At 49.5% G+C, this 70,836-nt stretch overlaps 2 protein-coding genes and 1 long non-coding RNA gene across 8 annotated transcripts; 2 read left to right on the top strand and 1 right to left on the bottom strand.

Moving 5' to 3' along the window:
* Nucleotides 1–35,645: 35,645 nt before the first annotated feature.
* LOC118727725 (cytochrome c oxidase assembly protein COX20, mitochondrial) lies at nt 35,646–42,343 on the top strand. 2 transcript variants are annotated; one of them, XM_036453633.2, is made up of 4 exons: nt 35,831–35,972; nt 41,007–41,121; nt 41,235–41,298; nt 42,074–42,343. In XM_036453633.2, exons 1-4 carry the CDS (start codon nt 35,931–35,933, stop codon nt 42,213–42,215), a joined length of 363 nt encoding a protein of 120 aa, XP_036309526.1. In that variant the 5' UTR covers nt 35,831–35,930; the 3' UTR covers nt 42,216–42,343. The 2 variants fall into 2 exon arrangements, with proteins under 2 accessions (XP_036309525.1, XP_036309526.1); XM_036453632.2 differs by lacking the exon at nt 41,007–41,121 and having other exon boundaries at nt 35,646–35,972.
* A 41-nt stretch (nt 42,344–42,384) lies between these two features.
* On the top strand, nt 42,385–44,002 carry LOC123653007. Its single transcript, XR_006742629.1, has 2 exons — nt 42,385–43,105; nt 43,467–44,002. It is a non-coding gene; the product is annotated as an uncharacterized LOC123653007 (long non-coding RNA).
* On the bottom strand, nt 43,447–60,468 carry HNRNPU (heterogeneous nuclear ribonucleoprotein U). 5 transcript variants are annotated; one of them, XR_006742628.1, is made up of 16 exons: nt 59,574–60,468; nt 58,648–58,759; nt 58,475–58,548; nt 56,453–56,592; nt 55,897–55,996; nt 55,395–55,507; nt 54,858–55,121; nt 54,472–54,591; nt 53,966–54,094; nt 53,705–53,873; nt 53,191–53,430; nt 52,683–52,870; nt 52,306–52,377; nt 46,474–46,544; nt 44,711–44,802; nt 43,447–44,074 (listed from the first exon to the last, which is right to left on the bottom strand). XR_006742628.1 is itself a non-coding variant. In XM_045587134.1 (14 exons), the coding sequence occupies exons 1-14, from the start codon at nt 60,229–60,231 to the stop codon at nt 46,497–46,499; spliced, it is 2,427 nt and encodes an 808-aa protein (XP_045443090.1). In that variant the 5' UTR covers nt 60,232–60,468; the 3' UTR covers nt 46,065–46,496. The 5 variants fall into 5 exon arrangements, 3 of the variants coding, with proteins under 3 accessions (XP_045443090.1, XP_036309520.1, XP_036309521.1); XR_006742627.1 differs by having other exon boundaries at nt 44,698–44,802; XM_045587134.1 differs by lacking the exons at nt 43,447–44,074; nt 44,711–44,802 and having other exon boundaries at nt 46,065–46,544.
* Nucleotides 60,469–70,836: the final 10,368 nt, after the last annotated feature.

A 70,836-nucleotide genomic window follows, 5' to 3' on the forward strand; every position in this document is an offset into this window, starting at 1 on the left:
AATTCATTACACAACAGAGCCAAATATCAACAGTACGATTGAAATTTCTTTGAGAGCCACTTTTTTTAAACTTAAACTATATAGGTACATTGTTATTAACTTAATTAGGGAACTCCTTCAACTGCACTGTACATGCACGCCCACACGTGGTGTTTTGTGGAAGAGCCACACTCAAGGGGCCAAAGAGTTGTATGTAGCTCGGGAGCCGCAGTTTGCTGACCACTGGCCTAGAGTCTAGGGCCTGGACCATTGCACAGATTGGGACTGAAAAGCGCGCAGTTCCCACGGTCTTCCTGGGGGTGTCAGGAGGACAGTGGGCCCCTCTATTCCCATGGAACCCGCTGGGCAGCACTCCCCTTGGTGGGTTGCACAGGTCTCCCCCCCCCCCCCCTAAGTGGATTGCATGGGTCCCTCGGCCGGTGAGGTGGGGAGGGGGGAACAGGGTGTTTCCTTAGCTAAAAACTGGCACAGAGTCGCTGGCTCCAATGCCCGCACGTGGGCCTTCATTCAGACAGGCTGGGTCCACTCTGGCCTTCGGTCTACGAAGCCAAGCCGGCCCAGCCTCGGGGACAGGGACGCTGGGCACCCGCTCCAGCAGCAGCAGGGGGATGTGCTCGGGCTCCCCGAGGCCCCGCAGGCAGCGCCCCCAGGCCCGGGCCCCACGCACCCCGCTCCGCGGCCACCTCCCCGGGCCGCGTCCTCCGCCGGCGGGCGCCCCGCAGCAGCCGCCTTCCCCAGGGCCTGCGGGCCGCCCCGCCGCCGGCTCCCCGTGCCCCGGGCCCCGCGGAGGGCGCGGGCGGCCAGGCAGGGGGCCGCGGGGCCGTGTGTCCAGCATCGCCATCCTGCAGCCTCTCCGGGCACGGGGACGGACGGGACCAAGTCTCAGCGTCAGGAACAGACAGTCCAGTCGCCAAGGCCTCCGGGACTCCCCGTGGCGCCCTTTCCGGCCTCAGGTCCCTTTCTGCCACCTCCGGGATGGCTGCGCCCAGGCCCAGCCACAGGCCAAGGTTGCCAAGGAAACGCAGCCACGACCTCACAATGCCCAGCGGAGCTGTGACCTCACAGAGCCCAGGGCACTGGGCCCCTCCAGGCGAACACAGAACCATCAGAACCCACAGCGCCGAGGACACAGGGTGCAGAGTCTCACACACGTCACGAACAGACCCCTCAGCCCGGGGGCTGGGTCACTTGCCACATCACCCCGCACAGGTGACAGCACCACCGCCCACCACTCACGTGGGGCCTGCGAAACACGGAGCGATCCCTCCCCGACAGCCCAACGGTGAGCATCCCCTGGACAGACCCTCCCCGAAAGCGTCTCCTGGACAGTCCGGCCCCGATCCGTCTGCCAGAGGGATCTGCCCTCCGAAAGCGTCTCCTGCCCCCCCCCAAAAAAAGCGCCTCCTGGACAGTCCGGCCCCGATCCGTCTGCCAGAGGGACCTGCCTTCGAAAAAAAAAAAAAGTGTCTCCTGGACAGTCCGGCCCCGATCCGTCTGCCAGAGGGACCTGCCTTCGAAAAAAAAAAAAAAGTGTCTCCTGGACAGTCCAGCCCCGATCCGTCTGCCAGAGGGACCTGCCCTCCGAAAGCGTCTCCTGAAAGTCCAGCCCTGACCCAGTGGGCCGCCAGCTGCCACCATGAAGACCGCCTGCCGCCTCCATCCGGCCCGGGCCCGCAAAGCCCGCATACCGCCTTGATCCTGCCCAGGCCCGAGACCCAAGGGCCGCTCCCTGCCACCACACAGCCCCCCAACCGCATCCATCCTGCCCTGGTCCGGGACCCAACGTGCCACCACCTGCGACCACGAAGCCGTCTGCCGCCTCCATCAGGCCCGGGAACGCAAAGCCGACCTGCCGCCTCCATCCGGCCCGGGCCCGGGACACAACCGGCCGCCACCTGCCACCACGAATCCGGCCTGCCGCCTCCATCCGGACCGGGCCCAGGACCCAACTGGCTGCCACCTGCCTCACAAAACCCACCTGCCACCTCCATCCGGCCCGGGAACGGGACCCAATGAGCTGCCACCTGCCACCACAAAGCCAGCCTGCCGCGTCTTTCCGTCCCCGATCCATCTGCCAGAGAAACCTGCCCCCCGAAAGCGTCTGCTGGACAGTCCGGCCCCGATCCGTCTCCCAGAGAGAGCTGCCCCCGAAAAAAAAAAAAAAAAAGCGTCTCCTGGACAGTCCGGCCCCGATCCGACTGCCAAAGGGACCTGCCACCTCCCAAAAAACGTCTCCTGGACAGTCCGGCCCCGATCCATCTGCCAGAGGAACCTGCCCACCGAAAACGACTCCTGGACAGTCCGGCCCCGATCCGTCTGCCAGAGGGACCTGCATCCCGAAAGCATCTCCTGGACAGTCCGGCCGATATCCGTCTGCCAAAGGGACCTGCCCCCCCCCCCAAAAAAAAACGCATCCTAGACAGTCCGGCCCCGATCTGTCTGCCAGAGGGACCTGCCCCCACCCAATAAAAAAGCATCTCCTGGACAGTCCGGACCCAATCCGTCTGCCAGAGGGACCTGTCCCCAGAAAGCGGATCCTAGACAGTCCAGCCCCGATCACTCTGCCAGATGGACCTGCCCCCCGAAAGCGTCTCCTGGACAGTCCGGCCCCGATCTGTCTGCCAAAGGGACCTGCCCCCCGAAAGCGTCTCCTGGACAGTCTGGCCCCGATCGGTCTGCCAGACTATCCTGCCCACCGAAAGCGTCTCCTGGACAGTCCGGTCCCAATCCGTCCGCCAGAGGGACCTGCCCACCGAAAGCGTCTCCTGGACAGTCCGGTCCCAATCCGTCCGCCAGAGGGACCTGCCCACCGAAAGCGTCTCCTGGACACTCCGGCCCCGATCTGTCTGCCAGAGGGACCTGCCCCTACCCAATAAAAAAGCGTCTCCTGGACAGTCCGGCTCCGATCCGTCTTCCAGAGGAACCTGGCTCCCGAAAGCATCTCCTGGACAGTCCAGCCCCGATCAGTCTGCCAGAGGGACCTGCCCCCCAAAAGCGTCTCCTAGACAGTCCGGCCCTGATCCGTCTGCCAGAGAGACCTGCCCCCCGAAAGTGTCTCCTGGACAGTCCGGCCCCGATCCGTCTGCCAGAGGGACCTGCCCCCGAAAAAAAAAAGGCGTCTCCTGGACAATCCGGGCCCGATCCGTCTGCCAAAGGGACCTGCCCCCTCCCAAAAAACGTCTCCTGGACAGTCCGGCCCTGATCCGTCTGCCAGAGGGACCTGGCCCCGGAAAAAAAAGCGTCTCCTGGACAGTCCGGCCCCGATCCGTCTGCCAGAGGGACCTGCCCCCGAAAAAAAAAAAGTGTCTCCTGGACAGTCCGGCCCCAATCCGTCTGCCAGAGGGACCTGCCCCCGAAAAAAAAAAGCATCTCCTGGACAGTCCAGCCCCGATCCGTCTGCTAGAGGGACCTGCCCCCGGAAAAAAATACGTCTCCTGGACAGTCCAGTCCTGATCCGTCCGTTAGTGGGACCCGCACCCCGAAAGCGTCTCCTGGACAGTCCGGCCCCGATCTGTCTGCCAGAGGGACCTGCCCCCAGAAAGCGTCTCCTGGACAGTCCGGCCCCGATCCGTCTGCCAGAGGGACCTGCCCCTCCCCCAATAAAAAAGCGTCTCCTGGACAGTCCGGCCCCGATCCGTCTGCCAGAGGATCCTGCCCACCGATAGCGTCTCCTGGACAGTCCGGCCCCGATCCGTCTGCCAGAGAGACCTGCCCCCCAAAAGCGTCTTCTGGACAGTCTGGCCCCGATCCATCTGCCAGAGGGACCTGCCCCCGAAAAAAAAAAGGCATCTCCTGGACAATCCGGGCCCGATCCGTCTGCCAAAGGGAACTGCCCCCGGAAAAAAATACGTCTCCTGGACAGTCCAGTCCTGATCCGTCCGTTAGTGGGACCCGCACCCTGAAAGCGTCTCCTGGACAGTCCGGCCCCGATCTGTCTGCCAAAGGGACCTGCCCCCCGAAAGCGTCTCCTGGACAGTCTGGCCCCGATCGGTCTGCCAGACTATCCTGCCCACCGAAAGCGTCTCCTGGACAGTCCGGCCCCGATCCGTCTGCCAGAGGGACCTGCCCCCAGAAAGCGGCTCCTGGACAGTCCGGCCCTGATCCGTCTGCCAGAGGGACCTGCCCCCGGAGAGCGTCTCCTGGACAGTCCGGTCCCAATCCGTCTGCCAGAGGGACCTGCCCGCCAAAAGCGTCTCCTGGACAGTCCGGCCCCGATCCGTCCGCCAGAGAGACCTGCCCCCCGAAAGTGTCTCCTGGACAGTCCGGCCCCGATCAGTCTGCCAGAGGGACCTGCCCCCAGAAAGCGTCTCCTGGACAGTCCGGCCCCGATCAGTCTGCCAGAGGGACCTGCCCCTCCCCCAATAAAAAAGCGTCTCCTGGACAGTCCGGCCCCGATCAGTCTGCCAGAGGGACCTGCCCCCAGAAAGCGTCTCCTGGACAGTCCGGCCCCGATCAGTCTGCCAGAGGGACCTGCCCCTCCCCCAATAAAAAAAGCATCTCCAGGACAGTCCGGCCCCGATCCGTCTGCCAGAGAGACCTGCCCCCCAAAAGCGTCTCCTGGACAGTCCGGCCCCGATCCGTCTGCCAGAGGGACCTGCCGCCGAAAAAAAAAAGGCGTCTCCTGGACAATCCGGGCCCGATCCGTCTGCCAGAGGGACCTGCCCCCGAAAAAAAAAGCGTCTCCTGGACAGTCCGGCCCCGATCTGCCTGCCAGAGGGACCTGCCCCCAAAAGCGGCTCCTGGACAGTCCGGCCCCGATCCGTCTGCCAAAGGGACCTGCCCCTGGAAAGCGTCTCCTGGACAGTCCGGCCCCGATCAATCTGCCAGAGGGACCTGCCCCCAGAAAGCGTCTCCTGGACAGTCCGGCCCCGATCCGTCTGCCAGAGGGACCTGCCCCACAAAAGCGTCTCCTAGACAGTCCGGCCCCCATCCATCTGCCAGAGGGACCTGCCCCTCCCCCAATAAAAAAGCGTCTCCTGGACAGTCTGGCCCCGATCCGTCTGCCAGAGGGACCTGCCCCCAAAAGCAGCTCCTGGACAGTCCGGCCCCGATCCGTCTGCCAGAGGGACCTGCCCGCCAAAAGCGTCTCCTGGACACTCCAGTCCCAATCCGTCCGCCAGAGGGACCTGCCCACCGAAAGTGTCTCCTGGACAGTCCGGCCCGGATCCGTCTGCCAGAGGGACCTGCCCCCACCCAATAAAAAAGCATCTCCTGGACAGTCCGGACCCGATCCATCTTCCAGAGGGACCTGTCCCCAGAAAGCGTCTCCTGGACAGTCCAGCCTCGATCAGTCTGCCAGATGGACCTGCCCCTCCCCCAATAAAAAAGCATCTCCTGGACAGTCCGGACCCGATCCATCTTCCAGAGGGACCTGTCCCCAGAAAGCGTCTCCTGGACAGTCCGGCCCCGATCAGTCTGCCAGAGGGACCTGCCCCTCCCTCAATAAAAAAGCGTCTCCTGGACAGTCCGGCCCCGATCCGTCTGCCAGAGAAACCTGCCCCCGAAAAAAAAATACGTCTCCTGGACAGTCCAGTCCTGATCCGTCCATTAGTGGGACCCGCACCCCAAAAGCGGCTCCTGGACAGTCCGGTCCCAATCCGTCTGCCAGAGGGACCTGCCCCCGAAAAAAAAAGTCTTCTCCTGGACAATCCGGCCCCGATCCGTCTGCCAGAGGGACCTGCCCCCGAAAAAAAAATACGTCTCCTGGACAGTCCAGTCCTGATCCGTCCATTAGTGGGACCCACACCCCGAAAGCGGCTCCTGGACAATCCGGTCCCAATCCGTCTGCCAGAGGGACCTGCCCCCCGGAAAAAAAAAGCATCTCCTGGACAGTCCGTCCCCGATCCGTCTGCCAGAGAAACCTGCCCCCGGAAAGCGTCTCCTGGACAGTCCGGCCCCGATCCGTCTGCCAGAGGGACCTGCCCTCCGAAAGCGTCTCCTGAAAGTCCAGCCCTGACCCAGTGGGCCGCCAGCTGCCACCACGAAGCCCGCCTGCCGCCTCCATCCTTCTCGGGCCCGAGACCAAACGGGCCACCACCTGCCACGATGAAGCCCGCCTGAAGCCACCATCAGGCACAGGCCCGGGACCCAACGTGCCCCAACCTGCCACCACGAATCCCGCCTACCGCCTGCATCCGGCCCGGGACCGGGACCAAACGGGCCGCTACCTGTCACCACAAAACCCGCCTGCCGCCTCCATCCCACCCAGGCCAGCAGAGCCCGCCTGCCGCCTCCATCCTTCCTGGGCCCGAGACCCAATGGGCCGCCACCTGCCACGACGAAGCCCGCCTGAAGCCACCATCAGGCACAGGCCCGGGACCCAACGTGCCACCACGAATCCTGCCTGCCGCCTCCATCCGGACCGGGCCCGCAAAGCCCGCCTGCCGCCTCCATTCGGCATGGGTCCGGGCCCAAAGGACCGCCACCTGCCACAACGACGCCCAACTGCTGCCTCCATCCGGCCCGGGCCCGTGAACGAACAGGCCGCCAGCTACCACCACGAAGCCCGCCTGCCGCCTCCATCCGGCCCGGGCCTGGGACCCAACGGGCCGCCACCTGCTTCACAAAACCCACCTGCCGCCTCCATCCGGCCCGGACCCGGACCCAACGTGCCACCACCTTCCACCATGAAGACCGCCTGCCGCCTCCATCCGGCCCGGGCCCGCAAAGCCCGCATACCGCCTTGATCCTGCCCAGGCCCGAGACCCAAGGGCCGCTCCCTGCCACCACACAGCCCCCCAACCGCATCCATCCTGCCCGGGTCTGGGACCCAACGTGCCACCACCTGCGACCACGAAGCCGTCTGCCGCCTCCATCAGGCCCGGGAACGCAAAGCCGACCTGTCACCTCCATCCGGCCCGGGCCCGGGACACAACGGGCTGCCACCTGCCACGACGAAGCCCGGCTGAAGCACCATCAGGCACGGGCCCGGGACCCCACATGCCGCCACGTGCCACCACGAATCCGGCCTGCCGCCTCCACCTGGACCTGGACCGGGCCCGCAAAGCCCGCCTGCCGCCTCCATCCGGCCCGGGCCCGGGACCCAACTGGCTGCCACCTGCCACCACAAAGCCAGCCTGCCGCCTCTTTCCTTCCCCGATCCATCTGCCAGAGAAACCTGCCCCCTGAAAGCATCTGCTGGACAGTCCGGCCCTGATCCGTCTGCCAGAGGGACCTGCCCACCGAAAGCGTCTCCTGGACAGTCCAGCCCCGATCCGTCTGCCAGAGGGACCTGCCCCCCCCAAAAAAAAACGTCTCCTGGACAGTCCGGCCCCGATCCGTCTGCCAGAGGGACTGGGCCCCCGAAAGCGTCTCCTGGACAGTCCGGCCCTGATTCGTCTGCCAGGGGGACCGCCCCCTGAAAGCGTCTCCTGGACAGTCCGGCCCCGATCCGTCTGCCAGAGAGACCTGCCCCCGAAAGCGTCTCCTGGACAGACCGTCTTAGATTCGTTTGCCAGAGGGACAGCCCCCCAAAAGCGTCTCCTGGACAGTCTTGCCCCGATTCGTCTGCCAGAAGGACCTGCCCCGAGGGTCTTCCTCTCGGACAGACTGGCCCAGAGCGTCTGCCATACAGACAAGCCTCGGACGTCTCCCTCAGGGACAGACTGGCCTGAGCATCTGCGGGACAGACCGTTTGGGTTGTGTGTGGTTGGGGCATTTAAATAAAAAAGCAAGCCTCTTTTGTCCTGCTCCTTTATGTACTGTCTTCGCACTAGTCAATTTTCTCAAAGTAAGAAAAGCTGAAGATCACAACAGCCACCAAGCTTACTGTCTACCGTTTCGCATAAGTTTTGCCGCCTGTAGGCGCGTGGGCAGGCTCTGCAGTGAGTGGCCTGAGACTGAATCCTGCCTCTGACCTTTCCAGCTGTCACCGGGCAAGTCACTCAGCCCCTCAGCACCTTGGTGCGCGCACCTGAGGAGCTGAGAGAGCACTCTCCTGCCGCTGAGGGTGAAATGAGATCCTGCACATAAGGCATGCGGCACAGACGGGCACACAGGAAGTGTGTACAGCGTACACTGTTATTACACACTCTCCAACAGCTCCCAGCGCCATCACCGAGCCACCTGAAGTCTAAACAGGCAAAGCCATTCCCCAGAGAGGGCGGAGCTCCTAAGTGAGGGAGACAGGGCTTGAACCCAGGAATTAAATGACGATGCTGACGCTGACCCTTCAACCCTTCGCCTGACCGAATGGTGACCCTCCAGTCGACCTCGCCTCCCAAACGCCCCGTCCACAGGTGGGGTCAGCGTTCAGTATCTGTGGAGACCCTCGATGTAGAACACAACCCGCCATCCGGCCCTTATTTCTAACAGCTATTTAAATGTCACATGACCTGGTGGGAGCCTTTCCGTCACCATCACCCCAAGCACAGCCCTTCCCGGTGGTGTGACTGTGCAGAGCCGACCCCGCCAGCCCCGCCCCTTTAAGAAGGCTTTCTGTTCTATTTGCCCCTTCCCCCTCTCCACGGGGCCCCTGGTATGCAGGCTGTGCTTCCTGCCTCCGGCCAGAGCCCAGGGCGAGGCAGGTCCTGGCAGACTGGCTGGGAAAGAGCCGGGGAGCCCTGTGGGCCGTTATGTGCACGTTCAGTGCGAGGACGAGCAGCCTGTGCTCCGGGCAGGGCTGAGGCGGGAGGGGCAGGGGGAGCCTGCAGCTGGGCCCTCCCTCCATCGGGGGAGGTCAAGGCTGCCAGGACGCTGGGGACCCTGGAAATACTCGCCCTCCTCCTGGGCCCGTGTTCCGGGCGGAGTGCGGGCTCCTCAGGACTCAACTCCAGGTCAGGCCTGGCCCCGCGGCCGGTGAGCGTGGACACGGAGCCCGGGGCACCCACACGCTGTGAGCGTGGACACGGAGCCCGGGGCACCCACACGCTGTGAGCGTGGACACGGTGCCCGGGGCACCCACACGCCGTGAGCGTGGACACGGAGCCCGGGGCACCCACACGCTGTGAGCGTGGACACGGTGCCCGGGGCACCCACACGCCGTGAGTGTGGACACGGAGCCCGGGACACCCACACGCCGTGAGTGTGGACACGGAGCCCGGGGCACCCACACGCCGTGAGCGTGGACACGGAGCCCGGGGCACCCACACGCCGTGAGCGTGGACACGGTGCCCAGGGCACCCACACGCCGTGAGCGTGGACACGGAGCCCGGGGCACCCACACGCTGTGAGCGTGGACACGGTGCCCGGGGCACCCACACGCTGTGAGCGTGGACACGGAGCCCGGGGCACCCACACGCTGTGAGCGTGGACACGGAGCCCGGGGCACCCACACGCTGTGAGCGTGGACACGGTGCCCGGGGCACCCACACGCCGTGAGCGTGGACACGGAGCCCGGGGCACCCACACGCTGTGAGCGTGGACACGGTGCCCGGGGCACCCACACGCCGTGAGTGTGGACACGGAGCCCGGGACACCCACACGCCGTGAGTGTGGACACGGAGCCCGGGGCACCCACACGCCGTGAGCGTGGACACGGAGCCCGGGGCACCCACACGCCGTGAGCGTGGACACGGTGCCCGGGGCACCCACACGCCGTGAGCGTGGACACGGAGCCCGGGGCACCCACACGCTGTGAGCGTGGACACGGTGCCCGGGGCACCCACACGCTGTGAGCGTGGACACGGTGCCCGGGGCACCCACACGCTGTGAGCGTGGACACGGAGCCCGGGGCACCCACACGCTGTGAGCGTGGACACAGTGACCAGGACACCCACACGCTGTGAGCGTGGACACGGAGCCCGGGGCACCCACACGCCGTGAGCGTGGACACGGTGCCCGGGGCACCCACACGCTGTGAGCGTGGACACGGAGCCCGGGGCACCCACACGCTGTGAGCGTGGACACAGTGACCAGGGCACCCACACGCTGTGAGCGTGGACACAGTGACCAGGGCACTGACACGCTGTGAGCGTGGACACGGAGCCCGGGGCACCCACACGCTGTGCCCGGGGCACCCACACGCTGTGAGCGTGGACACGGTGCCCAGGGCACCCACACGCTGTGCCCGGGGCACCCACACGCTGTGAGCGTGGACACGGAGCCCGGGGCACTCACACGTCGTGAGTGTGGACACGGAGCCCGGGGCACCCACACGCTGTGAGCGTGGACACGGTGCCCAGGGCACCCACACGCCGTGAGCGTGGACACGGAGCCCGGGGCACCCACACGCCGTGAGCGTGGACACGGAGCCCAGGGCACCCACACGCTGTGAGTGTGGACACGGTGCCCGGGGCACCCACACGCCGTGAGCGTGGACACGGTGACCAGGGCACTGACACGCTGTGAGCGTGGACACGGTGACCAGGGCACTGACACGCTGTGAGCGTGGACACGGTGACCAGGGCACTGACACGCCGTGAGTGTGGACACGGTGACCAGGGCACCCACACGCTGTGAGTGTGGACACGGAGCCCGGGGCACCCACACGCCGTGAGCATGGACACGGTGCCCGGGGCACCCACACGCCGTGAGCGTGGACACGGAGCCCGGGTCACTGACACGCCGTGAGCGTGGACACGGTGACCGGGGCACCCACACGCTGTGAGCGTGGACACGGAGCCCGGGTCACTGACACGCCGTGAGCGTGGACACGGTGACCAGGGCACTGACACGCTGTGAGCGTGGACACGGAGCCCAGGGCACTCACACGCCGTGAGCGTGGACACGGAGCCCGGGTCACTGACACGCCGTGAGCGTGGACACGGTGACCAGGGCACTCACACGCTGTGAGCGTGGACACGGAGCCGGGGGCACTCACACGCTGTGAGCGTGGACACGGAGCCCGGGGCACCCACACGCTGTGAGCGTGGACACGGTGACCAGGGCACCCACACGCTGTGAGCGTGGACACGGTGACCAGGACACCCACACGCTGTGAGCGTGGACACGGAGCCCGGGGCACCCACACGCTGTGAGCGTGGACACGGTGCCCGGGGCACCCACACGCCGTGAGTGTGGACACGGAGCCCAGGGCACTCACACGCTGTGAGCGTGGACACGGTGCCCAGGGCACTCACACACTGTGAGCGTGGATATGCTGCCCAGGGCACTCACATGCTTCCTGAATGGCTCTCTGCCCGTTAAGAGCTGAGCTGTGCCCGCCCCCCAAAAGGCGTCCTGTGGAGCCCTGAGCCCTCGCACTGGAGCGGGCTGTGGGAGACAGGTCCCAAAGGCAGTTCCGTCCCCGTGAGGCCATGAGGGCGGCCCTGGTCCAGGGTGACCGGAGTCCGGATGGGCCATCAGGACACGGCACAGAGGAAGGTCACGTGAGCCTCCGGGAGGGAGCCAGAGAGAGGCCTCCGAGAAGCCAGGCCCCGGCACCTTGACCTTGGCTTCCAGCCTGCAGAGCCGGGAGGGACAGTTGGTGGTGGTCTGGCCCCGTCTGGCATTTTGTCCGGCCGACCCGGAACACGCACATGGCGGCCGCGCTCTGCCTCCCACTGCCTTCGGCCCACGCCCAGGAGCTCAGAAGTCACCCCGGAGCTTCTGCAAACTGCAGATGGCGATCACCACCATCATTTCTTTTCTTTTTTTTAAATATATTTGTATTGATTTCAGGGCGGAAGGGAGAGGGGGAGAGAGAGGTAGAAACATCGATGATGAGAGAGAGTCATCGATCGGCTGCCTCCTGCGCGCCCCACACCAGGGATCAGGCCTGCACCTCGGGCCTGTGCCCTGATCCAAACATGACCTCCTGGTTCCCAGGTCCACGCTCACCCGCTGAGCCTCACCGCCCAGGGCCATCACCACCATTGGACTCCGGAGCCGTCCCCCTGGTCTAACCGGGAAGTCAGGGCCCTGAGCACCCACACTCGTCCCCCCGCCACGGGCCCCCAGCTGGTCAGAGGGCCGGCACACCCCACACCCGGACCTGCAGAGGGAGCCGTGGGGGGCGGGGGCAGTCCCCTCGCTTTGCTGAGCCCTCCGTTTCCTCGCCCGCAGTATCACCTTCAGAGATGTGAGAGCTGAGTGGGAAGGAGGAGAGAGGTGGAGTGTGGCAAACGGGGGGCTCAGGGGGGACTGGGGCTCCCTGGGACCGGCTAGCAGCCAGCACGTGGGGTTTTTTTTGGTTTTTTTTTTTAAATATATTTTATTGATTTTTTACAGAGAGGAAGGGAGAGGGATAGAGCGTTAGAAACATCGATGAGAGACAAACATCAATCAGCTGCCTCTGCACACCCCGCACTGGGGATGTGCCCGCAACCAAGGTACATGCCCTTGGCCGGAATCGAACCCGGGGCCTTTCGGTCCGCAGGCCGACGCTCTATCCACTGAGCCACACCGGTTAGGGCAGCACGTGGGCTTTTATGTAGAAAGGACTTAACAGCGAGTGGGCAGTGGCGGGGTCCATGGGGGGGGGGGGCATCAGCAATGCTTTCAACAATAAAGATAATTTTTTTTTAAATGGCACATAGCAAAATAAATGAAATGAAATGAAATGAAATAAAATAAAATAAAAAATAAACACACCTCTAAGTAAATTATCAGAGGGAAAGGAGGGTTATTTCTCCATCTGCTGCCCCTCCACCCCCCATCCCTCCCGCAGACAAACGTGGAAGAAAAGGAGTCATGACGTGTGGGTGGGAAGGCGCCCTCTGACCTCTGTTTGGGAGACGCCCAGGGTGGTCCTCTGAGGTCCGTGGGAGGAAGGCGACCAGGTGTCAGCTCCACAGTCATCGATGCTTTCTTTCCTTAAAAGCAAGAAAGAACCAGGAGAATCTATCAGGCCCTCGTCGCCAGGCAACCGTCCGCGGGGTGGCAGCCCTCTGACGTGCGAGTCACACGTGCAGTGAGTGAAATTCGGAACTCCACGCACGCGAACACAGCTCAGACCCAAACTGGTGAGGATGGAGGGGCATTTAATATAAATATATTAGCATTGATTCAGAGAGGAAGGGAGAGGGAGAGAGAATCATGGATCGGCTGCCTCCTGCACAGCCCCTACGGGGGATGGAGCCCTCACTTGGGCATGTGCCCTGACCAGGAATCGAACCCAGGACCCTTCAGTCCGCAGGCCGATGCTCTATGCACTGAGCCACACCAGGGAGGGCAGTGTGTGAAGCGTACGGACCTCTTCTGAGAATAAGGGTTCTGTGTGCATTAACAGTAAAATGCACGTCCAGCTGGTGTGGCTCAGGGGCTGAGCAGTGACCCATGAACCAGGAGGTCGGTTTGATTCCCGGTCAGGGCACATGCCCAGTAGGGGGCGTGCAGGAGGCAGCCGATCAATGATTCTCTCTCATCATTGACATTTCCATCCCTGTGCCTTCCTTTCTGAAATTAATAAAAATATCTTTTTTTAAAGTTAAAATAAGCCAAAACCGGTTTGGCTCAGTGGATAGGGCGTCGGTCTGCGGACTGAAAGGTCCCAGGTTCGATTCCGGGCAAGGGCATGTACATTGGTTGCGGGCACATCCCCGGTAGGGGGTGTGCAAGAGGCAGCTGGTCGATGTTTCCCTCTCATCGATGTTCCTAGCTCTCTCTCTCTCTCTCCCTTCCTCTCTTTAAAAAAGAAAATATACTTTTAAAAACTTAAAAGAAAATAAAAAGGGAAAATGCATAGCCTTATAAAGGAAACAAGATATTTTTTAAATGTGTCATAATTGATTGGTTTCATTATACACATACTTAGTAACAAGATGGAGCAGCAGGTGTAACAAATATCACAATATGGATCTGGTGAATGCAAACAGTGCTTCGTGACGCGGCAGCACCATGGCTTTAGGCCGAATACACTCACTCACACTCACACACACACACATACAGGCACACATTTGCACGCGCACACACGCATTCACACTCACACACCTGCTCACACTCACACACACACATGCCTGATGCTGTCTCCTTCTCCGGACCTCCCCCCCTCCCCTCACTCAGCCACACAGAGCCCTGCCCACGGGGAGGCTGATGGGCAGGACTGTTTCTCCAATCGCCTCTCTCTTCCCCTGCCCTTCTCCGGGACCCACACTCACGCTGGGCCTACAGAGAGCCCGTGTCTCCGCCCGCGGGCTCAGGGGCCGAGCGTGGACCTGTGAGCCAGGAGGCCGCGGTTCCACTCCCGGTCAGGGCACAGGCCCGGGTGGAGGGCTCTGTCCCCACGAGGGACTTCCTCTCTGAAGTCAATAAAAAATACATTTTAACAGAGAGGGCCATGTCGCTGGTCGGGGTGTGGGGGTGGGAACTGTATTTTGTTCCATCGCTTTGGGGGAGCTCTCCGTGTTTGGGAGAGACACGTGGACACATTCCCGGGTGGAGGGAGGCCTCCAGGCTCCTCCAGCTGCAAAGACGATACACACACGCACACGCACGCACACGTGCACACGCACACACACGCATGCACACACATGCACACGTGCGCACACACACACACACACACGCACACGCAGAGCCGGGGGTGGGGCTCACAGGCACCTTGGAAAGGTGATGACTGCAGACAGCACAGAGGTCTTTTCTTTGCAGAAGAGAAAGTTTGTCTTCCTGAGTCATCAGCTCGGACAAACCAAGGTGCAGACTGACAACAGCTGTGTCTCCCTCTGTAAGGACTGTCAGCCGTCGGTCATTTACCAGTGAGAGGGCATGTGAGTCTCAGCGTGAGTCTCAGTGTGAGTCACGCTAACACGCCATGGCTCAGCCCGGGGAACACGCTCCGTGAAAGCCGGCCTCCCGAGGGGCTAGGAGGAAGCACGCTCCCAGCCGTGACCTTGAGCTCGTCTCCCGTATTCCCTCCCGGTTTGGTTTTGTGGGATCCAGCTCCTCGAGGGCGTCCGCGGGGGGTGTCACTCGCATACGCGCTGTCATTCCCACAGAGAGAACAGGACATCTACAGCTCACAAAGCACTGTCATGAATGACCTCATTGGCGCATCTCAAGGACTTCATAGGAAGCTGTAATTAGGACCCATTTCCTCAGCTCAGGGCAGCGGGCCTGCGGGGGGAGTGGGCGCTGAGGCAGGAGGGCCGGGGGGCGCCAGCCTGCGGCCGGTGAGACGCCATGGACACAGGGAGCCCTGGGAGTGTCTTTCGTGGCCAACTTTTCAAGATGATACCTTTTTGCCGAAACCAGTTTGGCTCAGCGGATAGAGCGTCCGCCTGCAGACTGAAGGGTCCCGGGTTCGATTCCGGTCAAGGGCATGGACCTTGGTTGCGAGCACGTCCCCAGTGGGGAGGGTGCAGGAGGCAGCTGATCGATCTTTGTCTCTCATCAATGTTTCTAACTCTCTATCCTTCTCAATTCCTCTCTGTAAAAAATCAATAAAATATATTTTAAAAATATATTGTTTGTTGATTGTTTTAGAGAGAGGAAGGTGTGGGGGGAGGGGGACACTGATGTGAGAGAAACATCCATCAGTTGCCTCCCACATGCACCCCAACCAGGGGTCAAACCTGGGGATGTGCCTTGACAGGGAATCGAACCCACCACCTTTGGGTGGACGGGACAATGCTCCAACCAACTGAGCCACCCTGCCAGGGCAATACCTTTAAAAAAAAAAAAGTATATATATATATATATATATATATATATATATATATATATATATATATATATATATTGATTTCAGAGAGGAAGGGAGAAGCAGAGAGGGATAGAAACATCAATGATGAGAGAATCATGGATCAGCTGCCTCCTGCACGCCCCCTCCCTGGGCCAGAGTCAGCCAGGCCCTTCAGTCCGCAGGCCCACGCTCTGTCCACTGAGCCACACCGGCTAGGCCCCCCCACCCCCTTTTATTTATTTATTTATTTATTTATTTATTTATTTATTTATTTTATTTATTTATTTTTTTTTTTATCGCAACTCAGTCCCAGAAACAGAGGTGCCCCTGCCTGTGATTGTGGTGTGTGTGTGTGTGTCTGTGTGTGTGTGTGTGTGTGTGTTTCCCACACGGAGCTGCCCTGACACGGCCAATAGCCTCCCGTGGCTCCTGACACTGAAATTCACTCAAGTGAGAAACAGCTCCTCAGCCGCACGGGCCTGGGGCCGAGGCCCCTGCGAGCAACTGGGCGGATGGAGACGCTCCCTCGGCGCGGAGAGCCGGGAGACGGGCTCCAGAGCGGCTCACCTTGTCACCCCCAGAGGGCTGTACCCCCACCCCACCCCACCCCGCCTGGGGAGGCCCTATCCCCGCCTGGGACAGCCCCCTCCCCGCCTGGGACAGGCCCCCCCCCCCGCCTGGGACAGGCCCCCCTCCGCCTGGGGAGGCCCCCCTCCGCCTGGGACAACCCCCCCCCCGCCTGGGACAGCCCCCCCCTCCGCCTGGGACAGCCCCCCCCCCGCCTGGGACAGCCCCCCCTCCGCCTGGGGAGGCCCCCCCCCGCCTGGGACAGCCCCCCCCCCGCCTGGGACAGCCCCCCCCCCGCCTGGGGAGGCCCCCCCCCCGCCTGGGACAGCCCCCTCCCCGCCTGGGACAGCCCCCTCCCCGCCTGGGACAGCCCCCCCCTCCGCCTGGGGAGGCCCCCTCCCCGCCTGGGACAGCCCCCCCCTCCGCCTGGGACAGCCCCCCCTCCGCCTGGGGAGGCCCCCTCCCCGCCTGGGACAGCCCCCCCCTCCGCCTGGGACAGCCCCCCTCCGCCTGGGACAGCCCCCCCCCCCCCGCCTGGGACAGCCCCCCCCCCCCGCCTGGGGAGGCCCCCCCCCGCCTGGGACAGCCCCCCCCTCCGCCTGGGGAGGCCCCCTCCCTCCGCCTGGGACAGCCCCCCCCTCCGCCTGGGGAGGCCCCCTCCCTCCGCCTGGGACAGGCCCCCTCCCCGCCTGGGACAGCCCCCCCTCCCCGCCTGGGACAGCCCCCCCCTCCGCCTGGGACAGCCCCCCCTCCGCCTGGGACAGCCCCCCCCTCCGCCTGGGACAGCCCCCCCCTCCGCCTGGGACAGCCCCCTCCCCGCCTGGGACAGCCCCCCCTCCGCCTGGGACAGCCCCCTCCCCGCCTGGGACAGGCCCCCCACCCGCACCCGCACCCGCTCCCCAACCCGCACCCCAACCCCCACCTGCACCCGCACCCCCACCCCTACCCGCACCCGCACCCCCACCCCCACCCGCACCCGCACCCGCACCCTCACCCGCACCCCCACCCCCACCCGCACCCGCACCCGCACCCGCACCCCCACCCCCACCCGCACCCGCACCCCCACCCGCACCCGCACCCGCACCCACACCCTCACCCCCACCCCCACCCGCACCCGCACCCGCACCGCTCACCTGCCCGCTCCGCTCCGCTCCTGGGCCGGCGCGGGGCCTGGGACACCGGGCAGGGGCCTGCCCGCCCCGCGGCCACGGGAGACCCGGCGGAGCTCCTCGCCGGCGCCCACGGGCCACGGGCGGGCGGGGCAGAGCGGGCCTCGCGAGACTTCAGACCCACGGAGCCGGCAGGTGTGGCTCCGTGGTTGGGCGTGGACCTGCGAACCCGGCGGTCAGGGTTCAATTCAGGGTCAGGGCACAGGCCCGGGTGGCAGGTTCCGTCCCCGGCGAGGGGCGTGCAGGAGGCAGCCGATCCATGATTCTCTCTCATCGTTGATGTTTTCTCTCTCTCTCTCTCCCTCTCCCTTCCGCTCTGAAAGCAATGACAATATATTCGTTAAAAACACACACACAGCTGAAACCGGTTTGGCTCAGTGGATAGTGCATCGGTCCCAGGTTTGATTCCGGTCAAGGGCATGTACCTTGGTTGTGGGCACATCCCCAGTTGGGGGTGTGCAGGAGGCAGCTGATCGATGATTCTCATCGATGTTTCTAACTCTCTATCCCTCTCTCTTCCTCTCTGTGAAAAATCAATAAAGTATATATTTAAACACCCACACACACACAAAACGTACTGATTGTTTATTTCTGGAATTATCCATTTAATATCTTCAGGCCGCAGTTGAAACCGAAAGCACAGAAAGCAAAACTGCACCTCAACGGGGATAACAGCCCGGCTGTGGTGGCTCAGTGGGTTGAGCATCGTCCGTCCCCTGGACCAAAAGGTCCCCAGTTCCATTCCTGGTCAAGGGCACAGGCCTGTGCTGTGGGCTCCATCCCCAGTAGGGGGCGTGCAGGAGGCAGCCGATCAGTGATTTTCTCTCATCATTGATGTTTCTCTCTCCCTCTCCCTGTCCCTTCCTCTCTGAAATCGATAAAAATATTTTTTTGGGGGGAAAAAGTGGACCCACTGCTCCCCCTGTAGTGGCCAGGCAGCCAGGCCCTGCCCTCTTCACCCTCCTGCCCAGCGGAGGGCAGAGTCCCCCAGAGAGGGAAGGCTGCCATCTGCTCTGCTCCTCGCTTTCTGGCCTCGACTACACAGCTCCCAGCCCCGGCGGCTTCCAGGCTGTGAGCCTTCCCTGGGGCTGTCCGTCTGGCCTGGGCCCCCTGCTACACAAGCTGTTGCAGAAGCAAAATGGGGGACCCTCTTCCCACCGCCCCCCACCCCCCCCATGCAGGCAGGCTTCTGCCCTCTGCGGACAGAAGACCCAGTTCTGCAGGAAACAAATCTAAAGTGAGCTAGCGATGGGTACGAATAGAGGTGACATACTTAGGTTTTCTATTTCTTTAAATATTACTTTGTCTTTTTTTATTTCTGTGCTTTGAGATAGTTAAATGTGTACATTTTAAAAATACATATATGTCTTATTGATTTTTTAAAGAGGGGAAGGGAGAGGGATAGAGAGCTAGAAACATCGATGAGAGAGAAACATTGATCAGCTGCCTCCTGCACACCCCCTACTGGGGATGTGCCCCCAACCAAGGTACATGCCCTTGACCGGAATCGAACCCGGGACCACTCAGTCCACAGGCCGACGCTCTATCCACTGAGCCAAACTGGTTTCGGCCCTTCCTCTTTTTATAAGGACATCAATCCCATCATAAGGGCCACCCTCATGAAAACGCCTAATCTTTTTGTTTTATTGATGAAGGTATTACATGTGTATGTTATCTTCCCATTGCCCCCTCCCCCTCGCATGTATGCCCTCACCCCCCAAGGTCTTGCATCCATGGGTTATGCTTCTATGCATGCATACAAGTCCAACACCTGATCTTAATGACCTCCCAAGACCTACCTCCAGTTACCAACCTTGAGGATCAGGGATCCAACACATGAATGGGGGGGGGGGGAGGCACAGATATCCAGCCCCCAGCAATTCTTTTTCTAAGAAGAATTACACAAGTATCACAGGATCTCAGTCCTATGTGGAAGCTAAGTGACAAAATAAACTGGTGAACGGAGTGGACCCGGAGACATGGGAGCAGGGAACAGAGTGCGGGACCTCGGAGGAAAGGTGGGGGAGGGAGGGTGGGAGGGAAGTAACCAACCAAGAACCTGGTATGCACCTATGCACAGCCCATGGACACAGACAATGGGGCCGGGCCGGCCTGGGGTGGGGGATGGGGCAGGCTGGAAGGGAGTAGATGGGGGGGGGGGGATGGGACATATGCAATACTTTCAACAATAAAAAATTATAAAACTATAGCACGTACAGTTATATACAGTCTATAATCCTTGAGAATGATAGCAACTGTCACACAAAATATAAAATAAAAAGAATTGTTGCTGAAGGTCAAACATGTACCTTCCTGTTATATGCAAAATAAAACAGAACCCCTTCTGGCCATGGTTCCTAGTCACCGATTTAATCCTCACTGTGCTTTTGTTGGCTCTTCTGAGCTGCACGATACACTTACCGTTAGCTGAGGTACCAATCCTTGGAGAAGTCGGTGAATTAGGGATTCGCCCATGAAAGGAACCGGGGTGGGTGTGCTTGGGCGACACCTGGTGGTGGAATAATGCGCTCACAGCGTGAGCCTCCTCGAATGGCCCATTCCGGGATTTCTTCCCGGAGAAAATTCAGTAAAATGGAAACTTGAAGAAGCATCGCATGGAATGGAGCCAAGCAGAGAGGTGAACGTGCAGGCAAGCGCATTTCTTTCTGCGCGTCTAAGGCATCCGCACGGCCAGGGAGGAGCTCGGTCAGCTGCCTCCCGGTTCTCTCACCTGGTACCAGGCCCTGCTCTCTCACCTGTAACATAGAAAGATTCAATAATCCCTACTGAGCTGCTAACCCGTGTCCCTAAGTGAAAACTACTCTGTAAGTTATATAAATATTGGGGGCGGGCTATAAGGGATCAATGGGGGGGGGGGGGAAGGGTGAACATATGTAATATTTCCAACAATAAAGATTTTTTTTAAAGACTAAAAGATAAAAGTGTCATTGAAAGACAATATTCAGGCCCTGTTTAGTTTGGCTCAGTGGATAGAGCATCAGCCTGGGGATTGAAAGGTCCCGGGTTCGATTCCTGTCAAGGGCACGTACCTGGGTTGTGGGGGATGTCCAGGAGGCAGCCAATCAATGATTCTCTCTCATCATTGATGTTTCTCTCTCTTCCTCTCTGAAATCAATAAAAATGTATTTTTTAAAATATATTTTATTGATTTTTTACAGAGAGGAAGGGAGAGGGATAGAGAGTTAGAAACATCGATGAGAATCATCAATCAGCTGCCTCTTGCACACCCCCTACTGGGGATGTGCCCGCAACCAAGGTACATGCCCTTGACGGGAATCGAACCCGGGACCTTTCAGTCCGCAGGCCGACGCTCTATCCACTGAGCCAAACCGGTTTCGGCAATAAAAATGTATTTTTTTAAAAAAAAATTTTTTTAAAGAAAGACAATACCCAGAAGAAAAAAATAATAATAAACTGTATGAATGTTATGCGATACAAATGTTGGCTGTTATTATTCTGGAGGTAACTAGTACAAAGTGAGCTTTCAGCCACAGATTTCCCTTCCCAGGGGTCTTAATGCCACTTAAAGCTGAGCTGGCGTTAGTCCGCATCCCAAAGGGGCTCGCTGCTTAGCATTCTCAGGTGCCCATCCACGGGGTTCAGAACAGCAGGTCCAGGCCGGGGTCCTCAGCCAGGGGTGCCTGGAGACCTTCTGGCTCCCAGCGTGGGTGGGGTGGGGGGTGTTAGCAGGGCGCAGGCAGCACCCACAGCAGAGCATCGCCAGTCCCACTTGTGGGTGCGCTGCCGCTGGGCGAGCTGGGCCCGGAGTGGAGGGAGGGAGCCTGCCTTCTGGTCCCTCCGCGTCCTCACCGCCGCTGCCCTCGGCTGTGAGGACCGGCCGTGGGCTGCACCGCCGTGGGCAGGGCCTGCAGGGTCTGCAGCCTGTCTCAGGGAGAGGGCACCCTCCTCCTTTGGGAGGGCAGGGGAGCCTGCGGATAAACTCCTGCTGGGGAGACAGCGGGATGGACTGACAGCGGGATGGACTGACAGTGAGATGGACTGACAGTGAGATGGACCAACGGCGGGATGGACCGACGGTGGGATGGACTGACGGCGGAAGGACTGACAGTGGGATGGACTGATGGCGGGATGGGCTGACAGTGAGATAGACTGACAGCGGGAAGGACCGACAGCGGGATGGACTGACAGTGGGAAGGACTGACAGCGGGAAGGACTGACATCGGGAAGAACTGACAGTGGGAAGGACTGACAGCAGGAAGGACTGACAGCGGGAAGGACTGACAGTGGGAAGGACTGACAGTGGGATGGACTGACGGCGGGATGGACTGACGGCGGGATGGGCTGACAGTGAGATAGACTGACAGCGGGATGGACTGTCAGCAGGATGGACCGACGGCGGGATGGACTGACAGCGGGAAGGACTGACAGTGGGATGGACTGGCGGGAGGGTTGAATGCATGGCTGCTGGTGGAGTGAAGCTGGGAGGCGCCAGGAGAGCGGAGAGTCTCTGTATTGGCCATTTGCTCTGAGAATGTAGAGACAGTAGAGCTGGGTGTTGATTTTTATTTTTTAATATATATTTTATTGGTGTGGGGTTTTTTTTACAGAGAGGAAGGGGGTTAGACAAACATCAATGAGAGAGAAACATCGATCAGCTGCCTCCTGCCAAACCAGCCAGAGCTGGCTGTTGTTTTTTAATGGGACAAGTATAGGGCGAGGGGGCATATACTACTAAAGAAAGGGGTTTTGGAAAGTGTGTTTAGCCCTAACCAGTTTGGCTCTGTGGATAAAGCATCAGCCTGCAGACTGAAGGGTCCCAAGTTCGATTCCGGACAAGGGCACGTACCTTGGTTGTGGGCACATCCCCAATGGGGGGTGTGCAGGAGGCAGCTGATCAATTCTCATCAATGTTTCTAACTATCTTTCTCCCTTCCTCACTGTAAAAAACAATAAAATAAATTTAAAACAAAACTGTTTTTAACCCTAGCCAGCTAGCTCAGTTGGTTAGAGCATCATCCCAATATGCCGAGATTATGGGGTTTGATCTCTGGTCAGGGCACATAAGAAATAACCGATGAATGCATAAATAAGTGGAACAACAAATTGATATTTCTCTCTCCCTCCCTCTCTCTAAAGTTAATAAATAAAATTTAAAAATAAATTACTGTTTTTTAGCAATTACCGGTATATTGGCAATGATAGTATTAGTATTGTTGCTTTGAGACTGTTGTAATATAGGATAAAGCCAATGAGTAAGTATGGAATATTCTATTATCCATCTTTTTCTTAGAATGATATTTTCTATTTGGAAAAGTAGTTATACAGTGTGCCGGAAGCTGATTATTGTCTCACTAATAGAAAGATGTAAAAGGCTGGTCAACCTTGAAGCTCTGAAAGGTCAGAGCCAACCACTCCCTGTCTAATTGAGACAATGGGAACTGAGGCAACTTCCTTATCAAATAATCATATAAATCCTTACTGATATGATAATCTGCTTATTACCTGCCTAAGGCTATGAGTATATCCCAGACCTACTTAAGGGTAATGGGTGTATCCCATAGTCTCATAAATGGGATAGGAAGGCCAGAGTCCAGCAGTAGCTCTCCCACTAGAGTTGGACTACCACCTGGCCCCTCCCCCATATCGCCAAATTAAATTTCTTCTAGTCTCTTTTAATTTTCCAGAACCCGAACCCTGAACCGGAACCCCGAACCACGTGGGACGTGAAAGGGGCTCCCGTACAAGTGTAAGATAGAAGAGGCTACATTTGAATTTGAAGTATCAGTATGAACTCATGGGATATTTGTACTATATATTATATTATTACATTATATCATCTCATACCATATTACATTGTATTAACTGAAAAGGCCCACTAGTGAAATGATGGCCAACACAGTAGCAACAAGCATCTTTTTTTTTTAAATATATTTTATTGATTTTTCACAGAGAGGAAGGGAGAGGAATAGAGAGCTAGAAACATCAACGAGAGAGAAACATCGACCAGCTGCCTCCTGCACACCCCCTACTAGGAATGTGCCCGCAATCAAGGTACATGCCCTTGACTGGAATCGAACCTGGGACCCTTCAGTCTGCAGGCGGACGCTCTATCTACTGAGCCAAACCGGTTTCGGCATCAATGAGCCTCTTTCCAACAAATTATTATTTTGACATAACATTTCCCACTGAAACAAACCAAGACTTCTGAAGAACTGGATGATTCCTGGTTTGGGGCAGGACATGGACACACTGACTCTGTCATATCATCTTGTCATATCAGGTCACAGGGAAGCTAATCTCATAAGAAGGATGAGGAGCCAACTGCAAGAGGCATCCATTGCCAAAGACAGCAGGATTTCCGCCTAAGACCAAGGGTTGAAATTGTGTAAGTCCACAGGCTCACAATTATATGTTTTTTTAAGTTTAAATAATCACATTTGGGGGATGTAAGGAAGCAACTTGAAACACTGGGACGTGAAGTAAAAGAACCAAGCATTTTTCTTGCCTTTCCTACATCAGTTGGACCACCAGGAAACCAACGGATACAGGGAGGCATCTCTTTATGAAGAAAGCATTGCCACGACCACTCTTTGGAGAAGTGGTAGAATTAGCATACTATAATACCAGTTTGCAACTCCCAGTGAATTCATGGATGTGGGTATCAAGCACCCATGGTTGCTTACAGAACAGAAGGGAGTCCAAAGACGTTCTCCTGTTCAAAGTCACGTCACCACCTAATGCCTTGCCAAGGAGGTGGAGTCTGACTCCCCAAGCCTCAGCTGCCCCAGCTGCCACGTGGAAGGAAGCCCAGCCTCGCTGACCTGCACCAACAGCGTGTTCCCAGCAACATCCCAGCGGCAGGAGGCATCCCAAGTCAAGGACTCGGGTGACTCAGGAAGTCAGTGGTGAGACTGGGAAAAGGGTCAAGGAGGAACTTGAAAACGTAGAGACTTAACATCAAGAATGTTAAATGAGCCGAAACCGGTGTGGCTCAGTGGATAGAGCGTCGGTCTGCGGACTGAAAGGTCCCGGGTTCGATTCCGGTCAAGGGCATGTACATTGGTTGCGGGCACATCCCCAGTAGGGGGTGTGCAAGAGGCAGCTGGTCAATGATTCTCTCTCATCGATGTTTCTAACTCTCTATCCCTCTCTCTTCCTCTCTGTAAAAAATCAATAATATATATATATATATATATATATATATATATATATATATATATATATATATATATATATAAAAGAATGTTAAATGGCAATGACAGAGTCCCAGGGTGTTTGCTTGGGAGAAAAACTATAAAGATGCACAAGCAAGTGGCTATCTTCATGGTCACTTGGAGGGAAGGATGCAATGGAAAGGAAGCACACAGCCCTAGCTGGTTTGGCTCAGTGGATAGAGCACTGGCCTGTAGACTGAAAGGTCCCAGGTTCTATTCCGGTCAAGGGCATGTGCCTTGGTTGCGGGCACATCCCCAGTAGGGTGTGTGCAGGAGGCAGCTGATCCATGTTTCTCTCCCATCAATGTTTCTGACTCTCTATCCCTCTCTCTTCCTCTCTGTAAAAAATCAATAAAGTATATTTTTTTTTAAAAAGGAAGTGCACAGAAGGCCTTCTCGGTGCAGAAAAGTTGTTTGTTGATGTGGGTGGTATTCTATGCCATATAACTATATGTAAATAAGTTATTACTAATATGATGCTATATAAAATTAGATTAATTTTAATTTAATAACAATATTAAATATTGATAGATGCCTTATAATTCATTAAGTTATACATTCATTTTGGTGAGATTTTCTCTCTGCGTTTTGTTTCTCAAGAAAAAGTTTTAGAATAATGTACATAAACTGGATGGCAGAAATTTGTAGAATCTTTTCACAGCAACACAAAGACAGTGAGTTTTTGTAGCTGCTTTTAACACTTACCCTTCACGGTTGTAGATGTAATGGTAATTACACGGACTGGCCACAAGGGTGAGCTCTGTGCTGCCACAGGCCCTGGGCACACTGATGAGAAGGGGATTTTGATGTTTATGTAACCATGAGTGTTAGGTTAAAAACAAGCAATTGTTTTTTTTGTCCTTTGATCACAGTCTATGTAAGGGAGTGTGAGCTCTGGCCATTTTTATTTCTAAATACTGACAATATTGTAGCTTTCTCCTCCTTTAAAATGTTCGACTTTATTTAATAAGTTACCATGATAAAACCCCAGAAACCATCCTAACAAAACGTGAAGACCTAACATGTGATGAAAAGTTTTCTAGCGTGGGTGGACCAGGAAAATGTGATACTTAGTGAAATAAGCCAAACGGAGAAAGACAGATATCTCATGATCTCACTCGTCGGTGGCATCTAACGAACAGAATGAATTGGCCAACAAAATAAGATCCGAAACAGGGAGGCATGGAACAGACTGATGTACCTCGATGTGGAGTTGGGGGGATGAGAAGAGATAAACCAAAGAACGTATATACTTACTAGTGTCCTGGCACATGGATTTGTGCACATAGAAAGGAAATTAATTAGAAGAAATACTTTTTTTTTTTTTTTTTTTTTTTTTGAGGCAGCCCTGGGATTCGAACCCAGAAGAAATACCTTGAGATCACTATTCGCCCTTTCTCTATTAAGTGTCGACTGGGCTGATGTTTCTATACTAATAAAAATTTCTATATTAAGTGGTCCTAGTGCCCTTGTGCAATGCCCTCACATCACCACCAGATGGCCATCCTCATGTTGTCACAAGATGGCCGCCACAAGATGGCCAGCAGGGGAGGGCAGTTGGGGGCACTCAGGCTGGCAGGGGAGCAGTTAGGCATCAAATAGGCAGGCAGGGGAGCAGTTAGGGCGTGACCAGGCTGGCAGGCAAAAGCGCTTAGAGGCAATCAGGCAGGCAGGCAGGCAGGCAGGCAGGCAGGCGAGCGGTTAGGAGCCAGCATTCCCGGATTGTGAGAGGAATGTCTGACTGCCGGTTTAGGCCTAATCTCACCAAGGGGTCCCAGATTGGAGAGAGTACAGGCCAGGCTAAGGGATAGGACCTCCCCTCCCCCCACGCATGAATTCCATGCACCGGGCCTCCAGGACATTTATGGTAAGGATGACTCATTCTGGTTGCTGGTTGAGATCTCACTTTGGTTCATTAGCGATGCCTTGGGGTCTGGTATCCTTCCTGCAGCTGGCTGCCTCTTGGTGGCAGGCAGCTGGCAGGCTGATGGACAGTGACAGCTGCAGAAGGTCCTTCTGGGTGGACACCAGGGCTTCCCCCTCGATCCCTGATGTTTTCTCAGGATCCCATGCTTTGCTCCAGAGCCGAAACCCAGGCTCTCATTCCAGGGCTTCCCCCCGTGCCTCAGGAGCACACTCAGCCCAGGGCCTGCCCCTGGTCCAGGCGCCCCACCCTCCGCTGCCAGCCTCAGGCCCCAGCCGGCCCCTCTGCACCCAGAATGCGTCCTCTGGGCTGCTCTCCCGATGCATACGTAGCGATTAAGCAAATGGGCTCTGGCCGTGGCGAGAACAGAGTTAGAATCCTGTTTCGGCCACTTTTACACGACCTTCGGCAAATTACTTCACCTCCCTAAGCCCTGGTTGCCTTTCCCATTAAGGGCAACAATATTCACTTAGCACGAATGTTTGACAAAGCAAGCGCCCCCTGCACCCAGCGCCCAGTTAAAGAACTCGATCAGCTGGCATCCAGCCACTGACCAAAAATTTTTATTGATTTTTTTTACAGAGAGGAAGGGAGAGGGATAGAGAGTTAGAAACATCGATGAGAGAGAATCATCCATCAGCTGCCTCCCGCACACCTCCTACTGTGGATGTGCCCACAACCAAGGTACATGCCCTTGACCGGAATCAAACCCGGGACCTTTCAGTCCGCAGGCTGACGCTCTATCCACTGAGCCACACCGGCTTCGGCGACCCCACCTCTTTTGGCCACAGGTGCAGCTGGTCTGCTTTTGAACCTGATATACATGCTCTCATACAGCATTTGTATTCTCATTTCTGTTTTCCCCCTCATCCTTCTCCTTCTGAGATTCACCCAGGCCGTCACACTGGCAGTGATCCTTTCGTTCTCACGCTGCTGGTTGAGCACTTGGGCCATTTTCAGTTTGGGCCATTACAGAGACAGCCGTGAGGGACGTGCCAGATGCAGGGTTATGCAGTGAAAAAACAAACAAGCTGACACATCTCTCCTGAACGGGGGTGGAGCCAAGTTCTAGACTCAGAGAGAATTCTTACTGACAGGTACCCTGGCAGGATGGAAAAGCATCAGGGTCTTAGACAAGACATATTTGTCACTGAATTCTGACCCTTTCCTGTCCTAATAGTGTGACTTGGGTGGTAAATGACCTTTTTGAGAGTCAGTTTCTTCACTGGCAAAATCATAATAAAAATGTCGCCTGCACCGGAGCAGCCAGGTCTGGTGCGGCCAGGCCCGGAGCAGCAGCTGCCAGGCTGGGAGCGGCCAGGCCCAGAGCAGCCGGTTCGGGTGCAACCAGGCCCGGAGCAGCAGCTGCCAGGCTGGGAGCGGCCGGGCCCGGAGCGGCCGGGCCCAGAGCAGCTGGGCCCAGAGCAGCCGGGTCGGGTGCGGCCAGGCCCGGAGCAGCAGCAGCCAGATCCAGAGCAACTAGGTCAGGAGCGGCGGTGGCCAGACCCGGAGCAGCTGTTTGTGGAACGAACCAGAGCAACAGAGGCCAGGCCTGGAGCAGCCAGGCCCGAAACAGCTCGCTCCTCGCCTGCCCCTGTCCCACGGCTGACTCTCAGACATGGCTGGAAACTTTTGCGGGAACTTGAAGGTCTGCTGAATCAAGTGATGAAGGCTTAGATCTGGATGTGTTGAGTTAGTATAGTGTTGGGGTGTTGATCTGTGAGTGCCTTGGGTGGGGCCTGGATGAGGCTGGTTGACCTATTTGGAAATGTCTTTTGTGTGAAGTGTATCATTGGGCATGTGGAGGTATTATTGATATGAGAAAATGCTAAGTAACTGATTTACACGATGTTTATCTGAAAAGGGATTTACTATCAGGGAAAGGGAGGGAGGAGGAGACTGAACATAAACTGTGCACCTATGGATGAGGACGGTGGGGGATGGGGAGGGGGCGGAGGGTGGGGTGGGAACCTGGTGGAGGGGAGAAGAAATGAGGAACCTTTGTGATAATATGAACAATAAAGATTGATTTTAAAAATAAAAATAAAATAAAATAAATAAATTTAAAAAATGTCGCCTGCAGCAGAAACCTGTTTGGCTCAGTGGATAGAGCGTCGGCCTACGGACTGAAGGGTCCCAGGTTCAATTCTGATCGGGGGCATGTACCTTGGTTGCGGGCACATCCCCAGTGGGGGTGTGTGCAGGAGGCAGCTGATCGATGTTTCTCATCAATGTTTGTCTAACCCCCTTCCTCTCTGTAAAAAATTAATAAAATATATATATATTTTTAAAATGTCTTCTGCACTTGGTGGTAGATAGGGTCACCTGAGACGTGTCTGCGAAGACCCTGGCAGCGTGCCTACAGCACAGGAAGGTGTTTGCACAGGCCCTGGCCACACTTTAGGGGCAGGAGGAGAGCAGGCTTCAAGGGAGAAACCTCTTCTCTCCTGGATGCATTTACTGAGCGGATTTATTCATACGTATCTTCTGGAAATATTTTTTGAAATATTTTTTATTGATTTTTTTTTTTTTTCAGAGAAGAAGGGAGAGAGATAGAGAATTAGAAACATCCATCAGCTGCCTCCTGCACACCTCCTACTGGGGATGTACCTGCAACCAAGGTACATGCTATTGACTGGAATTGAACCCAGGACCTTCCAGTCTGCAGGCTGACATTCAGTCCACCAAGCCAAACCCGTTAGGGCTGGAAATATTTTTATTACAAAATTAGCAAAAGGCAGAGAAATGTTTATATTTTCAAAATGTATGACCAACTGAAACAAATGCTTCTAACTGCTTATCCAGTTGGTGGCACATCCACAGAGAGATTAAAACACAGCATCGACCCCATACCCCTGGTGGGTGGACTCTACGGACAAAAGTAGATAGATGATAGATAGATAGATAGGTAGGTAGGTAGGTAGATAGAATCATTATATTAATATCTTTTTGAAATATATGTTTTATTGATTTTTTTTTTTTCGGAAAAGAAGGGAGAGGGATAGAGAGTTAGAAACATTGATGAGAAACATCGATCAGCTGCCTCTTGAACACCCCCTACTTGGATGGGCCCAAAACCAAGGCCCTTGACCGGAATCGAACCTGGGACCTTCCAGTCCGCAGGCCGATGCTCTATCCTAGGGGTGTCGAACTCAATCAGAGAAGGGGCCAAAATCTAAAATCCAGCCTAAATCGCGGGCCGAATGGTTTACTGAACAGTCATAAACTGTCATTGTGATGGAAACGCAGCGGAGTGCAGTGATGACAGCGCGGTGCGGGCCACATTGCAAGGCCTGGCGGGACTGATTTGGCCCGCGGGCCTTGTGTTTGACACATGTGCTCTATCCACTGAACCAAACCAGTTAGGGCTATATTAATATCTTAGGAACCAAGATTTTCAGCATAAAAGAGACAGGAGTCTAAACTTTAGAAAAGTTAAGTAAAAATCCTCCAACCCAAGTGTGTCAAACTCAAAGGCTAATACCAGCCACATAAAGGAGGCATGTGGCCCATGGGCCGCGAGTTTGACATGCCTGCTCCAACCCATTACGATGTTCTATTGTACGGGAGGCAGCAACTTGGGCCAAGAAGTGCTGACACCTAATAGCAATGGGCATCACTAGTGCCCAGGTGTAAATGTTCTAATTTCAATAAAATATAAATGCATGATGTAACATTTTTCTTTCCGCCTCTGCCCACTTAAAGATCCTAGGAGCAGGGGCACCCACCGCTTCTTGATTCCCAAATATTATACGCACAAAGAAAAAGCCCGGCTCTTCAGAGAAATGGTCCATGGCACAAAATGTACAAAGATGTCCCGGAGACACCTTTTGTGTCAGAAGGTAAGGAAACCAATGTCTGGCTGCTGTAGCTCCGCTGGTTGGTTGCTGTTCTGTGCACCAAAGGTTGCCAGTTCAAATCCCAGTCAGGGCACCTGCCTAGGTTTCAGGCGTGGCCCCTGAACGATGTTTCTCTTTCTCCCTCTCCCTTCTCTCTAAAAATCAATTAAAAAAAATCAATCTGCAAACTCCAATGTGGAGGAAATTCAGTTTCCAATAATGTTTTTTCCAATCTATAATCTTCTCATAGGTTTATCTTTACTCTGATTTATAATTATGTCAGATTTATAATTATATTATGGTTGGGATTACCCCCATTAGAATATGGTTATTTGCAAAGAATATATGGCCCTTCTGTGGCTCAAAACAAATATTCCATTCTATGTATTTTATTTTCAAATATGCTCAGTTCATTATACAATGTTTATAGTCTTTTTTAAAAAAAAATCTATTTATTGATTTCAGAAAGGAAGGGAGATAGAAACATTGATGAGAAAGAATCATCGATTGGCTGCCTCCTGCTTGCCCCTCACTGGAGATCGAGCCTGCAACCCAGGCATGTGCCCTGACCTGGAATCCAACCTTAACCTCCTGGTTCATAGGTTGATGCTCAACCACTGAGCCACACCAGCCAGGCCTCAATGTTTATAGTAGTCTTTAATATTGTGTAGAAGATAAGCACTATGCTCTAAATCAAGTATAAGCTTATTTTTTAAACAATGAGATTCTAGTCATATTTCACAATGAGGTATAATACAGAGCACTAAGCAAATACATTATTTTTTTAATTTTTTAAATTAAATTATTATTTTTGTACATATACCAATAGCAAAAACATTATTAATGAGCTAGGATTTCTTTATATTCCTTACCGTGGAAGAGTCTGTGATATAAGGTTAACTGAATAGTTTTAAAAGGGTTATGCATTTTTTTTTTTTTATATGTAAGGGAGGAGATTTCCAAACTGGTAAAATTCTCCAGCATCTCAGCACTCACTATGAAGTGGAGGCCCATGGCATGTAACCCAGAAGCCATTGGAATAAGGTTCTGTCATAGGATGTGTTTCTTTTCCTTTTTAAATTAAGTTTATTGCCTTGGCTGGTGCTTTTCAGTGGTTAGAGCATCAGTTTGATTCCCAGTCAGGAGTTCGATCCCCAAGTCCCTGTTGGGGAGCCTGTAGGAGGCAACCAATCAATGTGTCTCTCACATCCATGTTTCTCTCTCTTTCCCTCCCCACTCCCTCTCTCTCTAAAATCAATGGGAAAAATTACCCTTGGGTAAGGATTAACAAAAAGTTTGTGGGTGACACTGGTTAATAAGATTATATAGGTTTCAGAGTGCAGCTCTGTGACCCATCATCTACCGTTTCCCTGAAAATAAGACAGTGTCTTATACTAATTTTTTCACCCAAAGTTGTGCTACGTTTATTTTCAGGGGATGTTTTATCTTTCCATGCGCTAGGTCTTATTTTCGGAGGATGTCTTATTTTCAGGGAAACACAGTATATATACTGCATTGTTGTTCATCACCCAAAGTCTTATCTCCTCTATCACCATATTTTTATTCCTTTTACCCTCTTCAACTTCCTCCTCACCCCCCCCCCCTCTGGTAACCACCATACTGTTGTGTCTAGGAGTTTTTGTTTTCTTTAAACCCACAAGTGAAATCATATGGTCCTTGTCCTTTTCCACTTGACTTATTTTTGCTTAGCATTATGCTCTCAAGATCCATCCTTGCTGTGGTAGTATTTCATCTTGTAACTGAGTAGTATTCCATTGTAAACATGTACCACATCTTCTTTACCCAATCATCCTCTGAAGGACACTTGTTTCCGTATCTTCGTTACTATGAATAATGCTATAATCAACAGAGGGGTGCATACATCTTTATAAACTACAATAGAAGCCCAGTGCATGACATTCATGCACTAGGGTGGGGGTGGGGGGGGAATCCCTCAGCCAGGCCTTCGGCCTCTCGCAGTCTGGGAGCCTTCAGGGGATGTCCAACTTCCTGCTTAGTCCCTCAGCCCCGGGAGCATGCCTAAGCCGTCAGTCAGACATCCTTAGCACTCCCACGGGGGCGGGAGAGGCTCCGGCCCTGGCTGCTGCGCTTACCAGCCATGAGCCCAGCTCAGGGCTTCTGGCTGAGCTGCACTCCCCGTGGGAGCGCACTGACCACCAGGGGGCGGCTCCCACATTGAGCATCTGCCCACAGTGGTCAGTGTGCGCCATAGCAACCACAACCAGCCTGTTCCACTATTTGGTCTATTTGCATATTAGCCTTTTATTATATAGGAAGGATACTACTATAAACTGGCTGTACCAGTTTACATTCCCACCAGCAGTATATGGAGTTCCTTTTTCTCCACAACCTCTCCAACACCTGTTATTTATTGTCTTGTTGATAGCTATTCTAACAGTTTGAGGTGGTATTTTATTTGTATTTCCCTTATAGCTAATAAAGTTGAGCATTTCTTCATGAAGCTGTTGCTCTTTTGTATGTCTTCTTTAAAAAAAAAGTGTCTGTTACCAAAACCGGTTTGGGTCAGTGGATAGAGCACTGGCCTTCAGACTGAAAGGTCCCAGGTTTGATTCCGGTCAAGGGCATGTATCTTGGTTGCCAGCACATCCCTGGTGGGGGGTGTGCAGGGGGCAGCTGACCAATGTTTCTCTCTCATCGATGTTTATCTCTATCCCTTTCCCTTCCTCTCTGTAAAAAATCAATAAAATATTTCAAAAAAAAGTCATAATTGTCAAGAGCTGCTATAAACTAAGAAAAATCACATAGCCCAGCCAGCATGACTCAGTGGCTGAGCATCAACCTATGAACCAGAAGGTCCCCTTTTGATACCAGCTGGATCCCCAGTGGGGGGCATGCAAGAAGCAGTCAATCAATGATTTGCTCTCATCATTGATGTTTCTCTCCCTCATTCCCTCTCTAAAATAAAAATATTATTTTAAAAATCACACACCCAACCAAATTTTTGAATATACTAAGCTATACAAAGTTAATGCTTAGCAAAGAATGACCAATAGACATTTGAAATAATATTCAACCCTGTAAATAACCTGGAAAGTCTGAAGGCACTATTTTTCACCCATCAGGTAAGTATGACAGTATGAAGTGTTTAAAAAAAGATTGTGAGAAAACAAGGCACTCCCATCTATTATTAATGGAGCAAGTATATTGGTAGTATTTTTTGCAGGACAATTGAGCAGTATAGATTAAAATGTTTAATGTTCATTCTCATTTGAGTCAGGTCACTTCCAGAAATCTATCTTTGGGAAATACTTGAACATGTGCACAAAGATATATAAAGATGCTCACTGAAGTGTTGTGTGTTTTTTTATTGGGGGAGGGAGTACTTATTGAATAAATGGAAACTTTCTATGTCAGTCAGAAAGAAAACAAAGGATTGCTGAGCAATTAAAATGAGTACTTCCATGAAAACAAATCTCCAAGATATACCATAGTGTTAAATGGTAAAAAGTAAATTCTTGATCGTGAATTACATAGTGCAGCCATTTTGATTGTGTATATCACAGAGCTATGTGCATATATACGGGGTCAGCTATGACATAGCGACTTTCACTTTTACCCAATATTCCAGTGTTTTAAGAAAAAGAAAAGAGTTTAGAAAAAGAGACATCAAGCTACTAGTTGTGTTTACCTTAAAGAGGGGAGAAAAGGGTGAAAGCGAAGAGATTTTTACTTTTCCCTCTATAAACTGTGAAAATGGAAAAACCAAACACAATTACTTTGCAACTTTTGTGAAATTAAAGTTACTATAAAAGGTAACACGAGATTACTTTCAAAAACAAATGTCACGGACCTCAACCAAGTTTACCGCTAGCCATTTTCAAAGTCACCATAAACAACAACGTAGGATGGCATTATGGCGTTGTGGCTGGTAGTTTTCCAGTTCTCCTTCGTGTACAACATCATTAGGAAATAAATTCTCCCAAAGAATTCCTCAGTCCTTCATGGAATATTCCTACCTTACACGTTACCTTCCTGGCCACGAGCCCCAGAACCCCAAACTGGCAGGACCCCAGGGTGGGGGGGACTTTCTATGAGCGCAGTATGGACTGTGTCTGCAGCAGTCCTATTTCCACAGAAGCTGGCCATTAAAAAAAAATAATAACTGTCACCTATAATTTATAAATTGTATATTCCCCTGGGATGGCAGGAGAAATGAAACGATTATGCAATAAGAAAAGGTCTCATGACCGGTAGCTGGGATCCAGTCTCGGCTGATCTCACCGGCTCTGCGTACCAGCAGCCTGACCCCCAGCGTATGACCCCTGGCAGCGGCCTGACCCCCTGGCAGCAGCCTGACCCCCAGCGTATGACCCCTGGCGGCGGCCTGACCCCCAGCAGATGACCCCCTGGCAGCAGCCTGACCCCCAGCAGATGACCTTCCGCAGCAGTCTGACCCCCAGCAGATGACCCCCAACAGCGGCTGACCCCCGGCAGATGACCTCCCGCAGCAGCCTGACCCCCAGCGTATGACCCCTGGCAGCGGCCTGACCCCCTGGCAGCAGCCTGACCCCCAGCGTATGACCCCTGGCGGCGGCCTGACCCCCAGCAGATGACCCCCTGGCAGCAGCCTGACCCCCAGCAGATGACCTTCCGCAGCAGTCTGACGCCCAGCAGATGACCCCCAACAGCGGCTGACCCCCGGCAGATGACCTCCCGCAGCAGCCTGACCCCCCCATTTCTCCCCCCCCCCCCCCCCCCCCCCGCGCAGCAGCATGACTCTGCACAATGGGCGCCCCAAACCCCTCCTTCCCGGGCCCTGAGACACAGGGAGGCCACGCGTGACCTGCAAGAGGCCTAAGGTCACGGCGAGGACATGGCCTCGGGGTGGACAGAAACCCCGCAAAGGCCGCTGCCACACCGACCCCGTCTCACTCCGCAGCCCGCGCCCGCACGCAGGGCTTTGGGTCCACGTGAACGCAGCCATGGGGGCCGGGGTGGGGGTGGGGGACGTGGACCCGCCGTCATGAACCGTGCACGCAGCAGGCCTTTCTCTACTGAAACCCCCAGTCAGTCCTTCAGGCCCCGGGAGCCGCCCCCTCCATTTTGTCCCCGAACCCTCCAGCGGCCCGAGCGGCGCCGCTGGGAGCCCCGGAGCGCCGAGGGGAAAGGGGGGAGGCGGGGCGCAGCCGGCGCTCGGGGGCCGGGGGGACCGGAAGGACAAAGGACGCGGGCCGCGGCCTGAGCGAGCCCACTTCCGGCGGGGGCCGCGCGCGGGACAAAGCGGCGGCGACGAGCGCCCCCCCCCCCCCCCCCCCCCGCCCAACGGCGCGCGCCCGGGGGCCGAGCACGCGGAGCACGAGCGCGGGCGACGGTTAGAAATGGCGGTTGGGGCGGAAGGCGGGGGCTGGGCGGGGAGGGGCGCGGTCTCGAGGGGCCGCCCGCGCCCGGCCGCAGCCCGGGTGCGGCGTCGCTTCCCGAGCCCTCCCCTGCCGGGGGGCCGGCTGGCAGGGCGGGGGGAACCCCTCTGGGAGAAGGGGTGGCCCGTTCGATGAACAAAGGAGATGGCCCGGACCAGCGCAGCCACTGCAGAGCAGCAGAAACGTTCCCTAAAATGGCGGCCGGCTCTGGGAGGGCGGGGCTTCCGCTGGCGCGGCCCTGGAGGGGGCGGAGCTTCCGCTGGTGCGGCCCTCGGAGGGGCGGGGCTTCCGCTCGCGAAGGCCCGGGGCGGGGCGGCGGTGCAGGCGCCGGCTGGTCCCCATGGCTGCCTCGCCGGAGCCCTCGGAGCCCTCGGAGCAGAAGGTAACCTGGGGGGCGGGGGCGAGCGGGGCGTGGGCGGGCGGGCGCCTCTGGAGGACGCGGCCTCTGCAGCTGGGACACCGGAGGCCGGAGCACGTGCCGTTGGCTTCCCTGCCCTCCGGGTGGGTCCTATTCCTGAGCCCCACGTTCCCTGTGCACGGGGCTCAGTAGTATGTGGTCCCTGCATTGCCGGGACGAGGGAGCGCCCAGCAGGAGGAGGGGCCGGTGCTTGTGAGCATCGCGGGGCTCTGGGAAAGGCCGACCGGCCATGCGCTGTAATTCATAGTCCAGAGGGTTTGCAAGCAAGCTCCCCGAGGACGGGGCCTGGCCGTGGAGGAGCGGGAAGCTGGTGCGATCCCCGCGGGCTTCTGTGCAGAGGAGGAGCGAAGGTTGGAGTTCATCTTGCTCGCTCTCGACCTCGTGGAGCACCGCAGGGCGATTGCCTGTAACCCGCGTCCACCGCGGTGGCCGGGACGCGCTACCCTGTGAACTTACTATCCAGGCTCGGCCACGCGCTGCTTCCACCTGTGCCTGACGGTGCAAAGCCCCCGCCTGGCCGCTCACTGCCCAGCCTGGCTGCTCCCTTCCTCCAGGTGCCCCAAAGCTGAGCGAGGCGAGCCTCCAGCTCCCCGGAGGGCTGCGGAGCTTCTGTCCGCACAGCTGTCATACCATTCATTGGGCTAGAAGCTAATCATGTGTCTCCTTTCTCTTGGACTTAATATCCACTGCGTATCAGTGGCTCAATCATGAACAGACTGAAGACCCGCAGTGCATCATAATTGCTCCTAATCTGTAGTTAGGATAGTCTCTGATTAGGATAGTCTCTGACCAGCTTGGAAATTGTGCTCAATTTTTCAAAGTTCATGTTTCTCTGGGGATTTTTCCACCTATATTTGGCCAAGACAGCCGATCAATTCAAAGGTTCATATGAACAAATGTTGGACAAAACCTTTCCATATTCAATAACAAATTTTGCCTATTTATACAACTCTTGGTGCCTTTGGTTTTTAATGAATATTATTTGGAATATATTTAGTGTAACAAAATGTACCCATTTGTAACTCCCATATTTAATATACGGAGTTCTTTACTGTTTTGTGAGAACATTGGGCTCTTGAATGGAGCTTTAGTCTCTTCTATACCGGACTGTTCACTCTGATAGGAGAGAACGGCTGTCATGTAATGGTCAGGGTGGTCTAATTCACTGAGAAGTGATAAAAGAATTCAATGGAAGAAAAAAATTAACCTATTTAATTGGCCCAGCATTAGCAAAACAAAATACTGTAAATGAAGTCCTGTAAATTGTTCATAAAACACTACTATCAAAGCTCATCAAAAAGTACAAAATAGATGTCTGAATTACGTAGCAGCCCAGGGAGTATCAGAAAAACCAGCACCTCCCCCCCCCCCCCCCCCCCCCCCCGCAATTATTTCTACTACAATCCAGAGATGGATCTTTAAGAGTCGGCCAAGATAAAAATGGGAAAGGGCCCTGGCCAGTTTGGCTCAGAGGAAAGAGCACTGGCCTGCAGACCAAAGTGTCGAGTTCAAATCTGGTCAAGGGCATGCACCTTGGTTGCAGGCTCCTCCCCAGCCCAGGCCTTGATCAGATCTGTCTCCCTCCCTCTCATCCACCCTATCTAAAAGATCAATGGAAAAATATCCTTGGGCGAGGATTAAAAATAAGAGAGAAAGGTTACTAAGCTAGCATACCTGATAGAACTAGCCCTTAAAAACTTTTATTCTGCTCTTTTTCTTTGCTTGAGAAATTTTAAAATATGAAATTTGGGCTCTGGCTGCTGTGGCAGTTGGTTGGCCAGTTCATCCTCTGTAACAAGAGGAAAACAATATGGACACTGAGGCAGATACATTTGGCAATGGGAAATGAGCTGGGTTAATTTGATCTGATCTGTTTCCTATAAATTATTAAATTGGCGTTCTGGCTTAGAAACCTTGAACTTCCCTTGGTTCTATCAAGGTCAGCTGGTAATGTTGCTTTTATAAATCTCAGAATAGGCCTATAAAATATTATTCGAAAAATTCCTTAGTTTAAGGGCTAAATTCATTACTGACAAATTAAAACTGAAGACTAATTAGGGAACAGAGAAATGTTAATTTCCATTTCTGAGAATCTTACAATTCATATCCTGAAGACTAGTTCTTACTTGCTTCTGGAAATTAATAGTAATCAATACTCTGAACCAGTGAATTTCAATCTTTTTTCATCTATGGCACACATTACTAAAATTGTGGCACTCCAAAATGCATTTTTTGCTGACAAAAAAATTAGGTATGATTCATTCACAACAGATGTCTGTTGTTCACTGTTATTTTAAAATTTGACAATCTAATGGGAGAGAGGTCAGTGCCTCCAACTAGTCAGATTTGGTCATGTTTCTAATTCCCCCCCACCCCAAATATATTTTATTGATTTCAGAGATGCAGGGATATAGAAACATCGATGATGAGAATCACCAATTGGCTGCCTCCAGGATCCCCCCCACCACACACACACACACACACGAGGATTGAGCCTGAAGCCTGGGCCTATGCCCTTGGTCAGAATCAAACCCAGAGGCATCTCATCTTAGATTTTGTTCATTCTTACACAGTTTCCATAAAAGCTGCAGAAACACAATTATGTATTTTAGTCCTATTACTCCCTAATGAGTGGCTTTTGGAAAATGACTCCTGTGAGCCTTGGTTTTCCCCCCATCCATAACCAAAGGGTTAAAGGATGCAATGGAAATGACGAGGTTTGGGGGAGGGGAAGTGGCGGGTTGAGGTTCCAGATCAGTTTTCATTCTGTCAGCACCCTACAGCTCTATGTAAAGACCCCGAGCCGTTTCAGAGATCTGAGGTCAATGGGAAACTAAACAGAAGGGCTGTCAAGGGCAGGGCACCAACACCTCCACCAGCTCCACTGAAGCGGTTTTAGGCCAGCGGTGGTTTCTCTGCCTTGGCAGTACTGGTTTCTCAACCACAACAGGTTACATCGTAGAATGTTCAGTGGCAGAATCCTGGGCCTCTAGCCACACGCTGCTTCCAGAAGGGACCATCTTAAATGGGGTAATTTCTGGGAGATGTTTAAAGAGACCTGGAGTCTTCTAAACATTCCAATGGCCTATCCCAGACCTGACTTTTGAAAACATTTTCTTAAAAATCAGGTTGCCTGGATGGCTTAAATAACACAATTTGGCCACACATATTTTATGTACTGGTCAAGGATTGAGGTGGATGGCATTTTTCACAAGTGCCCCGATAAATGTTTATCTGCAGATTCTGGTGTATGCTGGGGGGTGTCACCCCATGGCTCCATTATAAAAGGGAACCCAGACTTGAATATCCCAGAGGCCTTATAGAAACCTGTGTGATCTTTGGAGGAGGTGTCCTGCCGGTCATGGTGCTGGACAACCCTTCTCGCCCCAAAGTGAAAGCCACACCTTCCACCCGTTAGCGCCTCCTAGCCCAGCATCTGAGCCTCCTTCCCAGGGGAGATAGGCTGGCTCGGAGGTGGCCTGCAGAGCCCAACGTTCCCCACCTGCAGAGTGGCTCACCCTCACCTCCAACCACACGCTCCACTGGGCTTCTGAGCTGATAGAGAAACTGATTTTTTTTTTTTTCTAAGTGAAATGAAAAGCCTAGAAGCACAATTCACATATGTATATGAAAATTTGTGTTCAAGAGCTTTCAAAACTGAAGTGCAGTATGAACAAACACCTGCTGTGTGCATGAAGTAACCTGTGTTCGGGGGAAGGGTTAGCAGGGAGAGACCAGAGGGAAAATGGAATAGAATGATCCAAGAGAGTGTGTAATTGTTGCTTTATTAGGAACCAGGTCACACATTGTCTTCTCTGGCAGAAGCTTAAGCTAAAGCAGCAAACGGGAGAAAAATACAACCAAGAATATCTTCTTTCAACCTTTCACCGGACTTCCTTCCCCACTTGTGACCAGTCTGCCCCTTACATTACACCCAGTCCAAGAGAAACCTCCTCCCCCTTTGGCCTCCCAATGGACTTACCTAATGGACAAGCAGCTTTCTTTTAAAAGCTACATTACTGAAAACCTGCATAGGTTTTCTACTTCTTTTTTATTGAATAGAAATGCCACAATGAGGCCGAAACCAGTTTGGCTCAGCAGATAGAGCGTCTACCTGCGGACTGAAGGGTCCCAGGTTCGAATCTGGTCAAGGGCATGTACCTTGGTTGCGGGCACATCCCCGGTGGGGGGTGTGCAGGAGGCAGCTGGTCGATGTATCTCTCTCATCGATGTTTCTAGCTCTCTCCTTTCCTCTCTGTGAAAAATCAATAAAATATATATTTAAAAAAAAAAAATGCCACAATGAAACAGACGTGACTTTTTTTCTTGAACATCCAATCTCGTATCAGGCAAGGAAACAGGAGTTATAATGCCTAATGTTTATCTTTACATTAAATATTTTTTTAAATATTTTTATTAATTTCAGAGGGGAGAGGGAGAGAGAGACATCGATGAGAATCACTGATTGGCTGTCTCCTGCACACCTCCTACTGATCAAGCCCGCAACCTGGGCATATGTCATAACTGTTTAAAGAGCTCATAAAATGTGCTTATCTCTAGCCCTAGCCAGTTTGCCTCAGTGGATAGAGCGTTAGCCTGCAGACTCAAGGGTCTTGGGTTCGATTCCAGTCAAGGGCACATGCTTGGGTTGTGGGGCATGCAGGAAGCAGCTAATCAATGATTCTCAGCATTGATGTTTCTATCTCCCTCTGCAAAATCAACAAAAATGTATTTAAAAATGTGCTCATTTCTAAACTACTTAATTAGCAAATTATTACCTAACATCAAAATTCAATGGATTTAGGTTATGTTACTCTACCAGGGGCTTTCTGGTTAATTAAATTATCAAAGTTTCCCACTAAGATTCAGCTTCAGATCAAAGACCAAAAGCAGGATGTTAAAAGTAAATGGACCGATTCCTGGTCATATTATTTGCCAAACCACTGTGATCTACAATATTTTCTTGTTCAATCTAGGTTCTTTTTCATTTTATCTTAGACCTTTAAGCTCCTAGGAATTTTAGATGTCGAGAACATTCCCTGTGCACGGGACTCAGTATTATATGGTTCATTAGGATCTGTTGTGGCTGGCCTTGGACATTTTTTGTTAACTAGTGAGTATCTCCTTTTCTCTATATAAACACACACCTATCTGTAGCAAGCTGTTATTTTCTAGATGAAGTAATATATCATGTATAGTAATGACAATGTCTGTGCTCTTTGACAGGTAGAATTAGAAGATCATGCGATGTTGGAGTAGGAGGATTTATTGTCGTGACTTTAGGATACTGGTATGTGCACTGAGCATTCAAGGGGACCCAGGATTATAGGTTTATCCAATTCCAACGCACGTGCTCTTTCCCGAGCAATTTCCCACCCTCAGTTACTTAGCAAGGACTTTTTAATGGAAATTTCTTAAGAAATGATACTGCTGGAATGTCTTAATCCTTTCAGTATGTGCATGTACTCATTCTATACCATTTCTGGAATAAATAGGTGGCTGCATAATATGCCACTAATGCCAAGTTATGGCTTATACTTCGGTTATGAAGGCCTCCACCCTGTACCTTATACCCTAACTCCCATTTCACCCCTGCTCCCAGCGTATCTGATGTTACTAAGAACTGATACAGCATGGATGACTATCAACTGCTTTCATCAGCAAAAAATGCCAGACACAAAGTACTCTCGTTCCATTTAATCAGGTTCTAAAAATTAAGCTAAGGTGACAGGAATCCTCATCTTAGAGGAAAGAAATATGCTAATTATCTGTTACACAGTGAGGCATGACAACTGGATCACAGATCTGCAGGAGGGTGGGCAAGGGGTGGAGAGCTACAGGAGGGTGGCAGACCAGCTAGTGCACGGATTCATGCACAGGGCTCCAATTTTATATAAAACAAGAGTGTTTGTAGGTATCGTTGACACCAAACCACCAGATTAGAATGATTATATTTTCAATCTCAGGGTACTCATCTGTAAGCATTCCTGAATTTTATTACTATAAAATGTCAAATGTTTCTATAGGAACTTTATATTAACAGCTTCGTATTCTTCTTTTCCAAGGCTCCATTGTAGGTATAATTATGCAAAGCAAAGAATCCAGGAAAGAATCACCAGAGAAGGAATTAAAAATAAGATTTTGTATGAAAGTACCCACCTTGATCCTGAAAGAAAACAAGCCAAGAGCAGCAGCAATAGCACCTGAACAGTCTCGAGCATAGAACCCAAATACGACTACTGATGTCAGTGTGAACCAAGATGAGATCAACTATGTAAAACATTGCATGTACCATACGGTTTTCAATCAAGTCAATAAACCATGTGCAAGCTGTAGTCTCTTTCACTTGTAGGAGCGTTTTGTGAGCTTACTAGAGGCCCGGTGCACAAATTCGTGCACAGGTGGGTCCCTCAGCCTGGCTGGGATTGGGCCGTTGTGGCTCTCTTGCCATCCTGATTGGGGCTGACTGGGACCGGCTGGTGGGAAGGGCCGCAGGAGGTTGGCTGGCCGGGTTGTGGGAGTGCACGGCCCATCCAGTGGCAGCTCCTGCACTGAGTGTCAGTGTGCGTCATAGTGACCGGTGGATCCGTCACTCAGTTATTCTGTTGTTCTGTTGCTTAGGCTTTTATATATATAGATTCTGGCCCTGTTATCTACTACTACTATAGCTTAACAGTGGACTTGGCATACAAAACAAAGTGTTCAGCAAGTTTAAAAAAGTTCCTTTGCAGTGAGTGTAATGTTGTCCATTTAAAAAAATAAAATCCTAGTTATATTTTAAAGCTTGCCTTAAAAAACAATCATATTACTGTACAGTTAAAAACAAGGAATACTTCCTGGTTTCTTTTTAAAATATATATTTTTTTATTGATTTGAGAGAGAGGAAGGGGGAGAGAAAAAATAATGAGAATCTTCGATTGGCTGGGGATCAAGCCCACAACCCTGCCATGTTCCCTGACCAAGAATTGAACCCTGACATACTGGTTCATGGCTCCACATTCAAGCATTGAGCCACACATCCTAATTTCTTAAACCAATGGTAGTATAAGACTTGAAGCTAATAGATTGGGTCACTTTGCAAATTATTTTAAAAATGTGTCTATTGCTTGACACTATTCTTCCATGTGTCACACAACAGGTAAAGATTGCTTTTTAACTGTTCTAAATATGTTTTGGGAAGTATGCATGGTTTTTAAGTTTTATGTAGAATTTAAATATGCACAAAATATTTTCAAAACTTGTTTGATGCAAAGGAAAAAGAACTGCCAGATTAGATAGCAGCATCAAACTGATAAGACATTTATAATTCATTCTTCTGCCTTCTTTTTTTTTTTTTTTTTTTTTTTTTTTTTTAAGCAGCCAATGTACAACTCAACCCACAGCATTTATTCATTCAGGAAAATTCTTCCTCTCCTAAACAGTGACTTTTTTTGTCTCGAAATCAGCATTTAAAAAAAGTGTTAAATAAAATACATGCTAAGTCTTCCTGGTTAAGAAATGATAAATTTATTGCTATTTGAGGGTTAGGGTGCCTAGGCTATGAGGTTTACCAAATGGCTAGACTAGTGAATGACATCTGTCCTAATGTTTATTGATCCTAATCATCTTGGCAGCCACCAAAGGAAGGACTTGGCATTGATTCGAGAAGGGTATCAGGAAGGAAAATGCTGTTGACAAGGTCTTGCCTACTCTTACTGACACAACACTGAATGCAGTCTACGCTAATCATATTACAGCCACCAAATACTACGTTTTTAAGAAGCCTGGACGTGACACTCATTTAAGAGGCTGCACAAGTTGGGGAAAATTTGACGAGTACTCATCAAAGCTGGTATTTAACAAGCTGTGCAGGCCACCTGTGTCCTTGGCTTCAGTTTACAAATATATGTAACATATAAAACTAGGCAACTGGATTAAATAACTAAGGCTGCTTCTAGCTCTAGCATACTATGGTCACATCTTACCCAGGGTGAGAGAAGCCTCTGTTGGCTGGTGAAAATTTCCAGGACCCTCACCAACAACAAGGTGGTTTTCATTTTTCACAGGATGCTTTATAAATTGCAGACCTGGAGAAAAACAGGGAGATGTCACTTCGTAAATTTACATGATCATTAATACAATGTATCTTTTTATTTAGTAAGGTATTAGGAGAGTATTACTGAATTATCAGACTCCAAGCCCTGTATCATTGCTCTGCACACATTTGACAAGGCCTCCATTGTAGATCTTGACACTTCCACTTCTAGCCTTTCCAGTCCATTTCCACTCTGCCACCCCACTTCCAGTCCCGTCACCTCTATCTTCAGTGCACTTTGGGCCACACCATGACCTGAATTCATACTCCCCAAACTTTTTAATTTCACTGCAAGTATCTTCTACTTCCTCTCTGTAACTTTTTATCCTCCTGGTCACTAACCTCTGGGGATTAGGATCACCTTCTCATTTAGGTTCTCATACCAGTTTCACCTGTTTCAGTGGGTGGCACTTCCAATGACCTGTGCTGCAAGTTGAGCCTAAGTGTCTTGTCAAGAACCCTGTCAACGCTATCTTCACATTCCGACCGAGGGTCACCAAACAGTCACCACTTGTTACAGCGAATTACTAAATGTTCACCAGCAAATGGACAGAAACCGGGTTCCCTTCTCATCCAAGCGCACACTTCAGATTTTAGTCTCAAAGAGGAACCTACCTTCCACGCCCACCTGGAGCCTCCAGCTGCACCGTGTCCGTCAGGGTCCCAGCAAATCCGAAAACGTCACACGAGGTGACGTAGCAGTGGGTACCAGCTAAATAGCTGATTGAAATAGAATTGCAGCCATTAGTAGTTCTGACGACATCTCGTGGCTTATCTATCGCACCTGCTTTAACTTTCCAGTATTTTAAGCATTTCCCCTTCCCTCGTCCCTCCCCTTTGCTTTGACTACTCGATTTTACGTTTTAATAAAAGGACCTCAGGGAATTAAAATTAACTTCAAGCTTCTCTCTGGACTTGTAATTGATATTGACCAAGTTAGGCAACAAGAAATTTTTTACTATCCCTACTTCCGTTATTTGATTTGCAAGCATCTCTTTAGTCTACGTACCTCTACTCCATCGCTGGTTTCCCTTTGCTTCCATTACATAATGCGAGGAGGTCTATATAATAAATTCAGGATTCCTGTTTATGCACTTTTCAGCACAGAGCTAGGGATCAAATAGGGTTTGAATCCTTCTATTCCTAGATAAAAATCTGTTGCAGATGGGGGTCAAGACACCCCTTTAAAAGTCATGTTAATATATACACTATGCTTTGGGTAAGCAGAAAACCTTAATGAGGAAAGTAGGAAAATTAAAACGATTGCTATGATTGATTTTAATGGTCCTCCAGAGTGAAGGATTTTTGGAAGCATCTTAAAATATTGTCCAGTGGTCATCAAATCAGGTCAGTGTAACATACCAATATCCTTTACCACCCAAATACTGTTATCTTACACATATATTTTGTGCATGAAGTTCCATCTCTAAATTTTCTCTTAAAAGGGAAGCTTTAGGGACACAAAACTTATGCAGGCATTTCTCAAAGTATTACATTTTCAAAAGGTTGTAACATGAGCACTACAAATATGCTGTAAAGTCTTTTCAACCACTGCCTTTGCCTTCCTCTTCATTTTCTAGAATGACGACTTTCTCCCCAAGTATTTCTATGTGAGAAAGTGATCTATGACACTGAGCAAGGACTGCTCACTGTAAGCTTAGCTATGGGCTCTTCAGAAGCCATTAGATTGTTTTTAGTTGGCAGATTAGAACTCTTGTTTCATTGAACAAAACAGAGCTATATTTCAAATCAGGATATCACCCAAGTCCACTCATTTCACCAAAATACAGTATTATGGAATAGCAGCAGGAAAATGTCCTCTAAGCTTCTTGTCAAGCTTAAACACCTCAGGGAAGACACATTAATACTCTGGACTGGCAAAGCTCCCTGAGCCTTATTCCTTCCTTAGAACTTAAGTTTACTTCCTAGATTATCACCTCTGTTATCCAAAAGGATCTCAATCACTTGTTGTTGTTTTTTTATACTTATGCACTTAGTATAGATGCAGGAAGTTTTGGGGAGACTAAGAACACAAATATTCTTTTTTATTTTTTGCATTAGTATTCTGATGCTAAAGGATGGAGGACATTGTAACAAATGTCTTGCAAAAAGTTAAACAATGAATTCAAACAATCGGAAGGTTCTAACCTTAAAGAGGACTGGGCTCTATTTGCATATACTTTGAATATCTATGCCAGGGGACCGCCCACTTCAGGTATGGAAAGGAGAAATCAAACTTTTTTTTTTTTTGGTATAGAACCTACCCATCTGCTTACTAAGTTTCCCCCATCCCCTCCATCTTTTTAAAATAAGGGGAATTTTAACTAAGGTGCTCCTAGAAACTCAATGTAACAAGTGTTAAAGGTACAAGCAGCAATTAATTTGGAATACCTATTGGAATGACTGGAACAGATTTAGTTGGGCCCTTTTACTCTTCCACACAGCACATTCACATGGACAGACTAAGGAAAAGGAGATGAAATTTAAATCAGCACATTTTCTTTATTACTTAAGAGAAAAAAACGGTGAAGTTGGAACCTTTTATATTGTACTTAACCAGGACTCCTGTATCTCCCTTAACTGTTACGAAACAACTTAATAGCTCCCTTAAAAAAAAAAAGTAACCTGTTAGCTGCCACTTACACAAGCCCCGATCATTCTGAAGTATTGGTTTTATATCATCTCTCTAGATGCCTTAACATTCTAAACTTGTGTCCCTCAATTTGGATGTCTATGATGTTTTCACCTAAAAATTTTCTGGTAGTAATTTGTGGCAATGCCTCTCAAGTGCTTGGCAAGCACAGGTTTACTGGACAAAACTAATTTTACCTCCTGGGCGATGGTGGACTGTGGAAGGAACAGCAGGAAAGAACATGCCACAAATAGCTGTGTGTATCAGCTAGATGCTATGTCAGCCTTTCGAGCCTATAATCCCTGCATTCCTCCAGTTTGTAGACACTCGAGCTGGACATTGGAGTGACTGCTGTGCCACAGGAACAGCCAGTAAGGGGCTGAAACTTCCTTGCATTTCTCCATGTCTCGAATGTTATCACCTCACTACTTGAGATGCTCATACCCACAGATTCAGCTTTGTCAAAAGTAAAACCCCTAACCCAGGGGTCCTCTTACTTTTTAAAGTGGGGGCCAGATCACGGTCCCTCAGAGAGCTGGAGGGCCGGACTATATGAACTACTAATTCCTACTGTAACACCTCGGCTGCGCTCACTGCCCAAAAAACCTGGCGGGCCGGATCAGACTCCTCTGCGAGCCGCATGTGGCCCGCGGGCCGTAGTTTGAAGACGCCTGCCCGGGCCTAACCCGGGATAGGTTAGGCTCAGTGGATAGAGCATCAGCCTGTGGACTGAAGGGTCCCAGGTTCCATTCCAGTATACATCCCCACTGGGGGGGGTGCAGGAGGCAGCTGATCAATGTTTCTCATTGATGTTTCTCCCTATCCTCCTCCCTTCCTCTCTATAAAAAATTAATGAAATATATTTTAAATATATATAAAACAAAACAAACGAAAAAAACCACCCTGTTTCTTGTCAAGTTGCAAGTTACTAGCGACTCTGGCATAGGAAGGAAGGAAACAATATTCCTAAATAATCATTAGGTAATTACAGATTAAACACATGGTCACATTCCTTATCCAACCTAACCAAGCAGTGATTATGGAATCTTCTGGCCTATCAGCTACCTGCTCCATTCATTCCCCTAATACTGGATCTGCCACCACCTAAAACCACTTATCTACATAATGCTGAAAAAAATGAACTTATCTGGCTTTCCACACGGACAGCACTTTCTAACTTAATCACACAAGATAATGTACATTCTTTGAGTAATTACGTTAACATTTCTCACCTATTTCCAATCTACTAGCCCTTATAGTTCCTTGGACAAATTAAAACATAGTCAACCACCTATATTTATAGTCAATTGGATAGGATGTGAGAGTATATCCTTAGTGTAAGTGCATAGTCATCTTAGTATTAACTAAAAAACACACCTTAAAAATTAGAGTAACCTTAAAAACACACACACACACACACACACAAAAAACCTCAAATGCTAAACTGGCTATCCCTACGATCTGCATATTTTGGTGTGCAAGTGGAGTAATGCCTGGGCCAGTAAGAAAATTTTAAAAATTATCTAAAGGAAAAGGCTCCTCTCCATAGCAAAAGGGTATTAATAGACTACTTTTATATTAAATATAGGCAATTAATGATTTGAAGAGACTACAGTTTATGTAATAAATGCAAATTGCTGTTCAGAGAGCTGAGGCATTGAGGGATTTTTATTCAAAGCACTAACAACCCCTTTGAAACTTAATGGCTTGCCAGGCCATAACCTACTCTTCCTTTTATTAACTAACTAAAATGTTAAAACTTAAACCGTTTTCCTCAAAGCCCCAGAAATAACGACAAACTCAAAACATATCAAGAATTTTAGGGATAAAATGGCTTTTGAGAGTATTGTGTTCATCCTTCTAGAATATCCCGATGACTATTCTGGAGGGCTGGACAGTAGAGAAGTTTCATTTTTTTCAGACATTCTAGTTACATATAAAAAGGAAATTATGAAAATTTGTTTTTAAGATGTGCATGAGAAACTAACTTTAAAGGATGGAAATGTATACTTTCTTAAGCATAATCTTACCTGGATTTGGTTTGGCTTTTTACAAACGTCAAATATACTGTAAACTGACAATCAGATCTTTATCTGAGATGTCAATACTACTATCTAAAAAAGTACTAAAATAATTCATCTTTTTCATTTATGCAATGGAACCTATTATAAAAATGATCCTAGGATTAAAAGCCAATTTACACTTAATTCCCACAACTGAGGCAAATATTAAATACAGAAGAGGCTGTTCATGAATGTAAAATATGTTTAGGTGAAAAACGTATTACCTTTCCTGGAAAACTTTCAAGTACTTTTCCTAAGGAGAATGTCTTTAAGATGCTTTAAATACCTTGTTGCTAGTGCTTAGGACATCTAGTTTCCTAGTTCTCATTTTCAGACAGGATGGACCCTAGGCAAATGAGAACTCGTTTTGTGGGTTTACTATGGCTTGTCTGCCATTTTAAGATTTCACCTTGCCATTTGTCAGAAGCTGGTCACAGCCTCCATGCAAGGCTAGAACCAGTGACAAGATGGAACCTACCAGCAACAGAGAACTGACATGACGTAAGTACTTCATTTCTATCTTGCCATTTTTTCTTTTCTGATTAACCTCTTTATGTTGTTAATGGTTTTAATACTACAGTAGTTGACTGATCTGATCCAACTCTTGACTCGGTATCTGCAGAGCTTTCTAGTGAAAGCAGTGAGTGTTCCCTAGGTATAGTTGGGACCTTTGTGTTTTTGTTTTGCTTTCCAGGAGAGGTAGGCAAGGGGAGGGGTGGATAAAACAAGTTTCTCATTCACAGATCTTACTCTACTACACTTGACATTTCTCCACCAATTGCTTGCTATTTTGTGCTCTCACTGTTCTGAATGTTTTATATACTTCCTAAGATTATTTCTTTTAATATAACCATAGGCCTTATTACTAATTCTGATCTGGAGACTCCTTAAGTATTATTAAATAGTGCCTGTCGTTTGGCCATTACTCTTCCACTGCAAATTATTAGAGTATGTTTCTTAGTAAGCAATACTGAACTACCAGGTATAGTCAAGATTTTTTAAAGGCACCTAGACATTTAGATTACCTTAGCATTCATTAGCAAGAAAGTTTGAATTTTGCCCCCTGGGTTTAAATTAAGTCTATGCAATCCTAGTAATAATGTACACTGCAAAGTAGCTCATGCTAGTCACTGCCAGCAGCTCGCTAATTGCTAAAAAGACAAAAGCCCTGGAGACATTGCTTGTGCTGTTAAGTATTCTTATGGTGATTTTAAGATTAGTCCTGTTCCACAATTTATCAACTGAAGCTACCTACACCAACATCTAAAACTCAACTCCAGCTCAGCTTGTAGGAAAAAATCCTAGCTTAAGTTAAAAATCTGATTTGAAGTGGCTAAAAACAAATCTAAGCAATCAAATATAGACAAACCTCAACTTACCAGAAGCAACCTAAAATACCAACCAAACACTAGACTAAAGCTTTAGTTCTACAGTTTGACTCCTGATTCCTCACTTCACATTAGTGAGGGTCCTTTAGAAGATTAAGTGTTCTGTGCAAACCCAATAAAATTACAGTTAGGGGATCTAATGTCATCACATAGCTACAGTCAAGTTAGCAGTGTTGTGTAGTAGTGAAATCAATGACTGGCTTGCATGATGGCTTCTAAAAGCATCTGTTCCCAGAGTTTCATGTATTACGTATGTATATAAAATATCAGTGAGGACAGCCATTAGCGTTTTGTAAGATGATAAACTGAGTGTTAACTTCTCCCAGCCATTACCTTTTCCCCTCATTAAATGTTAAGTCATCTGTGGGGGAGGGGAAGGGAAGAATTCAACTTTACTTCATAATTCAGATCAATCGTCAGTATACATTTAAGTTTTTAAAACCTAAATGTTCCAAGTACAGAGTAAAATAAGCTGTCCAGAGAGCACACACTTAGGTTTTCTCCTCTTGGGAGTTTTAAAAAGGGATTTTGAACCTTGATGGCGAGAATCCCAAAACGAGAGTAAAATGAATATTTTTATTGCAAACAAACGTCTAAATTAATTTCTCCACCCACTTTCTTTAGAAAGAAAAAAGAAATCAGCAGGCTAAGGAGATACCCATTCAAGAACTGACATGATTAAAAATTAAGATATAAATGGGTGACTCACAATTGCATTTAGCTTACAAAGATGGTGGAGTTAACTACTACAAGCACACTAGTTATACAGTATTTTGTGGGAGAAGGGCATACAGACATAGCTAACTTCATATAGATCCCATTAGACAACTGGATTTACAACAAGTTTTTTTTAATAAGAAATGGGCAAAGCCAGCTCTCTTTTCAGAATCAAAATGCAGAACAAATGGAAAATTATGGTATTTAACCTTCACAAGTTTGAGCCTCCACAAATAATACAACCAAGTTTTACATTTTTAACAGCCCTTCTACATACACTCCATCTTCTCTATCTTGGTTCCAAGTTTTATCTTCATTCAATTATGCCAATTCCAATGTTATTTAAAAAGAAAAAGCCTTCCCAGTTATTGTCAGAAACTACTGTTTAGCATACCCCCTCCACTACTCAGCAAACTACAGAGAGGATGGAGTGTAATATGAGCAGTACAGAGTCTTAGGCAATTCATGAGGACCACTTAAGTCCTTACATGAATCTGGTTGCTAACATTTCTATTATATTGTGACAATGACTCCCGACTGTTATCTCTGAGAAATGGGGGGAGTAAATTCTTAATAAAAGACACCAGGTACAAAGCAACATTTTACTTTTGTTGTGATAAAAAAAAAAAGTCACATTTTACAGATAAAATGTAGAACCCTGAAATACTGACACATTCTCTTATCGTGCACAATGCTGAGGTTCTCTTACGATTCACTTTAAAACTGCAATTAAAAATGTACAAAAAAGAAAAGAAAAAAAAATCAACCCACAAAGCTTCTAAAAAAGGAACCCGCAGGCACTTCCTCTTGTGGAATGTTTAAAAAGTTAGCCTACTAAAGAAAACAGTCGACTTCTTGTGAAGGTTTTGGAGAAATATGTATCAGTTCGTTTTATTTGGGTATTCAATAATATCCTTGGTGATAATGCTGACTCCATGGCTTCTGACCCCAGAATTGCTGTAAGAGAAAATTTGTTTTTAAAGAAAAAACATCAATAAGCCACTCAAACTGCTTTTAGGAAATGACAATGAATCTAATTCAGAGTAATTGCTGGAAACAAATTTATAACTGTCACACCTCTGATTTCTATCAAACCATGTTCAGTTAGTATTAATATCCATTATCATCATCAATAAACACATTACAAAAGGAAACACATAAGGACTTGGTTAGTTTATACAATTAAAGCTAATAGTAAAAAGAACCATATGTATTAAATACTAATTAAAAAAATACTAAGTTATACCAAACATCAACCCATTTTACCTTCAAAAGATTAAGATTATGGCTAAGACTGCACCACAATTCACACCTTGCCCTGTAACACTTGCAAACACTTCAATCCCTGGGTAAGATCTTTTTGAAGAATGATTCTTATGAAAAAATACAATTTAATGTACTAAGCACATAAGAAACTACTTACACCCTGCTGCCACTGGTTGTAGCCCTGAGACTGATTTTTATAGCCACGATTGTTTCCTCGTCCTCTGAAGTTCTAAAATGTAAAAAAAAAAGAAAGAAAAATCCTTAAGAACTCCGAGCACAACAACTTCTTAGGTTTGTACATGGGAAGGAAGAGGGGGCACAGCACAGAAATGGGATTGTTGCTAATTAGTGTACCTGAAAATCAAATTTAATTAAGTACTCATTTTACTGCCATCACTAATTTTTCTTATGTCGGTGCATTTACACTGTGTTCCCACAATTCTTACCGAGGCTATGTAACACAAGCTTCCTCTTTTTAGACTAATTTATACACATAATTAGGGGTCAGGGCACGCAGGGATCATAGATCTTTACCTGGTTGTAGTTCCCTCTGTTGGGCATTCCACCTCTGTTGTAGTTCCCTCCTCTGTTTGAATAGCCACCTCGGCTGCTAAACACAGGGCCACGTGGGTATGGGTAGCCAATTCCACCACTTCCGCCTCCGCCGCCACCTCTCTGCGGCATGTTGCCCCTCCTGTTATAGCCACCACGATTCCCAGGAGCTAAAAAACCAAGAGATACCTTAGATTACAGTGTGTCGTGCCTCCTTTACACATATGACTTGAGTTCTTCAGGACCATTGCCTTTGTTTTAGGGGGAAAATAAATGTTTAAAGGTGAAAGTAATAATCTAATTTAACCACTGACATAATCTAGGTGTGTATCCTACCAAATCACATTAAAACTTTCAGCTAGGAGCTAGGACCAATATGAGGATCAGTTTTCCTATGTTAAATTCAGCTAAATAACATACAGACCCAAATCAGAAGATTTTCACTTGTGTCAATCTCCAATCAAATAGAGAATACTGCATGTTCACTTGCCTCCTCCTCTGAAATTTCCACCACGCATATTGAATCCACCACGTCCTCTGTGGCCACCTCCTCTGTTAAACTGGTTCTTGCCACTCTTGTTTTTATTGCTCTTCTGCTTCTTTTCGGGGTGAAGAGCCTTTTTGCTCTCTTCCTTATATTGCTTCAAAAGTTTTTGGGCCTCCTCCTTCTGAAGTTCCACATAGGTTATCTCATCAAAGCACTCAGCTACCTCTGGCAGTGTAAAGTTTCCTATAAGTCAGGGGGGGTGGGGGGGGGGGAGGAATAAAGTCAGATTAGCACACATTCACAATCCTTAAATCTCCAATTATTAAATGGCTTGAAGGTTTTCAACACACACTACAATTACTAATGCATTTCCCTAAAAGTAGAGATAAGCCAAACACTCATTTACAAAGAGTTATGTAAATCCTGGAACAGTATCACTAGCAGAAACTATTAATTTAAGTTTATAGATGTAAGTCACAGGAGGAGACTAATGTGCCAACAGAATGAAATTCCGTGCCTTTCATTTTGAGAACGGCATGTTCTGGGAGGTCCTTGCCCTCCACTTCTGCCTTCTTCTGTGTCCTCTGCTTGTAGTCTTCATCCTTCGGGCAGACGACCACAGCTTTCCGCTGGAAGCCCGCGAACAGGCACATTTTTCTCCTCTGGGCAGCAGCAGACACATTTGTCTTAAAAAACAAAACAAAAACAAGTTATTTATTAATTCTACACCAAACCAACTTTCAGTTACTTTTCTCAACTTCAAAGCTACAGAGCTTACCTGATCCAGAATAAAATTCCGCTTCTTGCGAGCAGCAATCTCAATAAATTTCCCAAGACATTGTGGCGCTCTCTGCAGCAGGGTGTTCAGTTTTCCTGTATCTGCCATTTGCTTCTTAAAGCCTGCTACCTGTTTTTAAAAGCAAGAAGTTTCCTTTGAGCCTGTGCATCTTAAGCTAAGCATCAGCTTAACTCTCTTACATGGAAAACGGGCAACATTTTAAAATTTAAATATTGCCCTTTCCCACTATTGCTATAATGAGTAAGACACCAAGCTATTCATAATCTTTGTAGCTATTGTATGGTGAGAACCTAATTCTTTAAGACAATGAAGCCTAGAATTTGGAAAGCAGTTTACCTTACATTTAAGTAACCAATTTCACTTTCCCCCAAATCCCCTCTCTTAAATACTATCAAAATGGATAAGGACATTAGGCAGAAGGATTACTTAGAACACCTTCGGGTCTTTTTAAAATGCTTGAGATCATACTCAAACATTCTACTTACCATCATTTTATCCATTATGGTATTTGTTCCAAGAATGTTGTATTTACCAGGATTTTCTGCTGCATGTTTAGTAACCCAAGTAGTTTTCCCAGCTCCTGGCAAGCCGATCATCATAACCACCTACAATGGAAAGAAAACTCTTTTCACTGTCTACTCATCAGAAGCCACCTAGTAATTTAAAAATATATTTTAATGCACAAAACCCACTTTAAATATCTGAATTTCCATAGCACCATAACAAAGGAATTTGGTTTGTGGAAAATTTAACACTCCACATAAAGAGAGAAGATAGCTACTTAGAGAAAAATTACAGGAATGGCATCAAGAAAATGTCACTTTTGCCCAAACAGAAGCAGTGCTCAAATGCTTTTTAAAAAGTCACTTACTTCACAATCTTTCTTCTCTTCAGGCCCCTTTGGACCTCTAACTCGGTCCTCCAAGGGAACGTTCTGGATCAAAGTATAGTCTTCAGGTATTGGGAAATATGGCTTTTCCTTCTGACCAAAATTGAACTCAACAGCACAGTTGTGGCAGAGAACATGTGGGAAGAGTGGCCGATCAGCAAGAACTTCCTTGCTGATTTTGAAGGCGACACCAAGGTCCTGTCCATTCTTTGCATAGGAGAGTTCTACTTCATCGCTTTCAAAGTTCTGTTAAGGGAGAATGGGGGTGGGGGAGATTAAGTTTTAATCTCTTTCCTGTAAAACTTCTAAGAAACTTCAAAATTCAGAGTGAAGTTTATTCTATGGAAAACCTATTTAGGTTCAATCTATATCCAAAAGCAGAAACAATACTGCTTTAGAAGGTAAGACTAGATTTATCAAAATGTGTTAGTAGTGAATGTTGATATTGACACAGCTATAAAAAAAAATTTCCTAGCATATAACTTGACATTTATACATAAAAACTTGACTGTGACTTACAGCAAAACATGTAATCACATCATTTTCATCAAACTTCTCTCCATAATCTTCAGTCTCACAGTTGCATGTTTTTATTCCTTTTAGAGAATACCCATAAGAAAATTCTTCTTCTCCTAAAAATAATAATGAACCACCATGAAGTTGATTTTTTTCAAAACATCTCAATGACCCTTACGTTAGTGTTCCTGATTTAAGATTTTTAAAAAATTGAGCATATACTAAATATTCTTTCACATACACTGACTTTATACTAGATATAGATTTGCAAACTGCATAAAATGGATAACAGTCTCTCTTAAGTATTACTGGTCATAAAACAAATATAAAAGAAAAACTAAAACTTAGCCTATGCCTACCACATGCTAATGTTATTAATCTCACTTAAAATATTAACAGAATTGGACAAAAACAAGCAAAATATCTGGAATGCCTTCTACTCTACTCTAACTACTAAAATCAGATCCTAAATAATCATTGAGTACACAGTACTCAGAAACTTTACCAAGTAGCATTCCACTGGTGGTTAGAGACCAGCCAATCCGAACTTCATGGATGTCAATATCTTTTGTATATAAATGCCTTACTGGGATCTTCTCTGTAACCTGAAAGTCAAATCATAAATGATTAAACTATAAGCCAAAAGATAACTCCTTTTCATTTCATGGGATAACTAACTCTTCTCTGGCTATTGTGACAAAAGTCATCCACTCAAGTATTTGGTTGAATGATGTTTAAAAGAACAGTTAATGTTTAAAAATTACATCTTTTCAATACTCAACCTACAACAATTAAAGCACACAGTTAGCCTTTTTTCCTCTGGAACAAAACCGAGTCTATTTTTAAACCTTGGTGAGTCTTTTCAAGTGCCACACTTTTAATAAAAATGGGGCTGGCTGTGTACCACAAATTCTGATCAAATATGTTCAACTATTACAAAAGGTTTCTATCCCTCTTCTAACACAGAAACTTCCAAAAATAAAAAGTTCTACTGATACACAAAATAGTGCCAGGTAAGTGGAAACTCCAAAGGTTCTTACAAAACACAAAATCCTATGTACCTTCATTTCAAAGCAGACTTTGCCTTTTGACACACCGTAAGAAGCCCTTCCTCCAGCCCAGAGAAAAGCAAAGCTCTCCATAGTGAGGGAAGAAGCACTGAGGCGATCTCTCGATATTTTAAAATGCAGATCACAATTATCTGTAATTATATCAATACCATATTATTTCTTTTCATATCAAACGTAAATATATCTGCTATGTAGACAAAACTTGGTTAAGTTTTTGCACATGTCTAACTGCTACATAAGACACTTTTTACATGCTCTTTTAAATTTTTAATTTTAAACCCCACCCCCTTACCAAGTCACTCTTGACAATTATGTACTGAAGTGTAAACCACCTATAAAACTAAGAAGCACCAAGTTTAATGTGTATTTTAAGTATATAAAATCAAGACAATGTGACATTAATACATACCTGCTCTGCTCTTTACCTTGATTTAGAGGCAGGCAGTAGAGGATAGCAGGAAATCAAAGTGAAGCATGCCAGAACCAGGTAGAATTTACCAGTGCCACAATATAACGGACAGGAGGCCATGACCAAATATTTTTTAATAGAGTATGAGCTGCTGATCCTGTACTTTCTATTTTTAAAACACCAGGGATCTAGATCCTAAATTCTTTTCTAAAACTTGTGAAGGCAGCCTCATCTACAAAACACAAACCTGGTTGCCTAATGCTGTAACTATTATCGTACTGTAGGTCTCCTTTCTTGTGCTTGCCTGTTCCAACAACAGTGGGGGTTACCCACTTCCGGAATTATCCAAATCCAAATGTCTTTAGCCTAGCTAGCTACCTTTGGGTCAGTGGCTCATTAACATGCACTTTTGAGAGAGCTGAAGTGAGAAAGCTGTTTCCTTAAAAAGTTCTTATTGTTGAGAAGAAATGAAATCTATAGTTTGGAATTCCCCTTATCTATTAAAATCCCTGACCATCGTTGATAGAATAAACCCAATATTGCACTTATCAAATTGATATTCCTAGGTGACCAGTTACAAGTCTGTCTACTTTATAATAGCAGTGTTACCTTCTTGAATCATCGCCTCATTTACCTTGCCAATACCTAATACTTTATACTTAAGAAACCAAATTTAACAAAACATTCATCTGACTGCTTTTGCATGTAGTTTTCTTTTAAGACTCCACTATCTTAACTACCTGTAAAGGATACTCAACAAGAAATCAAGCTTTTGACATTAACACGCTGACATATCTGAATAAAAACAATCTGTATTCACTGGCATCTAAGCTTCGACTCCCCAGGCTCCACAGGGCACCTTACCAACGACTTTTCAAGCCATTATTTCTACCCTTTGTTCTACCACTGAAGGAACTGTGTTCTGAGCAAAACTAAGTAAAAATTACTACGCTGACAGCCATGGCCATTTAGAGGTTTGCAATGCTAATACTTCCTCATACTCGATTGCAACCCAACTGGGAGGGAGCAGTAGTGACAGCGCTGCCATGAAACCATTCGCTGGTGGAGAAAGCTAGCGGCCCAGTGAAAGGCCACTGCTGCTGCCCAGGTCTTTGGAAGAAATCAACTTATGTTAAAGCGGCAGCTACTGAACTGGAATTGAGAACAGAAGAGCAGTTATTGATAAAGTAGTATTACAATCTTTTAGAATAGGGAAAACACTTGGGTGCTAATGGAAAAAGCCATTAATAAATATGTAACTAATCCAAATAGCTCACTTAAGTCCAAAAAGGATGAAATTACTTTAAAGAAGCCTTACAAGTTTCCATTAGCTAGTCAAAAGTTGGCATTAATTTTACATTCCTACATAGAACTTTCAAGTAATATAAAAGTATTACCAAATTGCTAGAGCCTGTGTAATTAACTGATCCTTTTACTAAGTATTTAAAGTACCCGAAAAAATCTTCCTGCCTTTAAAAACCTGTTTCCATTTCCCCGTTAAATCTTCTGCATTTAAGCTCAACGTCCTACATGTTGTTTCCTAACATTTTAAAACTGAAACCACATTTGATTACAGGGGGGAGCAGAGCAGCAGCTTCACTTACAAGTGTCAAGACAAACCACCGTGTCATCGAAGTGCTCATCTTCTTCTTCCACAGGTGGCTGCGGAGACTTGGCTCTGAAAGACAATAATGTCTCCTGATACAGCTTCTCCCACCCAAGAATACAGAACGGGGGGTGGAGGGCGTGCGGGCAAGACGGGGTGAGCATCCTCTACCTGCTATACTTGTTCTCTTCAATGTACTCAAAATATCCGCGGCCATGATCTTCCCGAGGGCGCTTAACGCCTCTCTTTTTATCTCCGCCTTTCTGCTCTGTTTTGCCGTCTCCTACAAACACACAATACCCCTATTTAGGAGGCCAAGCCACAAGGCAACACACGCACGCACACAGCTCTTGGGTTTCAAGGATCGAAAAAAACAGCCCGGCATTTCCTTGTTCCTCGTTGGAGGCGTGTTTAAGGGACGGATCTAACGCGAATGGAGCAACAATCCGTTCGAAAACTGGATTAAGAGCCAGTGACGCAGTCTGGAGACATTGCAAGTATTGGCGGCCCATTAGAAGATTCGAGAATCCCAACGAAAAATAATAGCAAAATAGCGCCGCACAGGCCGAGACCACGTGCACCCAAAAAAAAAAAAAAAAAAAAAAAAAAAGAGTTCAGGACGGGAGAGGGCCCCGCCGCCCCTCCCCCGCTCGGGCCCGCGCGCCCCGCGGCCGCATTGTACTCCCTTTCCGCCCCGAGCTCCCGGCGGCCCCTCCCGCCGGAAGTGACGTCACGCCGAGCCCCCACGCTCCGCGCACAATACCGCGGCCCAGCAGCCGCCAAAGCGCGCCCAACCCGGGCCCTCGGGACTCTCCCCTCCCCCCTCCCTCCCGAGACATGTGCCCGCACCGCGCGCACGCAGCGCGGCGGGGCCGCCCGGGCCCCCCCTCCCCGCCGCCCGGGGCACCCCCCGCCGGCGGCAGCTGCAGCTCCCCCGCCTCTCGAGCCACATAATGGAGGCGGCGCCGCCACCCCCGTCGCACACACCGATTTCCCCCAGGCCTCCGGGCTAATCCGGGATTCCCCGCGCCCTCCCCCCTACCTCCCGCCGCGCGACGTTACAACGCAGCCCCCACCCGCCGCCCCCGCCCGCTCACCTCCGGACTGCTGCGGGCCCTGGCTGGCCCCGGGCGGCGCCACCGTGACCGCGAACAGCGACGTGGGGCCGCTGCTCTTGCCCGCGGCGGCCTCCTTGGCGGCGGCCCCGCGCTGCTGCTGCTGCTGCTGCTGCTGCTGGGGCTGTTGCTGCGACGTCGCCGGCGGTTGAGCCTGCTGCTCCCCGTGGCCGTTCTCGTCGCCCGCGCCTTCCTCCTCGTCGCCCAGCTCGTCCTCGCCCTCCTGGAAGCCCTGGTCGTCGCCGTTCTCGTCCTCCGAGGCGGCCTCCTCCTCCTCCATGGGGCCCGCGTCGGCCGCCCCCGCGGCGCCGTTCTCCTCCCCGCCGATCTCCATCTGGTCGCCATCCAGGGCGGGGTTCCCCTCCTCCTCTTCCTCCTCCTCCTCCTCGTCGTCGCCGCCGGCCGCGGCCTCCTGCTCGAGGCCTGCTCCCGAGCGCCCGGCCGAGTCCCCGCCCAGGTCGAGGCTGCCGTTCCCGGGCTCCATGGCGGGGCGGCCGCCGGCCTCCTCGCTGTCCAGCGCGGCCTGGAGCCGCTCCATGAGGTCGGCCTTGAGGCCCTTGTCGGAGAGGCGCCGCTTCTTGAGCTCCTCTTTCAGCTCCGAGACCTTGAGCTTCTTTACATTAACAGGCGAGGAACTCATGGTGAGGGCCCCGTTTCACGCTGGCGCTGCTCGGACTCGCTCTCCTCCTGGGCACTGGCGGCGGCGGCGGCGGCTGCTCCTCGGCGCGGGCGGCGGCTGAGGCTGCGGCTGCGGCTGGACGTGGGTTCCTGCTGCAGAGCGGACCCGCCTGGTGTCGAACGGCGCCAATTCCTTTCACGGAGTTCGCGAGGGGAGACGCCGAGACTCGCTGGGCGCGAGCGAGCACGCAACGTCCTCTCGCCGCGGCGCCGCGCACGTAATATAGCGGCCCCGCCCCCTCCTCCCCGCGCCGGGCGGGTCTGCGCGCAGGGCCGGCGCGCGCCCGAAGCCACGCCCCCTAGCCGGGCGGGTCTGCGCGCAGGGCCGGCGCGCGCCCGAAGCCACGCCCCCCCGCGCCCGGCCCGGCCCGGCCCGGGTCCGGGCCCAGGCCCAGCGCGCGGCGGGTCCGCGCAGTGCAGCCCATCGGTCCGCAGCGGATGGAGGGAGAGCAGAGCTTAGCCTTTCGCCTAAGCCGGCCCCCCGCCCTGCCCCGTGTCGGCCTTCGTCCTCCTTCTCTGCTGGCGACCCCCGCGCCGTCTCTGCCCGCCCGGCCGGCCCCGAGGCAGCTTTGACCCAAACGCTTTCCGCCCTCCTCTTGTCAATTTCAGCTGGAACCCTCCTCCGCCTTCCATCTTAGATTCGCCCCGTCCAGCTATTTGGTTCAAATTACGTATTAAAAAAATTTTTTTTTCGTTTTTTTAATTTATGCAACTGAAATGGGCAGTTATTACAGCTTGATATTCGGTTTAATGCTTCCTAAGTCCTGCGGGCGAATTGGATGCTAAGCTGGGGCTGGGCGAGGGCAGGCCTGCCTTTGTCTCCTGCGCTCCCTGCTGCGGGCGGGGGAGGAGCTGCCCTAAACCCCCACCCAACTCCTCGGCCTGGTTCTAATCGCCAAGGAAATAACCTCAGAACTGCCTTTCTGGGGCTTCTGCACCCACCAAACAGGCGCACCCTCCCCAAGGCGCACTCGGCCCGGTTAGGGCCCTGCCATCCTGGGGTGAGGTCCCAGGAGCCAACCCTGAGGCTGAGGCCCAGCCAAGCCATGCACTCTGATCCAGTTCCTACTCCTGTAGGAATGTTCGAGCTGAAACGCTAGAGTAGGGGTGTCGAACTCAATCAGAGAAGGGGCCAAAATCTAAAATCCAGCCTAAATCGCGGGCCAAATGGTTTACTGAACAGTCATAAACTGTCATTGTGATGGAAACGCAGCGGAGTGCAGTGATGACAGCGAGGTGCGGGCCACATTGCAAGGCCTGGCGGGACTGATTTGGCCCGAGGGCCTTGTGTTTGACACATGTGCTCTAGAGTCTAGTGAAAGCTCATGAAAAAATAAAGGGCTGTGATTCTGTAAAAAGAGACATAGACCCACTCTTAGAAATGTGTGGGGTGGTTGTTTTTTGGTGTCTCCGAAGTTTAATTTTTCTCTTTACTAAGGTGTGTTAGGTTCTTGAGGTTTTATTTTATTTATTTATTTATTTTTAAAATATATTTTATTGATTTTTTTACAGAGAGGAAGGGAGAGGGATAGAGAGCTAGAAACATCAATGAGAGAGAAACATCGATCAGCTGCCTCTTGCACACCCTCTACTGGGGATGTGCCCGCAACCAACGTACATGCCCTTGACCGGAATCGAACCCGGGACCTTTCAGTTCGCACGCTGACGCTCTATCTACTGAGCCAAACTGGTTTCGGCAGGTTCTTGAGGTTTTAGATAGGGGTACCTAGAATTTAGATTTGGGATAGAGGTGACCATCTTAAAACCCAGAAAAATCTACCGGTATTCCACTGCCTCTGACTAATGAGGTCAATTATACCAGGTACACTGGTGCTTAACTGGCGCAATAATGCTAACCCAATGTTAATTTGAAATTTGGGAAAATACACATGTAAGCTCTCTCCCATAGGTTAGTATGATTTTACTGATTAATATATATACATTTTTTAAAAAAATAAATATTTTGCCGAAACCGGTTTGGCTCAATGGATAGAGCGTCGGCTTGGGGACTGAAGGGACCCGGGTTCAATTCCGGTCAAGGGCATGTACCTTGGTTGCGGGCATATCCCCAGTAGGGGGTGTGCAAGAGGCAGCTGATCGATGACTCTCTCTCATCGATGTTTCTAACTATCTCTCTCTCTTCCTCTCTGTACCAAATCAATAAAATATATTTTTTAAAAATAAAAATAAAAAATAAATATTTTATTGATTTTTTACAGAGATGAAGGGAGAGAGCTAGAAACATCGATGAGAGAGAAACATCGACCAGCTGCCTCCTGCACTCCCACAACGTAGGTGCCCCCGACCGGAAATCGAACCTGGGACCTTTCAGTCCGCAGACCAACGCTCTACCACTGAGCCAAACCGGCTTCGGCTATACATTTTTTAATAGTTTGCCATGTAGTCATGAATAAAGGTAAAATATTAACACTGAAGTGATTTTATGTTTTTAGGAAATGATTTTAATTGAAATGAATGGACTATGTATAGTACTGGTAATTCTCAGTTCAAGTTAATGGAGGTTAGATGACATAGCATCCAAAATAGGAACCTCCACATAATGTCAAAAAACTCATTTTAGCCTTTGGATATAGAGTCCTGGGTATGATGTCCTTTGGATATAATGTGACTTTTAAACAAGTCACAACTAGAACTCAAACCTTTCAGATTCTTTGCCCTTGTTCAAAATTGGGAAGAAAGCTAAGGATGCTTACCTGTTCACAAACTGGGGAATTAATGAATGAAATATAGTTATTATGATGGTCCTTTTGAGTTTATGTGTTCTTATTTTTTTAAATGTATTTTTATTGATTTCAGAGAGGAAGGGAGAGAGGAGATAGAAATATCAATGATGGCCGGAACCGGTTTGGCTCAGTGGATAGAGCGTCGGCCTGCGGACCGAAAGGTCTCGGGTTCGATTCCAGTCAAGGGCATGTACCTTGGTTGCGGGCACATCCCCAGTGGGGGGTGTGCAAGAGGCAGCTGATCGATGATTCTCTCATCAATGTTTCTAACTCTGTCCCTCTCTCTTCCTCTCTGTAAAAAATCAATAAAATATATTAAGAAAAAAAATATATCAATGATGGAAGAGAATCATTGATTGGCTGCCACCTCCACGCCCTCCTCCCCTTCCCCCACTGTGGATTGAGCCCACAAACCAGCATGTGTCCTTGATTAGAATCCTTCAGACTGGAATCCTACAGGCTGAGACTCTCCCCTGAGCCAAACCAGCTAGGGCAGTATATGTGTTCTTAGATACTACCTGCATTTATAAATATTAGTGATATGAAAACAATTTCCACTTAGCTGGAAATAATTAAACTATGAAAAAATAAAGTTTATCTAAATAACAATTTATAGTGGTTCTTGGTAGGTTAAGTCAGTTGTAACAATAAACATGAACTATGGAAAGTTCCAGAGCTTTATCTCCCAGAGCTCTGCAGACTTTCTGAGCCTGAGGAAGCTTGGAGACCTTCAGTCTGCTCCTGTTCCAGCCCAGGAGTTCCCACCCCAGGGCTCCTCCATTATGCTGGGCTTTCTTAGGCAACATCTATAGTAAAAGGGTAATATGCTAATTAGGCAGATGTCTTCTGGATGACCTTCCAGACAAAGCCACAGCGGCTTCAAAGGGCCCAGGCTCAGGCCAGCAGTGGCAGCAGCAGCGGAGTAATGGGGGGCAGTGCCTTCCCCTGATCCCGCAGAGGGAGGCCAGACTGCGGCTTAGGCCTGGGGCCAAGGCAGAGGCAGTTAGAGGCAATCAGGCTGGCAGGGGGGCAAGGTGGAGGTGATTAGGCTAACAGGGGGGCAAGGTAGGGGCGATCAGGCTGGCAGGCAGAGACAGGGGCAATAAAGCAGGCAGGCAGAGGGGTTAGGGGTGATCAGGCAGGCAGGCAAGCAGTTATTAGCCAGTGGTCTCAGATTAAGAGAGGTATGTCCCAGATTGGAGGATGCAGGCCGGGCTGAGGGACCTCCCCCTCTCTCTATGCATGGATTGCGTGCACAGGGCCTCTAGTTTGAAAGAAAAAAATATTCAAAGAGCCATCACTTTACTGTTTGCTCTTCTTATAAATGGGTGAAATCTGCCGTTTGATATTTCACCACTTGAAAGTTCATATAATGCCAGTTTTACTTATGCTTTCAACGCTATCATGAGGGAAATATTTAGACCATCCTGCACAAGAAAGAGATGAACGTGATTATGACCGAATAAGCCCTCTCTTCCTACATGCATCCGCAGAGCTAGTCTATGTTCCTTGAGGGCAGGGAGCAAGGTGAACTTGACGTGTCCAGCCTCTGTGCAGTGTCTTGTCCTCTGAGAGACCTGGTGTGTGGGGAACAAGATGCTCAGTAATAAAAATATCCTCCAGCCAAAACCGGTTTGGCTCAGTTGGATAGAGCGTCAGCCTGTGGACTGAAAGGTCCCAGGTTCGGTTCCGGTCAAGGGCATGTACCTTGGTTGTGGGCACATCCCCAGTAGGGGGGTGTGCAGGAGGCAATTGATCGATGTTTCTAACTCTCTATCCCTTTCTCTTCCTCTGTGTAAAAAAAAAAATCAATAAAATATATTTTTTAAAAAACATATCCTCCAAAGACGTGTGAAATGTATCGCAACCCTGATGCACACTGAATAATTGTTCACATTAGCCGAGTTCTCCAAAAACCAAGTATATCTCTAATACTGCCAGCAATATTGCCAAGTACCAGATGCTTGACGAATACTTTTTAGTTTATTTAGAAGGTGGTATTAAACTGTTAAAGTCTTCCGGCTCCAGAGATAAGCGCCATCGAAAAGTATCCTCCAGGATCTACCAGTTGACTACGATCTATGATAGATAAGCACATAATGATAACAAGTTATAACCAGCGCTGCCTTAGCTGGTTGGCTCAGGGGAGAGAGCACCAGCCTGCGGACTGACAGGTCTCAGATTCAATTCTGGTCAAGGGCACCTGTCTGGGTTGTGCGCTGCATCCCCAGTAGGGGACGTGCAGGAGGCAGCTGATCAAGATTCTCTCTCATCATTGATGCTTCTATCTCTCTCTCCCTCTCCCTTCCTCTCACAAGTCAATAAACATATTTAAAAAAAAAAAAAAGATTATAACCAGCGCTGTCCGACATAGTAGCTGCTAAGCCATATTTAAATTAAAATTAAAGATTAAATTTCTCACACTACCCACACTTCAAATGCTCCATAGCCGTTGGTCTCATACTGAACAATGCAGAATATTATAGAATGTTTTTGTCACCCACGTTCTTTGGGACAGTGCTTTTACAGGCTGTTTTGAAAGTGCATCTTACACCAAGGAAGGAACCTCTATCCATAGATGACTCAACAGCCAGACTAAACGGAAAGCTGGCCCCATGAACTAGACTCTACCCTTTGTTCTAATGGGAAAAGCCATTACCTACTGTGAGCATTAGATAAACTCTAATTATTAGAGTAAAAGTGTGTGTGTTTATATGTATTTATAGCATAGTTTTATAGACACAGTCAACTCCCAATTCATCTATGTCTCTACTGAACAAATATGTATATATACTGTTTATTTATTTTTGTTATTCCTCACCTGAGGATATTTTCCCATTGATTTTTAGAAAGTGTGGAGAGGGAGAGGGAGAGACAGAGAAAGAGAGGAATACTGATGTGAGAGAGACACGTCGATTGGTTGCCTCCTGCATGTGCCCTGACCCCGGTGTGGGATCAAGCCTACAACTGAGGTACATGCCCTTGGCTGGAATCACACACTCACCCTTTGGTCTGTGGGCTGACGCTCTATCCACTGAGCCACACTGGCCAGAGCTACTTAACAAATATGTATTGGACGCCAGCCAGGCACCACGCACTGTACTCTGCAGGGAAAACAGATATGGATGGCACTGTCCCAGGCCTCCAGGAGCTTGTGGTTTGGAGAAAAAGACAAACCATAACCGGAGAAAGAGAGAGAGAGGTGGGGGGGAGCCCGCCATTTGACCATCTGCTGAGCCATTGTCAGCAAGGTTCCCATGGTGCAGGTTTGCACACACGCTTGCCCACCCACAGACATTCACACAGGCAGAGACAAAGCCAAGCACGGCCTCCCAGGCACACGTAAGGAGCCAGAGTGTGGCATTTGCAAATAAACAGTCATTAGCCAAGATGCTCTGGTATCATAGTCATTATTCTAAATACAGAGCTGCCAGTCATCAGACTTCTGACCTCTGACAAGTCCTTCATTAAAAGCTGTCTGGGCCCGGCCAGGGATGGGGCACTGACCTATGAACCAGGAGGTCACGGTTCGATTCCCGGTGAGGGCATATGCCCAGGTTTTGAGCTCGATCCCCAGTGTGGGGTGTGCAGGAGGCAGCTGATTTCTCTCTCATCATTAATGTTTCTATCTCTCTCTCACCCTCTCCCTTCCTCCCTGAAATCAATAAAAATGTATTTATTTTATTTTTTTAAATATATTTTATTGATTTTTTCAGAGAGAAAGGAAGAGAGCTAGAGAGCTAGAAATGTCGATGAGAGAGAAACATCGACCAGCTGCCTCCTGCACACCCCCTACCGGGGATGTGCCCGCAACTAACGTACATGCCCTTGACCGGAATCGAACCTGGGACCTTTCAGTCCGCAGACCAACGCTCTACCACTGAGCCAAACCAATTTTGGCAATAAAAATATACTTTTTAAAAAGCAGTCTGGAATATAAATCTTGGGGATATAATGTACAGCATGGTCACTACAGTGCTATCCTATGTTGTATATTTGAAAGTTGTTAAGAGTGTATATCACAAAAAATAATACTGTAGTGATAATTTCACAATATATGCAAATCTCAAATCATCATGTTGTACACCTGAAACTAATATGTCATATGCCAATTATATCTTAATTTTTTTTAATTTCTTTATTGATTAAGGTATCACATATTTGTCCGCAACCCTCCATTCCAATCCCCCACCCCCACTCATGCCCCCATCCCCCTAATGTCCTCAACCACTGGTTAGGCTCATATGTGTGCACACAAATCCTTTGGTTGATCTCTCCCTTTTATCCCCACCCTCCTTCTGAGGTCCAATAGTCTGACCCATGGCTCCTTATCTCTGGGTCTGTTCTTGTTCATCAGTCTATGGTGTTCACCATTTCCCTTTATATCTTAACTTTTTAAAAATATATTTTATTGATTTTTTACAGAGAGGAAGGGAGAGAGAGAAAGAGCTAGAAATGTCAATGAGAGAGAAACAAAGACCAGCTGCCTCTTGCACACCCCCTACTGGAGATGTGCCCGCAACCAATGTACATGCCCCTGACCGGAACTGAACCTGGGACCCCTCAGTCCGAAAGGCCGACGCTCTATCCACTGAGCCAAACCGGTTCTGGCTCCTAGGGTTTTCTTAAACCCCAGAGATGTTCACTGGGCCTCTGACACGACCATCCCGTCTTGGCAAATACAACCATTTGGGTTAATTTTCTAAAGGTTAGGTTCTTGGCCTAGCCTGAGAGGGAACAAAGCATCCAGGACAAGGACAAGGGCCTTTGGAAAGCGACAGGGCTCCATAAACAGCTCTGTTCCTCACCAGCCAGCAGGTCCCACAGGCAAAGTTGCTCCTCTCTCAATGCCAGCCTCTTACCTTGTGAAATGACCGCGTCCTATCTACCCTGTTTCCCCGAAAATAAGACAGTGTCTTATATTAATTTTGGCTCATTAATAAGATGCGCTAGGTCTTATTTTCAGGGGATGTCTTATTTTTCCACGAAGAAGAATACGGTACACATTTATTGTTAAATGAAAATAAAGGAAATTTGGCGAGACCGGTTTGGCTCAATGGATAGAGCGTCGGCTTGGGGACCGAAGGGTCCCGGGTTCGATTCCGGTCAAGAGCATGTACCTTGGTTGCAGGCATATCCCCAGTAGGGGGTGTGCAAGAGGCAGCTGATCGATGACTCTGTCTCATCGATGTTTCTAACTCTCTATCTCTTTCCCTTCCTCTCTGTACAAAATCAATAAAAATATATTTCTTAAAAAAAGAAAGAAAATAAAGGAAATTTATTACCTGTATATGGTACGGTAGTACAGTAGTTGTCAACACAAACCAGACAAACTGTGAATCCTACAGTATCAAGAATTTACTCATTTATTCAATGACAATCATGTCATCATCTTCTGGAGCATCATCATAACAATCCAATTCCTGAATTTCCTGGTGAATTTCTTGTGACTCCATTTCTTTCAGAATCAGTGGACCAATCTCTCATGTTTAGCCTGGGGGGGGGGCTTATTTTCAGGGGGGGGGGGGATGCCTTATATTTCACTCAGAAGGAAACCTGTAAGTAGGTCTTATTTTTGAAGGATGTCTTATTTTCGGGGAAACACGGTACCCCTGAGGGGTAAGAATCACATTTGAAGCTCTCTCCATCTGCGTCTGTGGAGGCAACCCGGCTGGGTCCTTTCTTCTCTCCCCACTCCTTCATTCTGATTTCTCTACCTCCGTAATGAGTCCCACTCATTGCAGGGGAATAAACTTCCCTTAAATTAAAAAAAAGAAAAGAAAAGAAAAGAAAAAGAATCACATATGCAAGAATCGTAAACCACGAAATGCCATACAAATGCACGGTATACATGTACTTATTACTTATCAAACATAAGGGAGGAGAGAGAAAGTAACTACCTACTTATTTCAATCTGACATGGAGAGGTAACAGTCTTTATTGAAAATCTTTACAATCTAAGTCTGACAGCTCAGAGGATACACTCGCAGCGTTGGCCAGCAGTAAGCTCCGCCTCCTGTGACGAGAGCCCAGACCTCGCCCAGTTCGTCTTCTCCCAGGAATAGGAAAGCCAGGGACACAAAGGGCCTGGAGAGAGATTTTTGACTCTTGGATGCTTATATGTGGGCAAGGTCCAAGCCACCATGATGGCCAACAAAAAGATACCCGGGGCTTCATTCGCATTACTTCCGCAGAAGCATTGTTATGATTATGAAAAGCAAAACACAGGATCAGGCACCAGAAAAGAGTGTAGTGCTTTAAAATGTGAACACAAGGTCATTGGCTGCCCAGCAGGGGAAACAGGTCTCTTCTCTCTTTTTTTAAATGTATCTTATTGATTTTTTACAGAGAGAGAGAGATAGAGGTAGAAACATCGATGAGAGAGACTCATTGATTAGCTTCCTCTTTCTTGCACACCCCCTGCAACCAAGGTACATACCCTTGACCGGAACTGAACCTGGGACCTTTCAGTCTGCAGGCCGACGCTCTATCCACTGAGCCAAACCGGTTTCAGCCAGGTCTCTTCTTGGGGATAGCAATGAGTTCGCTCTGCTGTCTACTGTCACCAGGATTGCTCAGCGATTCATGGGTTGACGGTCAGCTGACAGCTGCAAGGCTCCAGGGTGCAGAATGGGGTGTCACACTGGAGGTTGTCTTCCCTCCAGAAATAGGATTTCTGCACCAGGCCTTTATTGCATAAGCACTCAAATGAGTCAAAAACAACTTCACACTCAAATTATCCTATATAATAAAAGGCTAATATGCAAATTGTCCCCTAGACAGGGAGTTCAACTGAAAATTCGACCAGGGGGTGGGGCCAGCAACCACCCCAAACCCCTCCCCCTGGTCAGTCCTACCCCTCCCCCATAATCCCCCTCCCCCATCAGGGCATGAATTCATGCACCAGGCCTCTAGTAATGATAATATTGCCCAGGCAAGCTAATTAAGCACTTTGTAAACAGATTCTTTTTTAAAGACATATTTTATTGATTTTTAAAAAAATGTATTTTATTGACTTTTTTAAATATGCATTTTATTGATTTTTTTTTTACAGAGAGAAAGGGAGAGAGATACAGGGTTAAAAACATCTATCAGCCGCCTCCTTCACACCGCCTCCTGGGGATGTGCCCGCAACCAAGGTACGTACCCTTGACCGGAATCGAACCTGGGACCCTTTAGTCTGCAGGCTGACGCTCTTTCCATTGAGCCAAACCTGTTAGGGCTAAACAGATTCTTAATTTACGTTTGTCCAGAAGCAATTGGGGGAGTTCAACTTCCTGGCCTCAGGAAAGACATGACTCTACAAGTTGAAAAAGGGGGGCCAGTTATGTTTCAGGGTCACTATTTTGATTTAACAAATATTAACTGAGCACATGAGTGCTAGCTTCTTGGGATATAAAGATAAATAAGATCTGTCTATCTAGTTAAAACACATGTTATAGTCCTTACTGAAAGGCGATATGATTTCTCCCTATCCTAGAAATTGGATGGGCTGCAAGACGGAACTTTAACTCATTTCCAGTTTTCTCCTTCATTGGACCTTGAGTCGCATTTACTTCAAGGTGAATTCCTAGGACAGGAACTTCAGCCATAGATACAGACACATTTTTCATTGTAAATACTCCTGGTTTTCCTCTCACAGGTGAAATGCTGTAGGGAAGTGGGTCCTTCATTAACACTTCTCCTAGAGCAGTGGTGGGCAAACTCATTAGTCCACAGAGCCAAATATCAACAGGACAACGATTGACATTTCTTTGGAGAGCCACATTTTTTAAACTTAAACTTCTTCTAATGCCACTTCTTCAACATGGACTCCCCCAGGC

Source organism: Pipistrellus kuhlii, unplaced genomic scaffold (assembly GCF_014108245.1).
Source record: "Pipistrellus kuhlii isolate mPipKuh1 unplaced genomic scaffold, mPipKuh1.p scaffold_m20_p_25, whole genome shotgun sequence".
In the NCBI taxonomy this organism is placed as follows: Eukaryota; Metazoa; Chordata; class Mammalia; order Chiroptera; family Vespertilionidae; genus Pipistrellus; species Pipistrellus kuhlii.

What these genes read in the sequence shown, in the direction of transcription:
- LOC118727725 (XM_036453632.2), top strand. Translation starts at nt 35,735, where the DNA reads ATGGCCCGGACCAGCGCAGCCACTGCAGAGCAGCAGAAACGTTCCCTA. An exon ending in CGGAGCCCTCGGAGCAGAAG is followed by an intron (nt 35,973 to 41,234) that starts GTAACCTGGGGG and finishes GCTCTTTGACAG; the next exon opens with GTAGAATTAGAAGATCATGC. An exon ending in GTCGTGACTTTAGGATACTG is followed by an intron (nt 41,299 to 42,073) that starts GTATGTGCACTG and finishes TTCTTTTCCAAG; the next exon opens with GCTCCATTGTAGGTATAATT.
- HNRNPU (XM_036453627.2), bottom strand. Translation starts at nt 60,231, where the DNA reads ATGAGTTCCTCGCCTGTTAATGTAAAGAAGCTCAAGGTCTCGGAGCTG. An exon ending in AAGAGAAGAAAGATTGTGAA is followed by an intron (nt 54,592 to 54,857) that starts GTAAGTGACTTT and finishes TTTCCATTGTAG; the next exon opens with GTGGTTATGATGATCGGCTT. An exon ending in TGGAAATTTCAGAGGAGGAG is followed by an intron (nt 52,871 to 53,190) that starts GCAAGTGAACAT and finishes TTGGTTTTTTAG; the next exon opens with CTCCTGGGAATCGTGGTGGC.